Source organism: Ranitomeya variabilis, chromosome 6 (genome assembly GCF_051348905.1).
Source record: "Ranitomeya variabilis isolate aRanVar5 chromosome 6, aRanVar5.hap1, whole genome shotgun sequence".
NCBI lineage: Eukaryota > Metazoa > Chordata > Amphibia > Anura > Dendrobatidae > Ranitomeya > Ranitomeya variabilis.
The window spans coordinates 575,448,836-575,509,783 of NC_135237.1; the positions used below are offsets into that span (position 1 = coordinate 575,448,836).

General features: G+C 40.0%; 1 long non-coding RNA gene across 1 annotated transcript; it reads right to left on the bottom strand.

Moving 5' to 3' along the window:
- Positions 1–34,791: 34,791 nt before the first annotated feature.
- Positions 34,792–38,427, bottom strand: LOC143781708 (uncharacterized). The gene is made up of 3 exons (XR_013216795.1): positions 38,296–38,427; positions 36,572–37,348; positions 34,792–35,283 (listed from the first exon to the last, which is right to left on the bottom strand). It is a non-coding gene; the product is annotated as an uncharacterized LOC143781708 (long non-coding RNA).
- Positions 38,428–60,948: the final 22,521 nt, after the last annotated feature.

Consider the following 60,948-nt stretch of genomic DNA (forward strand, 5'->3'; position numbering starts at 1 on the left):
ACAAGAATATAACTACTATAATACTGCCCCTATGTACAAGAATATAACTACTATAATACTGTCCCCTATGTACAAGAGTATAACTACTGTAATACTGCCCCCTATATACAAGAATATAACTACTATAATACTGCTCCTATATACAAGAATATAACTACTATAATACTGCCCCTATGTACAAGAATATAACTACTATAATACTGTCCCCTATGTACAAGACTATAACTACTATAATACTGCCACTATATACAAGAATATAACTACTATAATACTGTCCCCTATGTACAAGACTATAACTACTATAATACTGCCCCCTATATACAAGAATATAACTACTATAATACTGCTCCTATATACAAGAATATAACTACTATAATACTGCCCCTATGTACAAGAATATAACTACTATAATACTGTCCCCTATGTACAAGACTATAACTACTATAATACTGCCACTATATACAAGAATATAACTACTATAATACTGTCCCCTATGTACAAGACTATAACTACTATAATACTGCTACTATGAACAAGAATATAACTACTATAATACTGCTACTATGTACAAGAATATAACTACTATAATACTGCTCCTATGTACAGGAATATAACTACTATAATACTGCCCCTATATACAAGAATATAACTACTATAATACTGCTACTATGTACAAGAATATAACTACTATAATACTGCTCCTATGTACAGGAATATAACTACTATAATACTGCCCCTATATACAAGAATATAACTACTATAATACTGCTCCTATGTAGAAGAATATAACTACTATAATACTGCTCCTATGTACAAGAATGTAACTACTATAATACTGCTCCTATGTACAAGAATATAACTACTATAATACTGCCCCTATGTACAAGACTATAACTACTATAATACTGCCCCTATGTACAAGAGTATAACTACTGTAATACTGCTCCTATGTACAAGACTATAACTACTATAATACTGCCCCTATGAACAAGACTATAACTACTATAATACTGCCCCTATGTACAAGAGTATAACTACTGTAATACTGCTCCTATGTACAAGACTATAACTACTATAATACTGCCCCTATGTACAAGAATATAACTACAGTAATACTGCTCCTATGTACAAGACTATAACTACTATAATACTGCTCGTATGTACAAGAATATAACTACCATAATACTGCTCATATGTACAAGAATATAACTACTATAATACTGCTCCTATGTACAAGAATATAACTACTATAATACTGCTCCTATGTACAAGACTATAACTACTATAATACTGCCCCTATGTACAATAATATAACTACTATAATACTGCCCCTATGTACAAGAGTATAACTACTATAATACTGCTCCTATGTACAAGAATATAACTACTATAATACTGCTCCTATGTACAAGACTATAACTACTATAATACTGCCCCTATGTACAAGAGTATAACTACTATAATACTACTCCTATGTACAAGAATATAACTACTATAATACTGCTCCTATGTACAAGACTATAACTACTATAATACTGCCCCTATGTACAAGAATATAACTACTATAATACTGTCGCTATGTACAAGAATATAACTACTATAATACTGCCCCTATGTACAAGAATATAACTACTATAATACTGCCCCTATGTACAAGAATATAACTACTATAATACTGCTGCTATGTACAAGAATATAACTACTATAATACTGCCCCTATGTACAAGAATATAACTACTATAATACTGCTGCTATGTACAAGAATATAACTACTATAATACTGCCCCTATGTACAAGAATATAACTACTATAATACTGCCCTTATGTACAAGAATATAACTACTATAATACTGCCCCTATGTACAAGACTATAACTACTATAATACTGCTCCTATGTACAAGACTATAACTACTATAATACTGCCCCTATGTACAAGAATATAACTACTATAATACTGCTCCTATGTACAAGAATATAACTACTATAATACTGCCTCTATGTACAAGAATATAACTACTATAATACTGCCTCTATGTACAAGAATATAACTACTATAATACTGTTCCTATGTACAGGAATATAACTACTATAATACTGCTCCTATGTACAAGAATATAACTACTATAATACTGCCTCTATATACAAGAATATAACTACTATAATACTGCTCCTATGTACAAGACTATAACTACTATAATACTGCTCCTATGTACAAGAATATAACAACTATAATACTGCCCCTATGTACAAGAATATAACTACTATAATACTGCTCCTATATACAAGAATATAACTGCTATAATACTGCCCCTATGTACAAGAATATAACTACTATAATACTGCTCCTATGTACAAGAATATAACAACTATAATACTGCCCCTATGTACAAGATTATAACTACTATAATACTGCCCCTATGTACAATAATATAACTACTATAATACTGCCCCTATGTACAAGAGTATAACTACTATAATACTGCTCCTATGTACAAGAATATAACTACTATAATACTGCTCCTATGTACAAGACTATAACTACTATAATACTGCCCCTATGTAGAAGAATATAACTACAGTAATACTGCTCCTATGTACAAGACTATAACTACTATAATACTGCTCGTATGTACAAGAATATAACTACCATAATACTGCTCCTATGTACAAGAATATAACTACTATAATACTGCCCCTATGTACAAGAATATAACTACTATAATACTGCTCCTATGTACAAGACTATAACTACTATAATACTGCCCCTATGTACAATAATATAACTACTATAATACTGCCCCTATGTACAAGAGTATAACTACTATAATACTGCTCCTATGTACAAGAATATAACTACTATAATACTGCTCCTATGTACAAGACTATAACTACTATAATACTGCCCCTATGTGCAAGAGTATAACTACTATAATACTGCTCCTATGTACAAGAATATAACTACTATAATACTGCTCCTATGTACAAGACTATAACTACTATAATACTGCCCCTATGTACAAGAATATAACTACTATAATACTGTCGCTATGTACAAGAATATAACTACTATAATACTGCCCCTATGTACAAGAATATAACTACTATAATACTGCCCCTATGTACAAGAATATAACTACTATAATACTGCCCCTATGTACAAGACTATAACTACTATAATACTGCTCCTATGTATAAGACTATAACTCCTATAATACTGCCCCTATGTACAAGAATATAACTACTATAATACTGCTCCTATGTACAAGAATATAACTACTATAATACTGCCTCTATGTACAAGAATATAACTACTATAATACTGCCTCTATGTACAAGAATATAACTACTATAATACTGTTCCTATGTACAAGAATATAACTACTATAATACTGCCCCTATGTACAAGAATATAACTACTATAAAACTGCCCCTATGTACAAGACTATAACTACTATAATACTGCTCCTATGTACAAGACTATAACTACTATAATACTGCCCCTATGTACAAGAATATAACTACTATAATACTGCTCCTATGTACAAGAATATAACTACTATAATACTGCCTCTATGTACAAGAATATAACTACTATAATACTGCCTCTATGTACAAGAATATAACTACTATAATACTGTTCCTATGTACAAGAATATAACTACTATAATACTGCTCCTATGTACAAGAATATAACTACTATAATACTGCCTCTATATACAAGAATATAACTACTATAATACTGCTCCTATGTACAAGACTATAACTACTATAATACTGCTCCTATGTACAAGACTATAACTACTATAATACTGCCCCTATGTACAAGAATATAACGACTATAATACTGCTCCTATGTACAAGAATATAACTGCTATAATACTGCCCCTATGTACAAGAATATAACTACTATAATACTGCCCCTATGTACAAGAATATAACCACTATAATACTGCTCCTATGTACAAGAATATAACTGCTATAATACTGCTGCTATGTAGAAGACTATAACTACTATAATACTGCTCCTATGTACAAGAATATAACTGCTATAATACTGCCCCTATGTACAAGAATATAACTACTATAATACTGCCCCTATGTACAAGAATATAACCACTATAACACTGCTCCTATGTACAAGAATATAACTGCTATAATACTGCCCCTATATACAAGAATATAACTACTGTAATACTGCTCCTATGTACAAGACTATAACTACTATAATACTGCTCCTATGTACAAGAATATAACTACTATAATACTGCTCCCATGTACAAGAATATAACTACTATAATACTGCTCCTATGTACAAGAATATAACTGCTATAATACTGCCCCTATGTACAAGAATATAACTACTATAACACTGCTCCTATGTACAAGAATATAACCACTATAATACTGCTCCTATGTACAGGAATATAACTACTATAATACTGCTCCTGTGTACAAGAATATAACTACTATAATACTGCTCCTATGTACAAGAATATAACTGCTATAATACTGTCCCTATGTACAAGAATATAACTACTATAATACTGCTCCTATGTACAAGAATATAACTGCTATAATACTGCCCCTATGTACAAGAATATAACTACTATAACACTGCTCCTATGTACAAGAATATAACCACTATAATACTGTCCCTATGTACAGGAATATAACTACTATAATACTGCCCCTATATACAAGAATATAACTACTATAATACTGCCCCTATGTACAAGAATATAACTACTATAATACTGCTCCTATGTACAAGAGTATAACTACTATAATACTGCCTCCTATGTACAAGAATATAACTACTATAATACTGCCTCCTATGTACAAGAATATAACTACTATAATACTGCTCCTATGAACAAGAATATAACTACTATAATACTGCTCCTATGTACAAGAATATAACTACTATAATACTGCTCCTATGTACAAGAATATAACTACTATAATACTGCCCCTATGTGGAAGAATATAACTGCTATAATACTGCCCCTATGTACAAGAATATAACTACTATAATACTGCCCCTATGTACAAGAATATAACTACTATAATACTGCTCCTATGTACAAGAGTATAACTACTATAATGCTGCCTCCTATTTACAAGAATATAACTACTATAATACTGCTCCTATGTACAAGAATATAACTACTATAATACTGCTCCTATGTACAAGAAAATAACTACTACAATACTGCCCCTATGTACAAGAATATAACTGCTATAATACTGCCCCTATGTACAAGAATATAACTACCATAATACTGCTCCTATGTACAAGAATATAACTACTATAATACTGCCCTTATGTACAAGAATATAACTACTATAATACTGCTCCTATGAACAAGACTATAACTACTATAATACTGCTCCTATGTACAAGAATATAACAACTATAATACTGCCCCTATGTACAAGATTATAACTACTATAATACTGCCCCTATGTACAAGAATATAGCTACAGTAATACTGCCCCTATGTACAAGAATATAACTACTATAATACTACCCTTATGTACAAGTATATAACTACTATAATACTGCCCCTATGTACAAGAATATAACTACTATAATACTGCCCTTATGTACAAGAATATAACTACTATAATACTGCCCCTATGTACAAGAATATAACTACTATAATACTGCTCCTATGTACAAGAGTATAACTACTATAATACTGCCTCCTATTTACAAGAATATAACTACTATAATACTGCTCCTATGTACAAGAATATAACTACTATAATACTGCTCCTATGTACAAGAAAATAACTACTACAATACTGCCCCTATGTACAAGAATATAACTGCTATAATACTGCCCCTATGTACAAGAATATAAGTACTATAATACTGCCCCTATGTACAAGAATATAACTACTATAATACTGCTCCTATGTACAAGAATATTACTACTATAATACTGCCCCTATGTACAAGAATATAACTACTATAATACTGCTCCTATGTACAAGAACATTACTACTATAATACTGCCCCATGTACAAGAATATAACTACTATAATACTGCCCCTATGTACAAGAATATCACTACTATAATACTGCTCCTATGTACAATAATATAACTACTATAATACTGCTCCTGTGTACAAGAATATAACTACTATAATACTGCTCCTATGTACAAAAATATGACTGCTATAATACTGCTCCTGTGTACAAGAATATAACTACTATAATACTGCTCCTATGTACAAGAATATGACTACTATAATACTGCCCCCTATATACAAGAATATAACTACTATAATACTGCTCCTATGTACAAAAATATAACTACTATAATACTGCCCCTATATACAACAATATAACTACTATAATACTGCTCCTATGTACAAGAATATAACTTCTATAATACTGCCCCTATGTACAAGAATATAACTACTATAATACTGCTCCTATGTACAATAATATAACTACTATAATACTGCTCCTGTGTACAAGAATATAACTACTATAATACTGCTCCTATGTACAAAAATATGACTGCTATAATACTGCTCCTGTGTACAAGAATATAACTACTATAATACTGCTCCTATGTACAAGAATATAACTACTATAATACTGCCCCCTATATACAACAATATAACTACTATAATACTGCTCCTATGTACAAGAATATTACTACTATAATATAGCCCCTATGTACAAGAATATAACTACTATAATACTGCTACTATGCACAAGAATATGACTACTATAATACTGCCCCCTATATACAACAATATAACTACTATAATACTGCTCCTATGTACAAGAATATAACAACTATAATACTGCCCCTATGTACAAGATTATAACTACTATAATACTGCCCCTATGTACAAGAATATAACTACAGTAATACTGCTCCTATGTACAAGACTATAACTACTATAATACTGCTCGTATGCACAAGAATATAACTACCATAATACTGCTCCTATGTACAAGAATATAACTACTATAATACTGCCCCTATGTACAAGAATATAACTACTATAATACTGCTCCTATGTACAAGACTATAACTACTATAATACTGCCCCTATGTACAATAATATAACTACTATAATACTGCCCCTATGTACAAGAGTATAACTACTATAATACTGCTCCTATGTACAAGAATATAACTACTATAATACTGCTCCTATGTACAAGACTATAACTACTATAATACTGCCCCTATGTACAAGAGTATAACTGCTATAATACTGCTCCTATGTACAAGAATATAACTACTATAATACTGCCCCTATATACAATAATATAACTACTATAATACTGCTCCTATGTACAAGAATATAACTTCTATAATACTGCCCCTATGTACAAGAATATAACTACTATAATACTGCTCCTATGTACAATAATATAACTACTATAATACTGCTCCTGTGTACAAGAATATAACTACTATAATACTGCTCCTATGTACAAAAATATGACTGCTATAATACTGCTCCTGTGTACAAGAATATAACTACTATAATACTGCTCCTATGTACAAGAATATAACTACTATAATACTGCCCCCAATATACAACAATATAACTACTATAATACTGCTCCTATGTACAAGAATATTACTACTATAATATAGCCCCTATGTACAAGAATATAACTACTATAATACTGCTCCTATGCACAAGAATATGACTACTATAATACTGCCCCCTATATACAACAATATAACTACTATAATACTGCTCCTATGTACAAGAATATAACAACTATAATACTGCCCCTATGTACAAGATTATAACTACTATAATACTGCCCCTATGTACAAGAATATAACTACAGTAATACTGCTCCTATGTACAAGACTATAACTACTATAATACTGCTCGTATGCACAAGAATATAACTACCATAATACTGCTCCTATGTACAAGAATATAACTACTATAATACTGCCCCTATGTACAAGAATATAACTACTATAATACTGCTCCTATGTAAAAGACTATAACTACTATAATACTGCCCCTATGTACAATAATATAATTACTATAATACTGCCCCTATGTACAAGAGTATAACTACTATAATACTGCTCCTATGTACAAGAATATAACTACTATAATACTGCTCCTATGTACAAGACTATAACTACTATAATACTGCCCCTATGTACAAGAGTATAACTGCTATAATACTGCTCCTATGTACAAGAATATAACTACTATAATACTGCTCCTATGTACAAGACTATAACTACTATAATACTGCCCCTATGTACAAGAATATAACTACTATAATACTGTCGCTATGTACAAGAATATAACTACTATAATACTGCCCCTATGTACAAGAATATAACTACTATAATACTGCCCCTATGTACAAGAATATAACTACTATAATACTGCTGCTATGTACAAGAATATAACTACTATAATACTGCCCCTATGTACAAGAATATAACTACTATAATACTGCTGCTATGTACAAGAATATAACTACTATAATACTGCCCCTATGTACAAGAATATAACTACTATAATACTGCCCTTATGTACAAGAATATAACTACTATAATACTGCCCCTATGTACAAGACTATAACTATAATAATACTGCTCCTATGTACAAGACTATAACTACTATAATACTGCCCCTTTGTACAAGAATATAACTACTATAATACTGCTCCTATGTACAAGAATATAACTACTATAATACTGCCTCTATGTACAAGAATATAACTACTATAATACTGCCTCTATGTACAAGAATATAACTACTATAATACTGTTCCTATGTACAAGAATATAACTACTATAATACTGCTCCTATGTACAAGAATATAACTACTATAATACTGCCTCTATATACAAGAATATAATTCCTATGTACAAGAATATAACTACTATAATACTGCCCCTATGTACAAGAATATAACTACTATAATACTGCTGCTATGTACAAGAATATAACTACTATAATACTGCCCCTATGTACAAGAATATAACTACTATAATACTGCCCTTATGTACAAGAATATAACTACTATAAAACTGCCCCTATGTACAAGACTATAACTACTATAATACTGCTCCTATGTACAAGACTATAACTACTATAATACTGCCCCTATGTACAAGAATATAACTACTATAATACTGCTCCTATGTACAGGAATATAACTACTATAATACTGCCTCTATGTACAAGAATATAACTACTATAATACTGCCTCTATGTACAAGAATATAACTACTATAATACTGTTCCTATGTACAAGAATATAACTACTATAATACTGCTCCTATGTACAAGAATATAACTACTATAATACTGCCTCTATATACAAGAATATAACTACTATAATACTGCTCCTATGTACAAGACTATAACTACTATAATACTGCTCCTATGTACAAGAATATAACTACTATAATACTGCTCCTATGTACAAGAATATAACTACTATAATACTGCCTCTATGTACAAGAATATAACTACTATAATACTGCCTCTATGTACAAGAATATAACTACTATAAAACTGCCTCTATGTACAAGAATATAACTACTATAATACTGTTCCTATGTACAGGAATATAACTACTATAATACTGCTCCTATGTACAAGAATATAACTACTATAATACTGCCTCTATATACAAGAATATAACTACTATAATACTGCTCCTATGTACAAGACTATAACTACTATAATACTGCTCCTATGTACAAGAATATAACAACTATAATACTGCCCCTATGTACAAGAATATAACTACTATAATACTGCTCCTATATACAAGAATATAACTGCTATAATACTGCCCCTATGTACAAGAATATAACTACTATAATACTGCTCCTATGTACAAGAATATAACAACTATAATACTGCCCCTATGTACAAGATTATAACTACTATAATACTGCCCCTATGTACAATAATATAACTACTATAATACTGCCCCTATGTACAAGAGTATAACTACTATAATACTGCTCCTATGTACAAGAATATAACTACTATAATACTGCTCCTATGTACAAGACTATAACTACTATAATACTGCCCCTATGTAGAAGAATATAACTACAGTAATACTGCTCCTATGTACAAGACTATAACTACTATAATACTGCTCGTATGTACAAGAATATAACTACCATAATACTGCTCCTATGTACAAGAATATAACTACTATAATACTGCCCCTATGTACAAGAATATAACTACTATAATACTGCTCCTATGTACAAGACTATAACTACTATAATACTGCCCCTATGTACAATAATATAACTACTATAATACTGCCCCTATGTACAAGAGTATAACTACTATAATACTGCTCCTATGTACAAGAATATAACTACTATAATACTGCTCCTATGTACAAGACTATAACTACTATAATACTGCCCCTATGTGCAAGAGTATAACTACTATAATACTGCTCCTATGTACAAGAATATAACTACTATAATACTGCTCCTATGTACAAGACTATAACTACTATAATACTGCCCCTATGTACAAGAATATAACTACTATAATACTGTCGCTATGTACAAGAATATAACTACTATAATACTGCCCCTATGTACAAGAATATAACTACTATAATACTGCCCCTATGTACAAGAATATAACTACTATAATACTGCCCCTATGTACAAGACTATAACTACTATAATACTGCTCCTATGTATAAGACTATAACTCCTATAATACTGCCCCTATGTACAAGAATATAACTACTATAATACTGCTCCTATGTACAAGAATATAACTACTATAATACTGCCTCTATGTACAAGAATATAACTACTATAATACTGCCTCTATGTACAAGAATATAACTACTATAATACTGTTCCTATGTACAAGAATATAACTACTATAATACTGCCCCTATGTACAAGAATATAACTACTATAAAACTGCCCCTATGTACAAGACTATAACTACTATAATACTGCTCCTATGTACAAGACTATAACTACTATAATACTGCCCCTATGTACAAGAATATAACTACTATAATACTGCTCCTATGTACAAGAATATAACTACTATAATACTGCCTCTATGTACAAGAATATAACTACTATAATACTGCCTCTATGTACAAGAATATAACTACTATAATACTGTTCCTATGTACAAGAATATAACTACTATAATACTGCTCCTATGTACAAGAATATAACTACTATAATACTGCCTCTATATACAAGAATATAACTACTATAATACTGCTCCTATGTACAAGACTATAACTACTATAATACTGCTCCTATGTACAAGACTATAACTACTATAATACTGCCCCTATGTACAAGAATATAACGACTATAATACTGCTCCTATGTACAAGAATATAACTGCTATAATACTGCCCCTATGTACAAGAATATAACTACTATAATACTGCCCCTATGTACAAGAATATAACCACTATAATACTGCTCCTATGTACAAGAATATAACTGCTATAATACTGCTGCTATGTAGAAGACTATAACTACTATAATACTGCTCCTATGTACAAGAATATAACTGCTATAATACTGCCCCTATGTACAAGAATATAACTACTATAATACTGCCCCTATGTACAAGAATATAACCACTATAACACTGCTCCTATGTACAAGAATATAACTGCTATAATACTGCCCCTATATACAAGAATATAACTACTGTAATACTGCTCCTATGTACAAGACTATAACTACTATAATACTGCTCCTATGTACAAGAATATAACTACTATAATACTGCTCCCATGTACAAGAATATAACTACTATAATACTGCTCCTATGTACAAGAATATAACTGCTATAATACTGCCCCTATGTACAAGAATATAACTACTATAACACTGCTCCTATGTACAAGAATATAACCACTATAATACTGCTCCTATGTACAGGAATATAACTACTATAATACTGCTCCTGTGTACAAGAATATAACTACTATAATACTGCTCCTATGTACAAGAATATAACTGCTATAATACTGTCCCTATGTACAAGAATATAACTACTATAATACTGCTCCTATGTACAAGAATATAACTGCTATAATACTGCCCCTATGTACAAGAATATAACTACTATAACACTGCTCCTATGTACAAGAATATAACCACTATAATACTGTCCCTATGTACAGGAATATAACTACTATAATACTGCCCCTATATACAAGAATATAACTACTATAATACTGCCCCTATGTACAAGAATATAACTACTATAATACTGCTCCTATGTACAAGAGTATAACTACTATAATACTGCCTCCTATGTACAAGAATATAACTACTATAATACTGCCTCCTATGTACAAGAATATAACTACTATAATACTGCTCCTATGAACAAGAATATAACTACTATAATACTGCTCCTATGTACAAGAATATAACTACTATAATACTGCCCCTATGTGGAAGAATATAACTACTATAATACTGCCCCTATGTGGAAGAATATAACTGCTATAATACTGCCCCTATGTACAAGAATATAACTACTATAATACTGCCCCTATGTACAAGAATATAACTACTATAATACTGCTCCTATGTACAAGAGTATAACTACTATAATGCTGCCTCCTATTTACAAGAATATAACTACTATAATACTGCTCCTATGTACAAGAATATAACTACTATAATACTGCTCCTATGTACAAGAAAATAACTACTACAATACTGCCCCTATGTACAAGAATATAACTGCTATAATACTGCCCCTATGTACAAGAATATAACTACCATAATACTGCTCCTATGTACAAGAATATAACTACTATAATACTGCCCTTATGTACAAGAATATAACTACTATAATACTGCTCCTATGAACAAGACTATAACTACTATAATACTGCTCCTATGTACAAGAATATAACAACTATAATACTGCCCCTATGTACAAGATTATAACTACTATAATACTGCCCCTATGTACAAGAATATAGCTACAGTAATACTGCCCCTATGTACAAGAATATAACTACTATAATACTACCCTTATGTACAAGTATATAACTACTATAATACTGCCCCTATGTACAAGAATATAACTACTATAATACTGCCCTTATGTACAAGAATATAACTACTATAATACTGCCCCTATGTACAAGAATATAACTACTATAATACTGCTCCTATGTACAAGAGTATAACTACTATAATACTGCCTCCTATTTACAAGAATATAACTACTATAATACTGCTCCTATGTACAAGAATATAACTACTATAATACTGCTCCTATGTACAAGAAAATAACTACTACAATACTGCCCCTATGTACAAGAATATAACTGCTATAATACTGCCCCTATGTACAAGAATATAAGTACTATAATACTGCCCCTATGTACAAGAATATAACTACTATAATACTGCTCCTATGTACAAGAATATTACTACTATAATACTGCCCCTATGTACAAGAATATAACTACTATAATACTGCTCCTATGTACAAGAACATTACTACTATAATACTGCCCCATGTACAAGAATATAACTACTATAATACTGCCCCTATGTACAAGAATATCACTACTATAATACTGCTCCTATGTACAATAATATAACTACTATAATACTGCTCCTGTGTACAAGAATATAACTACTATAATACTGCTCCTATGTACAAAAATATGACTGCTATAATACTGCTCCTGTGTACAAGAATATAACTACTATAATACTGCTCCTATGTACAAGAATATGACTACTATAATACTGCCCCCTATATACAAGAATATAACTACTATAATACTGCTCCTATGTACAAAAATATAACTACTATAATACTGCCCCTATATACAACAATATAACTACTATAATACTGCTCCTATGTACAAGAATATAACTTCTATAATACTGCCCCTATGTACAAGAATATAACTACTATAATACTGCTCCTATGTACAATAATATAACTACTATAATACTGCTCCTGTGTACAAGAATATAACTACTATAATACTGCTCCTATGTACAAAAATATGACTGCTATAATACTGCTCCTGTGTACAAGAATATAACTACTATAATACTGCTCCTATGTACAAGAATATAACTACTATAATACTGCCCCCTATATACAACAATATAACTACTATAATACTGCTCCTATGTACAAGAATATTACTACTATAATATAGCCCCTATGTACAAGAATATAACTACTATAATACTGCTACTATGCACAAGAATATGACTACTATAATACTGCCCCCTATATACAACAATATAACTACTATAATACTGCTCCTATGTACAAGAATATAACAACTATAATACTGCCCCTATGTACAAGATTATAACTACTATAATACTGCCCCTATGTACAAGAATATAACTACAGTAATACTGCTCCTATGTACAAGACTATAACTACTATAATACTGCTCGTATGCACAAGAATATAACTACCATAATACTGCTCCTATGTACAAGAATATAACTACTATAATACTGCCCCTATGTACAAGAATATAACTACTATAATACTGCTCCTATGTACAAGACTATAACTACTATAATACTGCCCCTATGTACAATAATATAACTACTATAATACTGCCCCTATGTACAAGAGTATAACTACTATAATACTGCTCCTATGTACAAGAATATAACTACTATAATACTGCTCCTATGTACAAGACTATAACTACTATAATACTGCCCCTATGTACAAGAGTATAACTGCTATAATACTGCTCCTATGTACAAGAATATAACTACTATAATACTGCCCCTATATACAATAATATAACTACTATAATACTGCTCCTATGTACAAGAATATAACTTCTATAATACTGCCCCTATGTACAAGAATATAACTACTATAATACTGCTCCTATGTACAATAATATAACTACTATAATACTGCTCCTGTGTACAAGAATATAACTACTATAATACTGCTCCTATGTACAAAAATATGACTGCTATAATACTGCTCCTGTGTACAAGAATATAACTACTATAATACTGCTCCTATGTACAAGAATATAACTACTATAATACTGCCCCCTATATACAACAATATAACTACTATAATACTGCTCCTATGTACAAGAATATTACTACTATAATATAGCCCCTATGTACAAGAATATAACTACTATAATACTGCTCCTATGCACAAGAATATGACTACTATAATACTGCCCCCTATATACAACAATATAACTACTATAATACTGCTCCTATGTACAAGAATATAACAACTATAATACTGCCCCTATGTACAAGATTATAACTACTATAATACTGCCCCTATGTACAAGAATATAACTACAGTAATACTGCTCCTATGTACAAGACTATAACTACTATAATACTGCTCGTATGCACAAGAATATAACTACCATAATACTGCTCCTATGTACAAGAATATAACTACTATAATACTGCCCCTATGTACAAGAATATAACTACTATAATACTGCTCCTATGTAAAAGACTATAACTACTATAATACTGCCCCTATGTACAATAATATAATTACTATAATACTGCCCCTATGTACAAGAGTATAACTACTATAATACTGCTCCTATGTACAAGAATATAACTACTATAATACTGCTCCTATGTACAAGACTATAACTACTATAATACTGCCCCTATGTACAAGAGTATAACTGCTATAATACTGCTCCTATGTACAAGAATATAACTACTATAATACTGCTCCTATGTACAAGACTATAACTACTATAATACTGCCCCTATGTACAAGAATATAACTACTATAATACTGTCGCTATGTACAAGAATATAACTACTATAATACTGCCCCTATGTACAAGAATATAACTACTATAATACTGCCCCTATGTACAAGAATATAACTACTATAATACTGCTGCTATGTACAAGAATATAACTACTATAATACTGCCCCTATGTACAAGAATATAACTACTATAATACTGCTGCTATGTACAAGAATATAACTACTATAATACTGCCCCTATGTACAAGAATATAACTACTATAATACTGCCCTTATGTACAAGAATATAACTACTATAATACTGCCCCTATGTACAAGACTATAACTATAATAATACTGCTCCTATGTACAAGACTATAACTACTATAATACTGCCCCTTTGTACAAGAATATAACTACTATAATACTGCTCCTATGTACAAGAATATAACTACTATAATACTGCCTCTATGTACAAGAATATAACTACTATAATACTGCCTCTATGTACAAGAATATAACTACTATAATACTGTTCCTATGTACAAGAATATAACTACTATAATACTGCTCCTATGTACAAGAATATAACTACTATAATACTGCCTCTATATACAAGAATATAATTCCTATGTACAAGAATATAACTACTATAATACTGCCCCTATGTACAAGAATATAACTACTATAATACTGCTGCTATGTACAAGAATATAACTACTATAATACTGCCCCTATGTACAAGAATATAACTACTATAATACTGCCCTTATGTACAAGAATATAACTACTATAAAACTGCCCCTATGTACAAGACTATAACTACTATAATACTGCTCCTATGTACAAGACTATAACTACTATAATACTGCCCCTATGTACAAGAATATAACTACTATAATACTGCTCCTATGTACAGGAATATAACTACTATAATACTGCCTCTATGTACAAGAATATAACTACTATAATACTGCCTCTATGTACAAGAATATAACTACTATAATACTGTTCCTATGTACAAGAATATAACTACTATAATACTGCTCCTATGTACAAGAATATAACTACTATAATACTGCCTCTATATACAAGAATATAACTACTATAATACTGCTCCTATGTACAAGACTATAACTACTATAATACTGCTCCTATGTACAAGAATATAACTACTATAATACTGCCCCTATGTACAAGAATATAACTACTATAAAACTGCTCCTATGTACAAGAATATAACTGCTATAATACTGCCCCTATGTACAAGAATATAACTACTATAATACTGCCCTATGTACAAGAATATAACCACTATAATACTGCTCCTATGTACAAGAATATAACTGCTATAATACTGCCCCTATATACAAGAATATAACTACTGTAATACTGCTCCTATGTACAAGACTATAACTACTATAATACTGCTCCTATGTACAAGAATATAACTACTATAATACTGCTCCCATGTACAAGAATATAACTACTATAATACTGCTCCTATGTACAAGAATATAACTGCTATAATACTGCCCCTATGTACAAGAATATAACTACTATAACACTGCTCCTATGTACAAGAATATAACCACTATAATACTGCTCCTATGTACAGGAATATAACTACTATAATACTGCTCCTGTGTACAAGAATATAACTACTATAATACTGCTCCTATGTACAGGAATATAACTGCTATAATACTGTCCCTATGTACAAGAATATAACTACTATAATACTGCTCCTATGTACAAGAATATAACTGCTATAATACTGCCCCTATGTACAAGAATATAACTACTATAACACTGCTCCTATGTACAAGAATATAACCACTATAATACTGCTCCTATGTACAGGAATATAACTACTATAATACTGCCCCTATATACAAGAATATAACTACTATAATACTGCCCCTATGTACAAGAATATAACTACTATAATACTGCTCCTATGTACAAGAGTATAACTACTATAATACTGCCTCCTATGTACAAGAATATAACTACTATAATACTGCCTCCTATGTACAAGAATATAACTACTATAATACTGCTCCTATGAACAAGAATATAACTACTATAATACTGCTCCTATGTACAAGAATATAACTACTATAATACTGCTCCTATGTACAAGAATATAACTACTATAATACTGCCCCTATGTGCAAGAATATAACTGCTATAATACTGCCCCTATGTACAAGAATATAACTACTATAATACTGCCCCTATGTACAAGAATATAACTACTATAATACTGCTCCTATGTACAAGAGTATAACTACTATAATACTGCCTCCTATTTAAAAGAATATACCTACTATAATACTGCTCCTATGTACAAGAATATAACTACTATAATACTGCTCCTATGTACAAGAAAATAACTACTACAATACTGCCCCTATGTACAAGAATATAACTGCTATAATACTGCCCCTATGTACAAGAATATAAGTACTATAATACTGCCCCTATGTACAAGAATATAACTACTATAATACTGCTCCCATGTACAAGAATATTACTACTATAATACTGCCCCTATGTACAAGAATATAACTACTATAATACTGCTCCTATGTACAAGAACATTATTACTATCATAATACTGCCCCATGTACAAGAATATAACTACTATAATACTGCCCCTATGTACAAGAATATCACTACTATAATACTGCTCCTATGTACAATAATATAACTACTATAATACTGCTCCTGTGTACAAGAATATAACTACTATAATACTGCTCCTATGTACAAAAATATGACTGCTATAATACTGCTCCTGTGTACAAGAATATGACTACTATAATACTGCCCCCTATATACAAGAATATAACTACTATAATACTGCTCCTATGTACAAGAATATAACTACTATAATACTGCCCCTATATACAACAATATAACTACTATAATACTGCTCCTATGTACAAGAATATAACTTCTATAATACTGCCCCTATGTACAAGAATATAACTACTATAATACTGCTCCTGTGTACAAGAATATAACTACTATAATACTGCTCCTATGTACAAAAATATGACTGCTATAATACTGCTCCTGTGTACAAGAATATAACTACTATAATACTGCTCCTATGTACAAGAATATAACTACTATAATACTGCCCCCTATATACAACAATATAACTACTATAATACTGCTCCTATGTACAAGAATATTACTACTATAATATAGCCCCTATGTACAAGAATATAACTACTATAATACTGCTCCTATGCACAAGAATATGACTACTATAATACTGCTCCTATGTACAAGACTATAACTACTATAATACTGCCCCTATGTACAAGAATATAACTACTATAATACTGCTCCTATGTACAGGAATATAACTACTATAATACTGCCTCTATGTACAAGAATATAACTACTATAATACTGCCTCTATGTACAAGAATATAACTACTATAATACTGTTCCTATGTACAAGAATATAACTACTATAATACTGCTCCTATGTACAAGAATATAACTACTATAATACTGCCTCTATATACAAGAATATAACTACTATAATACTGCTCCTATGTACAAGACTATAACTACTATAATACTGCTCCTATGTAAAAGAATATAACTACTATAATACTGCCCCTATGTACAAGAATATAACTACTATAAAACTGCTCCTATGTACAAGAATATAACTGCTATAATACTGCCCCTATGTACAAGAATATAACTACTATAATACTGCCCTATGTACAAGAATATAACCACTATAATACTGCTCCTATGTACAAGAATATAACTGCTATAATACTGCCCCTATATACAAGAATATAACTACTGTAATACTGCTCCTATGTACAAGACTATAACTACTATAATACTGCTCCTATGTACAAGAATATAACTACTATAATACTGCTCCCATGTACAAGAATATAACTACTATAATACTGCTCCTATGTACAAGAATATAACTGCTATAATACTGCCCCTATGTACAAGAATATAACTACTATAACACTGCTCCTATGTACAAGAATATAACCACTATAATACTGCTCCTATGTACAGGAATATAACTACTATAATACTGCTCCTGTGTACAAGAATATAACTACTATAATACTGCTCCTATGTACAGGAATATAACTGCTATAATACTGTCCCTATGTACAAGAATATAACTACTATAATACTGCTCCTATGTACAAGAATATAACTGCTATAATACTGCCCCTATGTACAAGAATATAACTACTATAACACTGCTCCTATGTACAAGAATATAACCACTATAATACTGCTCCTATGTACAGGAATATAACTACTATAATACTGCCCCTATATACAAGAATATAACTACTATGATACTGCCCCTATGTACAAGAATATAACTACTATAATACTGCTCCTATGTACAAGAGTATAACTACTATAATACTGCCTCCTATGTACAAGAATATAACTACTATAATACTGCCTCCTATGTACAAGAATATAACTACTATAATACTGCTCCTATGAACAAGAATATAACTACTATAATACTGCTCCTATGTACAAGAATATAACTACTATAATACTGCTCCTATGTACAAGAATATAACTACTATAATACTGCCCCTATGTGCAAGAATATAACTGCTATAATACTGCCCCTATGTACAAGAATATAACTACTATAATACTGCCCCTATGTACAAGAATATAACTACTATAATACTGCTCCTATGTACAAGAGTATAACTACTATAATACTGCCTCCTATTTAAAAGAATATACCTACTATAATACTGCTCCTATGTACAAGAATATAACTACTATAATACTGCTCCTATGTACAAGAAAATAACTACTACAATACTGCCCCTATGTACAAGAATATAACTGCTATAATACTGCCCCTATGTACAAGAATATAAGTACTATAATACTGCCCCTATGTACAAGAATATAACTACTATAATACTGCTCCCATGTACAAGAATATTACTACTATAATACTGCCCCTATGTACAAGAATATAACTACTATAATACTGCTCCTATGTACAAGAACATTACTACTATAATACTGCCCCATGTACAAGAATATAACTACTATAATACTGCCCCTATGTACAAGAATATCACTACTATAATACTGCTCCTATGTACAATAATATAACTACTATAATACTGCTCCTGTGTACAAGAATATAACTACTATAATACTGCTCCTATGTACAAAAATATGACTGCTATAATACTGCTCCTGTGTACAAGAATATGACTACTATAATACTGCCCCCTATATACAAGAATATAACTACTATAATACTGCTCCTATGTACAAGAATATAACTACTATAATACTGCCCCTATATACAACAATATAACTACTATAATACTGCTCCTATGTACAAGAATATAACTTCTATAATACTGCCCCTATGTACAAGAATATAACTACTATAATACTGCTCCTGTGTACAAGAATATAACTACTATAATACTGCTCCTATGTACAAAAATATGACTGCTATAATACTGCTCCTGTGTACAAGAATATAACTACTATAATACTGCTCCTATGTACAAGAATATAACTACTATAATACTGCCCCCTATATACAACAATATAACTACTATAATACTGCTCCTATGTACAAGAATATTACTACTATAATATAGCCCCTATGTACAAGAATATAACTACTATAATACTGCTCCTATGCACAAGAATATGACTACTATAATACTGCTCCTATGTACAAGACTATAACTACTATAATACTGCCCCTATGTACAAGAATATAACTACTATAATACTGCTCCTATGTACAGGAATATAACTACTATAATACTGCCTCTATGTACAAGAATATAACTACTATAATACTGCCTCTATGTACAAGAATATAACTACTATAATACTGTTCCTATGTACAAGAATATAACTACTATAATACTGCTCCTATGTACAAGAATATAACTACTATAATACTGCCTCTATATACAAGAATATAACTACTATAATACTGCTCCTATGTACAAGACTATAACTACTATAATACTGCTCCTATGTAAAAGAATATAACTACTATAATACTGCCCCTATGTACAAGAATATAACTACTATAAAACTGCTCCTATGTACAAGAATATAACTGCTATAATACTGCCCCTATGTACAAGAATATAACTACTATAATACTGCCCTATGTACAAGAATATAACCACTATAATACTGCTCCTATGTACAAGAATATAACTGCTATAATACTGCCCCTATATACAAGAATATAACTACTGTAATACTGCTCCTATGTACAAGACTATAACTACTATAATTCTGCTCCTATGTACAAGAATATAACTACTATAATACTGCTCCCATGTACAAGAATATAACTACTATAATACTGCTCCTATGTACAAGAATATAACTGCTATAATACTGCCCCTATGTACAAGAATATAACTACTATAACACTGCTCCTATGTACAAGAATATAACCACTATAATACTGCTCCTATGTACAGGAATATAACTACTATAATACTGCTCCTGTGTACAAGAATATAACTACTATAATACTGCTCCTATGTACAGGAATATAACTGCTATAATACTGTCCCTATGTACAAGAATATAACTACTATAATACTGCTCCTATGTACAAGAATATAACTGCTATAATACTGCCCCTATGTACAAGAATATAACTACTATAACACTGCTCCTATGTACAAGAATATAACCACTATAATACTGCTCCTATGTACAGGAATATAACTACTATAATACTGCCCCTATATACAAGAATATAACTACTATAATACTGCCCCTATGTACAAGAATATAACTACTATAATACTGCTCCTATGTACAAGAGTATAACTACTATAATACTGCCTCCTATGTACAAGAATATAACTACTATAATACTGCCTCCTATGTACAAGAATATAACTACTATAATACTGCTCCTATGAACAAGAATATAACTACTATAATACTGCTCCTATGTACAAGAATATAACTACTATAATACTGCTCCTATGTACAAGAATATAACTACTATAATACTGCCCCTATGTGCAAGAATATAACTGCTATAATACTGCCCCTATGTACAAGAATATAACTACTATAATACTGCCCCTATGTACAAGAATATAACTACTATAATACTGCTCCTATGTACAAGAGTATAACTACTATAATACTGCCTCCTATTTAAAAGAATATACCTACTATAATACTGCTCCTATGTACAAGAATATAACTACTATAATACTGCTCCTATGTACAAGAAAATAACTACTACAATACTGCCCCTATGTACAAGAATATAACTGCTATAATACTGCCCCTATGTACAAGAATATAAGTACTATAATACTGCCCCTATGTACAAGAATATAACTACTATAATACTGCTCCCATGTACAAGAATATTACTACTATAATACTGCCCCTATGTACAAGAATATAACTACTATAATACTGCTCCTATGTACAAGAACATTACTACTATAATACTGCCCCATGTACAAGAATATAACTACTATAATACTGCCCCTATGTACAAGAATATCACTACTATAATACTGCTCCTATGTACAATAATATAACTACTATAATACTGCTCCTGTGTACAAGAATATAACTACTATAATACTGCTCCTATGTACAAAAATATGACTGCTATAATACTGCTCCTGTGTACAAGAATATGACTACTATAATACTGCCCCCTATATACAAGAATATAACTACTATAATACTGCTCCTATGTACAAGAATATAACTACTATAATACTGCCCCTATATACAACAATATAACTACTATAATACTGCTCCTATGTACAAGAATATAACTTCTATAATACTGCCCCTATGTACAAGAATATAACTACTATAATACTGCTCCTGTGTACAAGAATATAACTACTATAATACTGCTCCTATGTACAAAAATATGACTGCTATAATACTGCTCCTGTGTACAAGAATATAACTACTATAATACTGCTCCTATGTACAAGAATATAACTACTATAATACTGCCCCCTATATACAACAATATAACTACTATAATACTGCTCCTATGTACAAGAATATTACTACTATAATATAGCCCCTATGTACAAGAATATAACTACTATAATACTGCTCCTATGCACAAGAATATGACTACTATAATACTGCCCCCTATATACAACAATATAACTACTATAATACTGCTCCTATGTACAAGAATATTACTACTATAATATAGCCCCTATGTACAAGAATATAACTACTATAATACTGCCGCTATGTACAATAATATAACTACTATAATACTGCCCCTATGTACAAGAATATAACTACTATAATACTGCTCCTATGTACAAAAATATGACAGCTATAATACTGCTCCTATGTACAAGAATATGACTACTATAATACTGCTCCTATATACAAGAATATAACTACTATAATACTGCCCCTATGTACAAGAATATAACTACTGTAATACTGCCCCTATGTACAAGAATATAACTACTATAATACTGCTGCTATGTACAATAATATAACTACTATAATACTGCCCCTATATACAAGAATATAACTACTATAATACTGCCCCTATGTTCAAGAATATAACTACTATAATACTGCCCCCTATATACAAGAATATAACTACTATAATACTGCTCCTATGTACAAGAGTATAACTACTATAATACTGCCTCCTATGTACAAGAATATAACTACTATAATACTGCCTCCTATGTACAAGAATATAACTACTATAATACTGCCCCATGTACAAGAATATAACTACTAAAATACTGCCCCTATGTACAAGAATATAACTACTATAATACTGCAACCTATGAACAAGAATATAACTATTATAATACTGCCTCCTATGTACAAGAATATAACTACTATAATACTGCTCCCATGTACAAGAATATTACTACTATAATACTGCCCCTATGTACAAGAATATAACTACTATAATACTGCTCCTATGTACAGGAACATTACTACTATAATACTGCCCCATGTACAAGAATATAACTACTATAATACTGCCCCTATGTACAAGAATATCACTACTATAATACTGCTCCTATGTACAATAATATAACTACTATAATACTGCTCCTGTGTACAAGAATATAACTACTATAATACTGCTCCTATGTACAAAAATATGACTGCTATAATACTGCTCCTGTGTACAAGAATATAACTACTATAATACTGCTCCTATGTACAAGAATATGACTACTATAATACTGCCCCCTATATACAAGAATATAACTACTATAATACTGCTCCTATGTACAAGAATATAACTACTGTAATACTGCCCCTATGTACAAGAATATAACTACTATAATACTGCTGCTATGTACAAGAATATAACTACTATAATACTGCCCCCTATATACAACAATATAACTACTATAATACTGCTCCTATGTACAAGAATATAACTACTATAATACTGCTCCTATGTACAAGAATATAACTACTATAATACTGCCCCCTATATACAACAATATAACTACTATAATACTGCTCCTATGTACAAGAATATTACTACTATAATATAGCCCCTATGTACAAGAATATAACTACTATAATACTGCTCCTATGCACAAGAATATGACTACTATAATACTGCCCCCTATATACAACAATATAACTACTATAATACTGCTCCTATGTACAAGAATATTACTAATATAATATAGCCCCTATGTACAAGAATATAACTACTATAATACTGCCGCTATGTACAATAATATAACTACTATAATACTGCCCCTATGTACAAGAATATAACTACTATAATACTGCTCCTATGTACAAAAATATGACAGCTATAATACTGCTCCTATGTACAAGAATATGACTACTATAATACTGCTCCTATATACAAGAATATAACTACTATAATACTGCCCCTATGTACAAGAATATAACTACTGTAATACTGCCCCTATGTACAAGAATATAACTACTATAATACTGCTGCTATGTACAATAATATAACTACTATAATACTGCCCCTATATACAAGAATATAACTACTATAATACTGCCCCTATGTTCAAGAATATAACTACTATAATACTGCCCCCTATATACAAGAATATAACTACTATAATACTGCTCCTATGTACAAGAGTATAACTACTATAATACTGCCTCCTATGTACAAGAATATAACTACTATAATACTGCCTCCTATGTACAAGAATATAACTACTATAATACTGCCCCATGTACAAGAATATAACTACTATAATACTGCCCCTATGTACAAGAATATAACTACTATAATACTGCAACCTATGAACAAGAATATAACTACTATAATACTGCCTCCTATGTACAAGAATATAACTACTATAATACTGCCTCCTATGTACAAGAATATAACTAATATAATACTGCCTCCTATGTACAAGAATATAACTACTATAATACTGCTCCTATGTACAAGAGTATAACTACTATAATACTGCCTCCTATTTACAAGAATATACCTACTATAATACTGCTCCTATGTACAAGAATATAACTACTATAATACTGCTCCTATGTACAAGAAAATAACTACTACAATACTGCCCCTATGTACAAGAATATAAGTACTATAATACTGCCCCTATGTACAAGAATATAACTACTATAATACTGCTCCCATGTACAAGAATATTACTACTATAATACTGCCCCTATGTACAAGAATATAACTACTATAATACTGCTCCTATGTACAAGAACATTACTACTATAATACTGCCCCATGTACAAGAATATCACTACTATAATACTGCTCCTATGTACAATAATATAACTACTATAATACTGCTCCTGTGTACAAGAATATAACTACTATAATACTGCTCCTATGTACAAGAGTATAACTACTATAATACTGCCTCCTATGTACAAGAATATAACTACTATAATACTGCCTCCTATGTACAAGAATATAACTACTATAATACTGCTCCTATGAACAAGAATATAACTACTATAATACTGCTCCTATGTACAAGAATATAACTACTATAATACTGCTCCTATGTACAAGAATATAACTACTATAATACTGCCCCTATGTGCAAGAATATAACTGCTATAATACTGCCCCTATGTACAAGAATATAACTACTATAATACTGCCCCTATGTACAAGAATATAACTACTATAATACTGCTCCTATGTACAAGAGTATAACTACTATAATACTGCCTCCTATTTAAAAGAATATACCTACTATAATACTGCTCCTATGTACAAGAATATAACTACTATAATACTGCTCCTATGTACAAGAAAATAACTACTACAATACTGCCCCTATGTACAAGAATATAACTGCTATAATACTGCCCCTATGTACAAGTATATAAGTACTATAATACTGCCCCTATGTACAAGAATATAACTACTATAATACTGCTCCCATGTACAAGAATATTACTACTATAATACTGCCCCTATGTACAAGAATATAACTACTATAATACTGCTCCTATGTACAAGAACATTACTACTATAATACTGCCCCATGTACAAGAATATAACTACTATAATACTGCCCCTATGTACAAGAATATCACTACTATAATACTGCTCCTATGTACAATAATATAACTACTATAATACTGCTCCTGTGTACAAGAATATAACTACTATAATACTGCTCCTATGTACAAAAATATGACTGCTATAATACTGCTCCTGTGTACAAGAATATAACTACTATAATACTGCTCCTATGTACAAGAATATGACTACTATAATACTGCCCCCTATATACAAGAATATAACTACTATAATACTGCTCCTATGTACAAGAATATAACTACTATAATACTGCCCCTATATACAACAATATAACTACTATAATACTGCTCCTATGTACAAGAATATAACTTCTATAATACTGCCCCTATGTACAAGAATATAACTACTATAATACTGCTCCTGTGTACAAGAATATAACTACCATAATACTGCTCCTATGTACAAAAATATGACTGCTATAATACTGCTCCTGTGTACAAGAATATAACTACTATAATACTGCTCCTATGTACAAGAATATAACTACTATAATACTGCCCCCTATATACAACAATATAACTACTATAATACTGCTCCTATGTACAAGAATATTACTACTATAATATAGCCCCTATGTACAAGAATATAACTACTATAATACTGCTCCTATGCACAAGAATATGACTACTATAATACTGCCCCCTATATACAACAATATAACTACTATAATACTGCTCCTATGTACAAGAATATTACTACTATAATATAGCCCCTATGTACAAGAATATAACTACTATAATACTGCCGCTATGTACAATAATATAACTACTATAATACTGCCCCTATGTACAAGAATATAACTACTATAATACTGCTCCTATGCACAAAAATATGACAGCTATAATACTGCTCCTATGTACAAGAATATGACTACTATAATACTGCTCCTATATACAAGAATATAACTACTATAATACTGCCCCTATGTACAAGAATATAACTACTGTAATACTGCCCCTATGTACAAGAATATAACTACTATAATACTGCTGCTATGTACAATAATATAACTACTATAATACTGCCCCTATATACAAGAATATAACTACTATAATACTGCCCCTATGTTCAAGAATATAACTACTATAATACTGCCCCCTATATACAAGAATATAACTACTATAATACTGCTCCTATGTACAAGAGTATAACTACTATAATACTGCCTCCTATGTACAAGAATATAACTACTATAATACTGCCTCCTATGTACAAGAATATAACTACTATAATACTGCCCCATGTACAAGAATATAACTACTATAATACTGCCCCTATGTACAAGAATATAACTACTATAATACTGCAACCTATGAACAAGAATATAACTATTATAATACTGCCTCCTATGTACAAGAATATAACTACTATAATACTGCTCCCATGTACAAGAATATTACTACTATAATACTGCCCCTATGTACAAGAATATAACTACTATAATACTGCTCCTATGTACAGGAACATTACTACTATAATACTGCCCCATGTACAAGAATATAACTACTATAATACTGCCCCTATGTACAAGAATATCACTACTATAATACTGCTCCTATGTACAATAATATAACTACTATAATACTGCTCCTGTGTACAAGAATATAACTACTATAATACTGCTCCTATGTACAAAAATATGACTGCTATAATACTGCTCCTGTGTACAAGAATATAACTACTATAATACTGCTCCTATGTACAAGAATATGACTACTATAATACTGCCCCCTATATACAAGAATATAACTACTATAATACTGCTCCTATGTACAAGAATATAACTACTATAATACTGCCCCTATATACAACAATATAACTACTATAATACTGCTCCTATGTACAAGAATATAACTTCTATAATACTGCCCCTATGTACAAGAATATACCTACTATAATACTGCTCCTGTGTACAAGAATATAACTACTATAATACTGCTCCTATGTACAAAAATATGACTGCTATAATACTGCTCCTGTGTACAAGAATATAACTACTATAATACTGCTCCTATGTACAAGAATATAACTACTATAATACTGCCCCCTATATACAACAATATAACTACTATAATACTGCTCCTATGTACAAGAATATTACTACTATAATATAGCCCCTATGTACAAGAATATAACTACTATAATACTGCTCCTATGCACAAGAATATGACTACTATAATACTGCCCCCTATATACAACAATATAACTACTATAATACTGCTCCTATGTACAAGAATATTACTAATATAATATAGCCCCTATGTACAAGAATATAACTACTATAATACTGCCGCTATGTACAATAATATAACTACTATAATACTGCCCCTATGTACAAGAATATAACTACTATAATACTGCTCCTATGTACAAAAATATGACAGCTATAATACTGCTCCTATGTACAAGAATATGACTACTATAATACTGCTCCTATATACAAGAATATAACTACTATAATACTGCCCCTATGTACAAGAATATAACTACTGTAATACTGCCCCTATGTACAAGAATATAACTACTATAATACTGCTGCTATGTACAATAATATAACTACTATAATACTGCCCCTATATACAAGAATATAACTACTATAATACTGCCCCTATGTTCAAGAATATAACTACTATAATACTGCCCCCTATATACAAGAATATAACTACTATAATACTGCTCCTATGTACAAGAGTATAACTACTATAATACTGCCTCCTATGTACAAGAATATAACTACTATAATACTGCCTCCTATGTACAAGAATATAACTACTATAATACTGCCCCATGTACAAGAATATAACTACTATAATACTGCCCCTATGTACAAGAATATAACTACTATAATACTGCAACCTATGAACAAGAATATAACTACTATAATACTGCCTCCTATGTACAAGAATATAACTACTATAATACTGCCTCCTATGTACAAGAATATAACTAATATAATACTGCTCCTATGTACAAGAGTATAACTACTATAATACTGCCTCCTATTTACAAGAATATACCTACTATAATACTGCTCCTATGTACAAGAATATAACTACTATAATACTGCTCCTATGTACAAGAAAATAACTACTACAATACTGCCCCTATGTACAAGAATATAACTGCTATAATACTGCCCCTATGTACAAGAATATAAGTACTATAATACTGCCCCTATGTACAAGAATATAACTACTATAATACTGCTCCCATGTACAAGAATATTACTACTATAATACTGCCCCTATGTACAAGAATATAACTACTATAATACTGCTCCTATGTACAAGAACATTACTACTATAATACTGCCCCATGTACAAGAATATAACTACTATAATACTGCCCCTATGTACAAGAATATCACTACTATAATACTGCTCCTATGTACAATAATATAACTACTATAATACTGCTCCTGTGTACAAGAATATAACTACTATAATACTGCTCCTATGTACAAAAATATGACTGCTATAATACTGCTCCTGTGTACAAGAATATAACTACTATAATACTGCTCCTATGTACAAGAATATGACTACTATAATACTGCCCCCTATATACAAGAATATAACTACTATAATACTGCTCCTATGTACAAGAATATAACTACTATAATACTGCCCCTATATACAACAATATAACTACTATAATACTGCTCCTATGTACAAGAATATAACTTCTATAATACTGCCCCTATGTACAAGAATATAACTACTATAATACTGCTCCTGTGTACAGGAATATAACTACTATAATACTGCTCCTATGTACAAAAATATGACTGCTATAATACTGCTCCTGTGTACAAGAATATAACTACTATAATACTGCTCCTATGTACAAGAATATAACTACTATAATACTGCCCCCTATATACAACAATATAACTACTATAATACTGCTCCTATGTACAAGAATATTACTACTATAATATAGCCCCTATGTACAAGAATATAACTACTATAATACTGCTCCTATGCACAAGAATATGACTACTATAATACTGCCCCCTATATACAACAATATAACTACTATAATACTGCTCCTATGTACAAGAATATTACTACTATAATATAGCCCCTATGTACAAGAATATAACTACTATAATACTGCCGCTATGTACAATAATATAACTACTATAATACTGCCCCTATGTACAAGAATATAACTACTATAATACTGCTCCTATGTACAAAAATATGACAGCTATAATACTGCTCCTATGTACAAGAATATGACTACTATAATACTGCTCCTATATACAAGAATATAACTACTATAATACTGCCCCTATGTACAAGAATATAACTACTGTAATACTGCCCCTATGTACAAGAATATAACTACTATAATACTGCTGCTATGTACAATAATATAACTACTATAATACTGCCCCTATATACAAGAATATAACTACTATAATACTGCCCCTATGTTCAAGAATATAACTACTATAATACTGCCCCCTATATACAAGAATATAACTACTATAATACTCCTCCTATGTACAAGAGTATAACTACTATAATACTGCCTCCTATGTACAAGAATATAACTACTATAATACTGCCCCATGTACAAGAATATAACTACTATAATACTGCCCCTATGTACAAGAATATAACTACTATAATACTGCAACCTATGAACAAGAATATAACTACTATAATACTGCCTCCTATGTACAAGAATATAACTACTATAATACTGCCTCCTATGTACAAGAATATAACTAATATAATACTGCCTCCTATGTACAAGAATATAACTACTATAATACTGTCTCCTATGTACAAGAATATAACTACTATAATACTGCCCCTATGTACAAGAGTATAACTACTATAATACTGCCCCTATGTACAAGAATATAACTACTATAATACTGCCCCTATGTACAAGAATATAACTACTATAATACTGCTCCTATGTACACGAATATAACTACTATAATACTGCCCCTATGTACAAGAATATAACTACTGTAATACTGCTCCTATGTACATGAATATAACTGCTATAATACTGCCCCTATGTACAAGGATATAACTACTATTATACTGCCCCAATGTACAAGAATACAACTACTATAATACTGCTCCTATGTACAAGAATATAACTACTATAATACTGCCTCCTATGTACAAGAATATAACTACTATAATACTGCCTCCTATGTACAAGAATATAACTACTATAATACTGCCCCTATGTACAAGAATATAACTACTATAATACTGCCCCTATGTACAAGAATATAACTACTATAATACTGCCCCTATGTACAAGAATATAACTACTATAATACTGCTCCTATGTACAAGAATATAACTACTATAATACTGCCTCCTATGTACAAGAATATAACTGCTATAATACTGCCCCTATGTACAAGGATATAACTACTATAATACTGCCCCTATGTACAAGAATACAACTTTTATAATACTGCTCCTATATACAAGAATATAACTACTATAATACTGCCCCTATGTACAAGAATATAACTACTATAATACTGCTCCCTATGTACAAGAATATAACTACTATAATACTGCCCCTATGTACAAGAATATAACTACTATAATACTGCCCCTATGTACAAGAATATAACTACTATAATACTGCCCCTATGTACAAGAATATAACTACTATAATACTGCCCCTATGTACAGGAATATAACTACTATAATACTGCCCCTATGTACAAGAATATAACTACTATAATACTGCTCCCTATGTACAAGAATATAACTACTATAATACTGCCCCTATGTACAAGAATATAACTACTATAATACTGCTCCTATGTATAGGAATATAACCACTATAATACTGCCCCTATGTACAAGAATATAACTACTATAATACTGCTCCCTATGTACAAGAATATAACTACTATAATACTGCCCCTATGTACAAGAATATAACTACTATAATACTGCCCCATGTACAAGAATATAACTACTATAATACTGCCCCTATGTACAAGAATATAACTACTATAATACTGCTCCTATATACAAGAATATAACTACTATAATACTGCCCCCTATGTGCAAGAATATAACTACTACAATACTGCCCCTATGTACAAGAATATAACTACTATAATACTGCTCCTATGTACAAGAATATAACTACTATAATACTGCTCCTATGTACAAGAATATAACTACTATAATACTGCCCCTATGTACAAGAATATAACTACTATAATACTGCTCCTATATTCAAGAATATAACTACTATAATACTGCCCCCTATGTGCAAGAATATAACTACTATAATACTGCCCCCTATGTGCAAGAATATAACTACTATAATACTGCTCCTATGTACAAGAATATAACTACTATAATACTGCCACTATATACAAGAATATAACTACTATAATGATCTTTTTATTTTAAAACTGACAAACATATATTACAAATATCTTATATTAAAATCACAAGACAATAAATGACAAAGGAAATAAATAGCGTTGTTACATCACCTTACACAACGGCATTGACAAACCCCGCTACATGTATGTTCCTCCAGGTCACATTACCCGGGTTCCTCTTCATATCCTTCTTATATACAGCCTTGAGACTTTCTAGAATCTTATACCTGACAGTATCACAGGACAGGACTTCCTTATTGATGAGCAGGCAGCACCGCGCACACCACAGGTGGTAGATGGTCACCACATTTAGTATATACAGGGAGCTCCTGTTATACGTCCTGAGCTCAGGCTGGAAGTCTCCGTACAGCAGCTGACCATGTGACTGTCTCACCAGGTGCGGTAACTTTAGGGACAAGGACACAGACTCCCATACCTGCATACTAAAGGGACACTCTAACAGCAGATGCTCCATCGTCTCCAGTATATGGGGGCACTCTTCTCTGGGACAGGATCTGTCTGATACGTTCTTGCACTTTATATTATCCCTAACGTACATTTTACCATGGAGCGCCAGCCACGCTACATCTCTCATATGAGGAGGAACTCTGGGATCTAGCACATTTCTAGCAGCCTGTTTTACATCTACACTTGGGGCGCCCCTCAGTTGTACCTGGACACTGAAGTGAGAAGACAGGACATTCTTATACAACTCCTTTCTACTGAGCTGCTTGACATCATCATACAGGATCCTCCATCTGATGACCTTACTTATTATGTGGACACCATACCAAGAAACATTATTCTTTATTCTTCCTGAGATTCTCTTGATGAGGTCCCCTACTGACCACACAGACACAAACTGCTGGATCTGGCTCTTAAACAAACAAGACCATGGCACCTTCTCCGAATTCTCACAAAACAAAAGACTGCTACGACCCACGAACGTTTGCTCCCCCTGAGTGAACACGCAACAAATTGTATAAACTTTAAAACTTTTATTGGGAAATCTGCTCATAACATTTCCATCTTTTCCTTTGGATAAATATTCTGGTCGCAGCTCATAACAGGCACTGTATGCCAACCACTGGGTGTAGGGAGATAACTGCCAACTGGACTCCCGGGCAGGTAACTTCACCACCAATCAAAAAACTCCACCCTTCCGCCGCTGCGACTTAAGGATCATCCTAATAAACAGGGAAGGGAGGGCGGGAAACGGTCCGGGTCCTGGGACGGATGTGGCCACAGGAGCTTCCCGGCGCCAATATCAGGGAGGAAGCCACGCCCCCCCGCCAGGGGAGTTAACCCCATACTCATCTGAGTTCACTGAAGGGGAGATCTCTGCTTTAAGGTAACGGGGAAGGCGCAGCAGTCAGGGGACAGCGGCATAAGCCGCAGTGTCCCTAAGACTGCTACGACCCACGAACGTTTGCTCCCCCTGAGTGAACACGCAACAAATTGTATAAACTTTAACCCCTTCCCGACATGTGACGGTATAGTACGTCACATGTCGGGACCCCCGCTTTGATGTGCGCTCCGGCGGTGAGCGCACATCAAAGTCGCGACATGTCAGCTGTTTTTTACAGCTGACATGTGCGCGCAATAGCGGCGGGTGAAATCGCGATCACCCGCCGCTATTAACTAGTTAAATGCCGCTGTCAAACGCAGACAGCGGCATTTAACTACCGCATCCGGCCGTGCGGCCGGATATGAGCGCATCGCCGACCCCCGTCACATGATCGGGGGTCGGCGATGAGTCAGGAAGGTAACCATAGAGGTCCTTGAGACCTCTATGGTTACTGATTGCCGGTGGCTGTGAGCGCCCCCCTGTGGTCGGCGCTCACAGCACACCTGCAAATCTGCTGTGTAGCAGCGATCTTATGATCACTGCTGCATAGCAGAGCCGATCGGGCTGTGCCTGCTTCTAGCCTCCCATGGAGGCTATAGAAGCATGGCAAAAGTAAAAAAAAAAAGTTTTTAAAAATGTGAAAAAAATAAAAAAAATATAAAAGTTTAAATCACCCCCCTTTCGCCCCAATCAAAATAAATCAATAAAAAAAAAACCCAACCTACACATATTTGGTATCGCCGCGTTCAGAATCGCCCGATCTATCAATAAAAAAAAAGCATTAACCTGATCGCTAAATGGCGTAATGAGAAAAAAATTCGAAACGCCAGATTTACGTTTTTTTGGTCGCCACGACATTGCATTACAATGCAATAACGGGCGATCAAAAGAACGTATCTACACCAAAATGCTATCATTAAAAACGCCAGCTCAGCACGCAAAAAATAAGCCCTCACCTGACCCCAGATCACGAAAAATGGAGACGCTACGAGTATCGGAAAATGGCGCAATTTTGTTTTGTTTTGTTTTTTGCAAAGTTTGGAATTTTTTTTCACCACTTAGGTGAAAAATAACCTAGTCATGTTAGGTGTCTATGAACTCGTAGTGACCTGGAGAATCATAATGGCAGGTCAGTTTTAGCATTTAGTGAACCTAGCAAAAAAGCCAAGCAAAAAACAAGTGTGGGATTGCACTTTTTTTGCAATTTCACTGCACTTGGAATTTTTTTCCCGTTTTCTAGTACACGACATGCTAAAACCAATGATGTCGTTCAAAAGTACAACTCGTCCCGCAAAAAATAAGCCCTCACACGGCCAAATTGACGGAAAAATAAAAAAGTTATGGCTCTGGGAAGGAGGGGAGCGAAAAACGAAAACGGAAAAACGGAAAAAGCTCCGGGGGTGAAGGGGTTAAAACTTTTATTGGGAAATCTGCTCATAACATTTCCATCTTTTCCTTTGGATAAATATTCTGGTCGCAGCTCATAACAGGCACTGTATGCCAACCACTGGGTGTAGGGAGATAACTGCCAACCGGACTCCCGGGCAGGTAACTTCACCACCAATCAAAAAACTCCACCCTTCCGCCAAGGAGGAGCGAATAACGAGAGCTACGACCCCCCCAAAGAATGCATCGCCTGAAGCACTCCTTCTCTAATGCCGTTGAGAAAGATGTCTAAACCCGCCTCATTCAAATGTACTCCGTCTGGAAGGAGAAAACCAGAATTATCTCCCTCCAGCCGGTGGTGACGTACAACTACCCCACTCTTGAATCTCACGAAACGTGATATCCTCTGGTTGAGCGTGCGTCTGGATCTCTCCATAGCATTACGTTCTCTGGCGCCTCGCCAGACCACCCTTGGGATTATCTCAGACCATACTAAACGCATTGACGGGAAGAACATCGGGAACTTGTCCATATCCGATCTCATCAGTGTAAGTAGCTCGACCAAAGAAAACGACGCCAGATCATTTCCTCCGACATGAATGACCACAACGGTGGGGGATGATGTCACTCGTGAAATATGAACAATCTCCGGCAGAACTTGGGACCACATCATGCCTCTCAATCCACGCCATATCACATCGACGTCGTTGAATCCCAGGGATCGCCCTCCTGGGCACATTTCGGCACGTCGTGCAGCCCAGTAAATGTAAGAATGGCCAACTATCCAGACGCTTGGACGTCCACCATCTGAGAATGAAATGTGAAGTTAGCCAACAACAAAACCATACAACCAAAAAGAAAAAACGTTCCCCAATAGAATAATAGCTGGCTCCCTAATATGTCGACGAAAAAGGCCAAGGAACTTTATAATGCTAAATCAGGCCTGATGTACCTGGTGAAACACTGGGATTTCCATCTGCCCACCCTTTGAATTTCTGATTCAAATAGCCCGGCTCTAGATGCTTCTGTTGCTGCACCTATACGGAATGAGTGAGTTCCAAACTCAGCCGAGGGGAATCCCAATAGTAACAATGTACGTCTCATGACGGCTAAGAACTGACCCGATAATAGGGGGAGCCCGTTCTCATGGATGAAAAATTGTGAACCATCCTTCCTAAATTGTGCGTAGCGCCTGATTAACTTCAATGGGCATATAGCATTGTTAATGGCAAATATTGGAAACCAGGTACCCCTACCATCCTGGTCGGTTTTGGATTTGCATATTCTTACCCTTAAACCATCCTCGCAAATTAGGATATCCTCCCGCGTAAGGCCACCAGGTTTTCTAAGGGCGGTAGGAACGATCTCACTGACCCGCATGGCCCCGAAGAATGCTATTCCAAAAGCAGCCGATATTAAGGCAGCCTCGTATTTAGAGTCGCAAACGGCTCCCGCAGATTTAACCATGCTAATTAGTAATTCAAAAGTTATAGGACGCCTACTGTCACTGTGTTTGCCATACCGTTGCCATCCTTTTAGTATCTGAATGACTAGGAAGTGTTTCGTAGAATCCGGCCAACCCCTTAGCTTGAAATGAAATGCCAGTGCTGACATGCGGTTACGTGCCACTGACCCCGACACCCCCATGGAATGCATTTTTGATAAAAAAGCCATTGTCACCTGCATACGGGCCTCATCCGAAGACCCCACCGGTTTGCCAACTGCTAAAACACACCACTCCTCCCACGCCTTACCATAGGCTTTCCAAGTCGAAGGGGCTATCGACGATTGTATCAATGGCATCAGGTCCCCAGGACATCCCAGATCGACAGCGGGCAGTCCACCTCTACCAAGAGTTCCTGAATATGACGTTCCTGTACCTCCTGCAACGAAAAACCGGTTAAAGAACCACTACCCTCCTCATTGCTGACGGATACCGCCTGCGCTTTTAACCAAACATTAAACATTAGGCATTTCAACACCATGAACCTAATCAGGTCCAGGACCAGCGATGAAGGAGATGCTAGGAAATTGATAGCATGAGCCCCGCTGGTGGTTCCAAGTTGCAAACGGATCCGCTTGTTGGCCAATTGCGGACCCCAGACCTCTATGGCAGCCGCCACAGGGAGGAGGTCAATCAATGTGGGATCCTCGTTCCACTTCCTGGCAAACCAAGAAGCAGGCCAATTGGCGGAGCATAACTTGTCACCAAAGCGAACGCTGAAACCATAGTTACTGGATGAAGTAAATAACAAACCCAAGTCGACGTTAGAGCATTCAATCTCCTGGAAGCAAGTCCTACCATTGTAACTGTTTAGGAACCGCTTCCAAGTGTACAAATCAGACCGTAGCTGTTTCGTAATCCTGATTCTATGATGTTTCTGATTCACCCCTTTCGTGGCTAGTATCAATCTGCGCGAGAAGATCCTGCCCATTGGCATGACCCTACATGCGAAATTTAATGAGCCGAGCAGAGATTGCAATTGAGTTAATGTGACCTTGCCAACTGATATACATCCATTGATGAGGTCCAGCAGCTTGTCAATTTTTTCTTTTGGCAACCTAAACTCCATGGCGATAGAATCGATTTCAATGCCGAGGAATGTAATCACCGATACTGGCCCAACCGTTTTCTCGGGAGAAAGTGGAACACCAAAATACGCCATGGTGTCTTCGAATTGGGTAAGGGCTCTGGCACATACGTCTGAACCCGCGGGACCGACTATCAAAAAATCGTCCAGGTAATGTGTGATGGAATCCAGCCGGGTGACCTTACGAGCAACCCATTCTAAAAACGTACTGAATAATTCAAAATAAAAACAAGAAATTGAACACCCCATGGGGAGGCAAGTGTCGTAATAGTATACTTCCTCAAATTTTGCCCCAAGTAAATGGTGGCAATCCGGGTGCACCGGGAGGAGACGGAAAGCTGATTCTATGTCTGATTTTGCCATAAGGGCACCCGGGCCCGCACCTCTGACTAGGTCGATCGCTTTGTCAAATGAAATATAAGAAACGGCGATATCCTCATTGGCTATACCATCGTTGACAGACCTACCCTTGGGGTATGAAAGATGATGAATTAATCGGTACTTACCCGCTTCTTTTTTGGGAACTATACCCAGGGGCGAAACCCGTAAGTTCGTGAACGGGGGAGAAGTGAAGGGGCCACGAAAACGACCCAAACTGATTTCCTTCCCCAGCTTCTCTGCTAGTATATTAGGTAACTCCCTTGCTGACTGTAGGTTGGGGGACGATTGTGGTATAGGTGACCAATTAAAAGGAATGAAGAAACCAAAGGAGAAACCGACACGCAGCTGTGCAGCGGCCGACTCATTGGGGTATTTGTCCAGCCATGGCCCCATTCTTTTTACGCTCACCGGCGTCGTTAACCTCGCCTGCAGAGGGGGTTTTTCCTGCGCTAGGTTTCTGGGGCGGACGTGTACATTTTGCCAATGGGTGGGGGCCTCCGCATGATGAACACTCGTGTTTATATTTACATAGTCCATAGAACTTGCAGTGCCCCTCGTTGAATAACCAGCAAGAACCTGGTCTGCGAGTGGCTGCTGCTGTAGCGTTGCTGTTAGACCCGGCAACGGGCCCATGAAAGGACTGAGTCGTTCTTTGAGCCATCATCAAACGGAGCCATGAATCCGTAGCTTTCGTACCCCATCCCAATTGAGGATTAACGGCCAATCGACGGCGGAAATCTTCATCATATTTCCACCAAGCCGATCCCCCGTGCGACTTATAGGAATTATAAATGCTATCTAAATATATAAATGCAGCGCCCCAGAGTTCTGGTCGTTGCAGTACTGTGGCTTCGCCGCTAAGGGGAGCCATGGTACGTTCGATGGCACCGAAGGAGTTCCTCCAATCAGGTATCACAGACACCAATATGTTTCACAGCTGGGCCTCCGGGGGGAGCTAAGGGTGCTATTCATTAGGCCACTCCCCACCATAGTGGGTAAACTGGGGGTCAGGCAGAAAGTTAGAGAGAACGCTGACGGGATTGAACGGAGCAACACCCTGTGGCAGGGGGTGTTGTGAAGGGAGAGACTGTAGGGTCTCTGCCAGGGGTGGGATCCTGGCAGAGGCTTGGCATTGAAAGAACGTAACGGGTCCGCGCAGGCTCCTGGAAGCGGCGGGACTCAAGGAAAGGACTAGAAGCGAGACAGATTGTGCTGAGTGAGAAACGAGATCAAGCAGAAGGAGAATACCAGCAGGGGTTTTGTTGAAAGAGGCAGCACCCTGCTGAGGCGCAATACCGGTGGCCGGAACGCCGAGGGAGTGGATTAGAATACAGCTTCAAGCCATACTCCAAACAGCGGCAGGACAGTCGGTCTCAGGCGGGCTGTCTACCACATATCACCTATGAAGTCTTGGGGGGCAATTGCGGGAGAGGGGCGACTCTAGGGTCCCGGAAGAACTCCAGGCCTACCTGACAAACGGGTGCCATTCCAACCTGAATACAGGGAAGGGGTGGATTACAGAGGAACATCAAATCGAGTTGTGAGGGAACTTAAGAAACAGACACAACCGTTGTGGGGTTACTTTCCGTAAGCACAGCAGGGAAGGACTACAACACATAGCGCTAGAAGGAAGGCACAGATTTCCACCTGAGAGGAGAACTCTGGAGGTGCCATTGGACCGGCCGGACTTGCGTAGCCTGGTGAACCGTGTTCTGGACTGAGGACTCAGAGATCTCCAGTAAAGAGGTAAAGAGACTGCAACCTGGTGTCCTCGTTATTTACCGCGACTTACACCCCACAACTGCACCGCTCCATCGCTACTATTACTACCACCTATTACACCGGACGTCCCCCACTGACGGACAGGGCCACGGACCGGGTCTAGCCACCATGACAACCCCGAGACTGAGAACTAGAGGCCCGGCTCCGGGTACCCCTCGGCCCTGCGGCGGTGTGGGGGCGCGCCGCAGACTTGGCGTCACGAACAGGATCTACTTAAGCCTGAAGAATCAGGTCATGTGTGCCTAGAGACTGTGATTTATCGTGCTTGGACTGTGCTTTATTACAAGGACTGTGTGCTGCCACTTGCCGCCAGAAGTGCCCGCCAAAACCGCCGCCATTACAGCGCTAAGGAGAGCGCAGGAGAAGAAGAAGGGCGTGGAAGTGGGCGTGAACAAGCTGAAGAGCGCGAAAGACAATGGCCGCCCAGTCTAAATATCTCGGCCCCTTGAGGACGTGTCCGTCAGCAGCCGAGATCCGCCTCCTGATCCTTAATGGTGGGCAGAGACAACGAAAACGAAACCGCCCACGAAGAAGAGAGCGGGAAAAGGACCAGGAAGAAGGAGCGAGCGACATGGAGGACGCCATGGCGAGCCGCCCGGAGCCGGAGCGTGGGGTCGGAGCAGAGGACTCCCCCAGCCACCCGGAGGGGCACCGCAACCAGGCCTCCACCGCTGATGCTGAATTCCTGCAGGCCGGAGTGGACGAGCTCAGCGACCGACCCCGGCGGACGCAGCTGAGCACCGAGGCCGGGTGGAAGAAGGCCATCATCCGGAGCCTCACCGGACATCTGTCGGCAGCCTCATCTGGTCCGGAGCAGGGAAGAAGTCCCAGCGCTCCGGAGCTGGAAAGCAAGGCCCTGCCGGAAGGCGAGGTGCTGCAAGCAGAGATGACAGCGTCGCAGAACAAGGCCCTGCAACCAGCGTTCCAGACCCCAGCGGAGACGGAGCAGACTGGCACCGGAGGAACCGCATCTGAAGCAGGTAGGAAGAGCCACCCTGCCCTGACGACCGACACCACCCCAGCGACTGCTAGTGCCACAGCTGCTGACTCCGTTCCAGTGACTGATCTTGCAGCGGCCGCTACCTCTGCTGCAGCAGATGCCCATACTCAAGCTGCGCAGACCTCCATCGCTGCGCATGATTTAACCATACAAGAAAGACGGATTAACGGCGTGTGTCCAGCACTGGGTGTAGCCCTGGACCTCACTTTTCCCAGGCCAGGAAGGGTTAAGTGCCAGGTGCAGCCCTGGAAGCCATCCAACTAAACCTCGGAAACCTGAAACTGTAAATAGTTAACTGTTTATTTCCTTGCTATTTTGCTGCTAAAACCCGTCCTGGGTTAACTCTTAAAGGGATCCCTTTGTTTACCCGGGATCCCTATTGCTTTTTATTTTTGCTTTCACTTTCGTTTTTGCTTTTTGTTCCACAATGTTATAAGAACTGCAGAAATCATGGACTGTGCATGATTCGAACTTCCTTTGTAAATAGTTTGCACCTTCTTAAAGGTGCTCCCTACTGGTTTTAGCCAAAGACACTTTGCGAAGATATTTGCCCTATTTGTTTGAGCCAAAGACACTTTGTGAAGATATCTTTCCTACCGGTTCTAGTTAAAGACACTTTGCGAAGATACCATACCGGAACCTTTGCATGGGCCGGTAGGCTGAGAAGACGAGCTACCTTAGAAAGACTTGGTCTCCTCTTAAAGGGGATGTGAGAAACTGAACTTGAGAGAGATACTGTTGCAGAACAGTAATGCCATAATGATGCCTTGAAAAGAAATGTAACTGTTTTACATGCTAAGTTATATGTGTTGAATTTGTTGAAATGTGAAATCTAAATAATGTTTTGCAGAAAGAAAAGATGCAGAGAGCCCGTAGGGGTAGAGATAGAGATCTGCATAGCTGAAAGTAAGCGAAGTAATAATGAAGGTGAGGATAGAAGGTAAACCCCGCGTCCCCATTGAAAGTTACTTTGTTACTAAGGACAGAGAGTGAACCCGTAGGGGTTAGAGAGTGAGTCCTTAAAGGAGCCGAGTAGAGCTGGCTCAGAGTTCTTTAAACGAAAGGAATGTTATGTCTATACCATGTATAGTAGAGAAAGGCAGTAGGCCCTGGATGAACAGGGCGGTCCTGTAAAAGAAAGGAGAGGCAGTAGGTCTGGTGCCATAGGGACAGGCGGTCCTGCAGGTTCAAAGTAGGAGAATGTGAAGTTACCTTACCCTGTAATGTGATTATAGGAAGGCCTTTGGTAAACTAAGAGTGTATGTTTCTTAAAGGCAATGTTAATTTATTGTTCCAGAATTTGCACTAAGTAGAATACCCGGTTGGGTAACAGGAGTTATGCATAGCCTGTAATTTATAATGTTGACCATGTTTGTAACGTTAAAAGTGTCCTCACCTCCCATAAAGGGAAGCCTGTTCAAGTATACTTATTGTTTTGCACTCAACAAAATTGTATGTCTGTTTACTAATCTGTATTGTTGTTTTTCTTCCCAGTCCCGGAGTACTGTGTTTAACCAGGGGGGAGTGCAGCGCCCCAGAGTTCTGGTCGTTGCAGTACTGTGGCTTCGCCGCTAAGGGGAGCCATGGTACGTTCGATGGCACTGAAGGAGTTCCTCCAATCAGGTATCACAGACACCAATATGTTTCACAGCTGGGCCTCCGGGGGGAGCTAAGGGTGCTATTCATTAGGCCACTCCCCACCATAGTGGGTAAACTGGGGGTCAGGCAGAAAGTTAGAGAGAACGCTGACGGGATTGAACGGAGCAACACCCTGTGGCAGGGGGTGTTGTGAAGGGAGAGACTGTAGGGTCTCTGCCAGGGGTGGGATCCTGGCAGAGGCTTGGCATTGAAAGAACGTAACGGGTCCGCGCAGGCTCCTGGAAGCGGCGGGACTCAAGGAAAGGACTAGAAGCGAGACAGATTGTGCTGAGTGAGAAACGAGATCAAGCAGAAGGAGAATACCAGCAGGGGTTTTGTTGAAAGAGGCAGCACCCTGCTGAGGCGCAATACCGGTGGCCGGAACGCCGAGGGAGTGGATTAGAATACAGCTTCAAGCCATACTCCAAACAGCGGCAGGACAGTCGGTCTCAGGCGGGCTGTCTACCACATATCACCTATGAAGTCTTGGGGGGCAATTGCGGGAGAGGGGCGACTCTAGGGTCCCGGAAGAACTCCAGGCCTACCTGACAAACGGGTGCCATTCCAACCTGAATACAGGGAAGGGGTGGATTACAGAGGAACATCAAATCGAGTTGTGAGGGAACTTAAGAAACAGACACAACCGTTGTGGGGTTACTTTCCGTAAGCACAGCAGAGAAGGACTACAACACATAGCGCTAGAAGGAAGGCACAGATTTCCACCTGAGAGGAGAACTCTGGAGGTGCCATTGGACAGGCCGGACTTGCGTAGCCTGGTGAACCGTGTTCTGGACTGAGGACTCAGAGATCTCCAGTAAAGAGGTAAAGAGACTGCAACCTGGTGTCCTCGTTATTTACCGCGACTTACACCCCACAACTGCACCGCTCCATCGCTACTATTACTACCACCTATTACACCGGACGTCCCCCACTGACGGACAGGGCCACGGACCGGGTCTAGCCACCGTGACAACCCCGAGACTGAGAACTAGAGGCCCGGCTCCGGGTACCCCTCGGCCCTGCGGCGGTGTGGGGGCGCGCCGCATAAATAGCTCGGAGCACCTTTCGGGATGCCTTTCCCCCATGACGCAGCCCAAGACCGCGAAAGCTTGTAACCAGTTGTTAATGGTTTTTGCAACTTTTGGCTTGCGTTCGTAAGTTTTATCGCCCAACCGCCTCTCTCTGTCAACCGAATGCTGATCCGTGGAAACCAGAGACCATATGTCAATGAAATCGTTGGACCAGATTTGTTCCTTGATGGCGCTATCCAAGTGGGCTCCTAAAGGAGGGACTCCACAGAATAAGCCATCCTTGTACACATCCGGCCGAGGAGGAGGGGGCGGCCTGGATAACCCGGCTGGTTGCAGCAATTTTGGATTAACATAAATCCTGCTACCTGCGACATTGTTGGCTACGGTATCTGGTGTGATGGCATTGGCTCTCTCCCCACCCCATGCCCCAATAAAGGGGTACTCACCAGTTGGTACACCGACATTCGGACAACTTGCCTCCCGTGCCGTGGGAGGTACCAGGTCTTGACGCTCCACGTGATGTAACGACCTACGGCGAGAAGACTCCTGCATGTGTGACCTGCCTGACGAACTCCCGGACGAAGAAGGCGAGCGCCAGCGCGAAGATCTAGAACGTCGACTACGCCGACTGGACCTAGATCTATAGGAACGCCGTTTGCTAACCCGACGCTCCCGCTTTCTGCGTGCGCTTCTGCGATGTTCTCTAGGGGACGATGATGAAGAAGATGAGGGTGATCTGCGCGCGGAGCGGGAAACCGCACTCTGTCTATTCTCCAGAGCCGGCGTGCCAGCACCCTGAATTGGGGCAGGAGCACCGGCTGCCATCAGCGAATGCGACGCTGAGGCGTCCTGGTGTTCAATTACCGATGCTTGAGAGGGAGCGATTTGCCCGCCCGGCCCGTGTGAACCCGGCGTACTAAAAATTAACGGAAAAGGTGGGTATTGGGATTCCCCCCCCAAACTAGCCTGAGAGTACGTGCTATGAGGGCCTTGCGCTAACAATATATGGCGTGTTCCCACGTGCTGCTGGGTTACAGCTGCCGTGTCCTTGCTATTGTCTATGTTAGGCATAGCCTCCCCTGTGCTCCTTGAAAGTGAAGAAAAGCCTCCCTGCGGAGCATCCGGCTCTCTTACTGCTGTGCATGAGTCCTGGGATGAGGCAGATGTTCCTTGGACCCCCCCCATATTGCTTCTAAATAATAGCGCTGCTTCAGCCGGCCCTGCTGACGCTTGCTGGCCTGAGCTCCCTCTTAGGATTCCCGGGGCAGAAGGGGGTACAATACTGATCTCGCTCCACACCGTCCCCTGTGTCTCCCCCACCTGCCCTGCGGTACTTTCCCCAGACTTCCTGGCGCCCGCCGCAACAGATTCGCGCGCACGAGCGCTGCGCGCGCTCTTTTTTGAAACTAACGGCGGGCTCAGCCTTGCCGGAGGTTGGGTAGCTCTGCGAGAGCGCCGACCCTCCGGCGGCGCTGCCTGCATCGCGGTAGGGAAGGAGCTGTCCCCGGTCAGCAGAGCTGCTAACCAGGCGCTGCCTTCCCTACCGATCCTATCCCTCACCGCACATGATAGCGGGTCCATGGTCCGGCAGCCCAAACGGTCCGGGTCCTGGGACGGATGTGGCCACAGGAGCTTCCCGGCGCCAATATCAGGGAGGAAGCCACGCCCCCCCGCCAGGGGAGTTAACCCCATACTCATCTGAGTTCACTGAAGGGGAGATCTCTGCTTTAAGGTAACGGGGAAGGCGCAGCAGTCAGGGGACAGCGGCATAAGCCGCAGTGTCCCTAAAATTCTTCATAAGAAACAAAAGATTAAAGAAGAGCTCTTGACAAGGCATGGAGAGACCACCATCCTTATGAGGGAGATAGACAATGTTTCTCCTGACCACATTCACTCTGTTACCCCACAAAAAGTGAAAGAAGACATTGGTAAGTCTGGGGAGCAGCGTATCTGGCACCGGGAACACCACACTAATATAGAGGAAGAGCGGGAGCAGGAAGGTCTTCAGCAGGCGGATCTTCTCCAGATATGTCAGCTTCCAGTGTTTCCAGCTCTGCACCTTCCGCTCACACACCACCAGCTTCTCCTCCCAATTCACCTTCCCATCATCTACAGCACCAAACACAACTCCCAGAATCTTTATTTGACCCTGAACTGTTCTGAAGGGCACAGAGAAGACATCATGGTCACCTCCCAACCACAGCGCCTCGCTCTTCTCCATGTTCACAGCGGAGTTAGATACATTGGAGAAGGCTGTGATCTCCTGCTGTAGAGCCACACAGTCATCTTTAGAAGATATCACAACCGACACATCATCAGCATAGGCACAGAACTTTACATCCACCACCATAATCTGTAGGTGGCATCTCAGCCCTGTGAAATCCCTGTGATCCTGGACCCTTCTGAGAAAAGGATCCAGACTGAAGACATACAACAATGGGCTAAGAGGACATCCCTGCCTCACCCCTGACATGATCGCGAAGGGCTCGGCCAAGTGACCATTAATCAGCGGCAGGCTTATAGCTCCTTTATACAGAAACCGCAGCCATTGCACAAACCGCACTGGGAGGCCATACTGCAACAACACTTGATACAGGTAGTCATGGTGGACTCTATCAAAGGCTTTACTCTGGTCTAAGCCCACAATATAAGCCCCCACATGGTGCTGCTTAATATACGTCACAGCTTCTCTCACCAACAGCAATGAGTCCTCTATCGTCCAACCCTTCACACCACACGTCTGGTTGGCGATAATGAGCCCACCCGCCACCTCACTCAGCCGATAATACCAGATTTTGGCCAGAATTTTATAATCCGTGTTCAGCAAAGACAATGGATGCCAGTTCTTTATATCTTTTAGATTTCCTTTCTTTGCCAAAAGAACCAGAACAGACTTATACTGAGACTGTAAGAGCTTCCCTGCAGAGAGGCAATCATTATAGACCTTGTAGTATAGCGACCCCTGTGGCACCTAGGGGGCACTGTGTGTGCTCCTTGAGATATGCATTGAGGCATATATATGGTGTGCAAGGACCTGTGGTGATGTCACGCTCACCTGACTAGCCATGTGACAGGTACCTGGGTGTGGTTACACCTATGTAAAGGAGGTGTGTGGAGCACATGGTGGAATGTGAGTGTTAGTGGGTAAGTGTCCGTCAGGGTGGACACACATCCGTGTGTCCTTGCAGGACACTGCAAAGTGGCCTGTGTGCTGGACGGTCCCAGGTGGGGACAGACGTCCTGGAAGCACACAGTGACCATTTCAGGCTGGAGAGCCTGCGTGCTGGACATAGCATGGACGGTTGGTGTTGGAGGCTCTGGCGAGTGGAGTCGTCCTGGAAGCACCTGGAGACCGTAGACCTGGGAGGTCTGTGTTGAGGACCTGGGACTGACCTGAAGTCAGTGTGAGTGAGAAACGTCTGATGGATACCTCTGTTTAGAAGAGGGATCCGGGAAACCTGTGCGGCAGGTAACGGGAAGGAACAGTGTGACACTGACCGGGGTCAGAGTGAGAGACATTGTGTATGGGCACCTCGGAGGCCAAGGGGTGTCCAGGAACCCGTAAAGGTTGCCAACAGGTAACAGTCTGAAAACCGTGTATAATGCTGACCGGGGTTAGAGACGAACTGTGGTAAAGATGAATATATGCAGACTGTGTTCAAACTGTTACCAAGTTCCTGTGGATGTGGTTTACATTATGTGAAATAAACCGAAAAGACTGTGTTTTGATAGAAAACCATGACCGAGTGCTTTGATTCTGCTGCCAAGCGAGTCTTCCCCAAGACACGTAGTAGGCGCTATGCTACAACCTGCACCAGGTCCGGAGCTAATAAGTCCCTGAACTCTCTATAAAACTCGCTGGTCAGGCCGTCCAGCTCCGGGCTCTTGTTGGCCTTTAAGGAGTCGATGCTCTTCTTCACCTCCTCCTCAGTTATGGGAGTTGCCATACCAGCTGCCAGCGCGGGATCTAGTGTTGGCAGGGACACCCCCTTCAGATAGGCTTTAATGTCCTCCTTATTGATATGAGACCCTTTATATAGATCTCTATAATAATCACCAATGATCTTGTGGACTTTCTCCTGCTGTGACTGCTCCACCCCATTCTCATCCAACAAGCCAGTGATTAGCTTCTTACTGACCCTGTTTTTACAGGCAATAAAGGGATCTGGGTTATGAACGCCCCAATTATCAAACTGTCCCTCTGCCTTGAGAGACTTGAGGCAATCGTACTGCAGTTCCCTCATTAGCTGCTTTATATGGCTGACGCTCCGTCCGTCCACCTCCTCACCGCCATTCATCCTGCTATATAGCCTGCTCAGTTGCAGTCTCAGGGCAGAATATCTCATATACTCTATATTACTATGTTTCCTGGCTGCTCGTATAATAAACTGCTTAATATCACTTTTCATGGTCTCCCACCACTCGGCTATGTCGTCACACATACATTGGGTGGTCCTACGATCATTATAGAAGGTGGTGAAGGCCTCTCTGAACCCTGAATCTTGGATCCCAGAGCTATTCACCTTCCAGTACCCCTTTCCACAGACCATAGCTTGGGCCAGATCAAGCGTCACACTCACCATACAATGGTCAGAGAACTCCAGAGGGCTGATCCTGTACTGAGAACATCTCGCCTCCCTCTTTATATACACCCGGTCTATTCTGCTGGCATTACCCCCCTTATGATATGTGTATGTCTTCCTGGTATAATAGGAACCATAAGGGTCTACTAAATGGGCCTGCTGGATTAGATTATTAAGAAACGTCTCATCATATCGCAGTTTCTTGTGACTGCTGGATCTGTCCACATTACAAGATACATTATTAAAATCCCCACACAATATAAATAGTGTTGAGCATTCCAATACCGCAAGTATCGGGTATCGGCTGATACTTGCGGGTATCGGAATTCCGATACTTGCGGGTATCGGAATTCCGATACCGAGATCCGATACTTTTGTGGTATCGGGTATCGGTATCGAAACAACATTAATGTGTAAAATAAAGAATTAAAATAAAAAATATTGCTATACTCACCTCTCCGACGCAGCCTTGACCTCACCGAGGGAACCGGCAGCGTTGTTTGCTTAAAATGCGCGCGTTTACTTCCTTCCGTGACGTCACGGCTTGTGATTGGTCGCGTGCCGCCCATGTGGCCGCGACGCGACCAATCACAGCAAGCCGTGACGTAATTTTCAGGTCCTGAATGCCTAATTCTAGGCATTCAGGATTTTAAAATTACGTTCCGGCTTGTGATTGGTCGCGTTGCGGTCACATGGGCAACGCGACCAATCACAAGCCGTGATGTCACGGGAGGCAGGAAACGCGCGCATTTTAAAATTACGTCACGGCTTGTGATTGGTTGCGTGCCGCCCATGTGACCGCGACGCGACCAATCACAGCAAGCCGTGACGTAATTTCAGGTCCTGAATGTCTAATTCTGCATTCAGGACCTGAAAATTACGTCATGGCTTGCTGTGATTGGTCGCGTCGCGGCCACATGGGCGGCACGCGACCAATCACAAGCCGTGACGTCACGGAAGGAAGTAAACGCGCGCATTTTAAGCAAAGAATGCTGCCGGTTCCCTCGGTGAGGTCCAGGCTGCGTCGGAGAGGTGAGTATAGCAATATTTTTTATTTTAATTCTTTCTTTTACACATTAATATGGTTCCCAGGGCCTGAAGGAGAGTTTCCTCTCCTTCAGACCCTGGGAACCATCAGGGATACCGTCCGATACTTGAGTCCCATTGACTTGTATTGGTATCGGGTATCGGTATCGGATTAGATCCGATACTTTGCCGGTATCGGCCGATACTTTCCGATACCGATACTTTCAAGTATCGGATGGTATCGCTCAACACTAGTGTTGAGCATTCCGATACCGCAAGTATCGGGTATCGGCCGATACTTAGCGGTATCGGAATTCTGATACCGAGATCCGATACTTGCCGCGTATCGGATACCGGAATCGGAAGTTCCCAGATTCAAAATGCACAAATTCAGCCAATGAGAATGATTTCAAGTGTGGGCACATCCTGTTCAGCATGGAGGGCATGAAACTACTGGCATGGCTGTGATTGGCTGCTGAAATGATGTCATGATGCAGTTTAAAAGTCGCTGGCGCCATTTTGCGATCACTCTGCTGTGAATTCAGTTAGTGACAGGACGCTGTTTGCTGACTGAGGGCCAGTTTAGAGATAGCGATTTGCTTCTTTGTGCTTTCCAAAGGCTAATTTAGCAACCGCTGTGTTCACCTACTATTCACCTTGCTTTTGCCTGGTAGCGCTGTTTTCACAGCGATCTGCAAGGTCTGTGTGTGTGTGTGTGTGTGAGTGCAGCCCACTCTCTAGTCTGAGTGCAGCCACATAGGCCATCCATAGCTGGTTGTATTCAGTTCAGGGAGGGTGGTTCATTGCCTCATACTGTTCTTTTTTTTTTTTTTTTCCAAGTAGTGTAGTCTGCTGCTAATTTTTAACAAAAAATCCTATTAGTGTCTTTCCACCCGTCTCCAGCTAATTTGTGGAAAAACACTACATAGGATAACGTAGAGGAGGGTTTTTGGGCCTTGCAGCGCCGTTTACGGCTGTCTGCACGGTCTCCGTGTGACTGCAGCTCGCCCTGTAGTCTGTGAGCAGCCATAGCCTGGTTGTCTCCAGCTCAGGGTTCTTCACTGCGTCATACCGCAAAATCAATTTTCATTTTGTTTTAAGTAGTGCAGGCTGCTGCACATTTTTTCAAAAAATTCCTATTAGTGTCTTTCCACCCGTCTCCAGCTAACTTGTGGAAAAACACTACATAGGATAACGTAGAAGAGGGTTTTTGGGCCTTGCAGCGCCGTTAACGGCTGTCTGCACGGTCTCCGTGTGACTGCAGCTCTATCTGTTGTCAGTTCAGCCCCCAAAAAATAAATAAATAATAAAGTTCACCAAACACACCAGTGACACCACTTTACATTTGTGTAGGCCACATTAGCTCATATTAAAGTCTAGTCCACACTTTAGAAAATTAGTGTTTCTTATACCTGTTAGGAGGAGTTGTTCAGGAATAAGGACACAAAGCCGTTAGTACTTTTCTGCTTATCTTTATCAGTCAACCAAGATGAAGAAGGCAGTGAGTAAGGCGCGTGGGCGTGGGCGCGGAGCAGGGAGGGGACGTGGGGATTCTGTGTCTGCTGCGGGCACCGGTGACTCATCAGCACCCACTTTCACCAGGGAACAGTCATTCATGCGCAGCTTTGTCGCAGAGCGCCGTACACCGCTGCTGCGTGAAGAACAAATTGAAGCCGTTGTCGGATGGATGGCAGCTAATGCATCAACTTCAATTAGTGCCACATCCTCTCAGACACAGAGCACTGGAGAGCAGCCATCTGTCTCTTCACCACCTGCCAAATTGCCCAGGCAGACAGAGAGCCCAGGACAGGAGCCGTCTCTACTTCTGTTCTCTGAATCTCTTGGCTTGGAAAAAGGGGGCCAGCCAAGCAGCATTGGAGAAATGGAAGAAGAGGCAGGGTGCAGTGATGCCCAACAGCTTTTTCTCTCTTCCTCTGAAGAGGCGGGTGGGCCAGTGCCTCCGGTCACCACATCGCAGGCCGCATCAGCTGATGATGACACTCAGGTGCCACTTACTGGTGCGTGCTCTGCTGCTGATACTACCCAGGAGGAGCAGTTGGGGGCAGAGGGTAGTGTAGATGATGAGGTCCTTGACCCATCTTGGCGTGAGGGACAGGAAGGTGGTGAGAGCAGCTCTGAGGAAGAGATTCCCCGTACGGCCCAAAGAGGGAGAGGGAGGGGGAAGACTGCGGATCCTGCAGCCTCCGCTTTGGCACCCGTTAGGAGCATGTCTCTTCCAAAAGCCAAAAAGGGCGCTCCCAAGACTTGCAGTGCCTGGTCCTTTTTTGACACAGTTGCAGATGACATTTGCTATGTCAAATGCAAGGTGTGTCATCAAAAAGTCAAAAGAGGGAAAAATGTCAGCAACCTCAATACCTCCAACATGTGGAAACATGTGCGCACCAGGCACGTGGCGGAGTTAGAAAAACACACTGAAGAGCTAGGCCAACCAACAGCGGCAGCTACCACCTCTTCAGCTCGTGTTGCCTCTTCCTCCAGCTCACACGCAGCTGGTTCGGCTTCCTCCCAGGATCGCCGTGGAAGAACCTCTGGCCCTGTTGTCCAGAGACCCGCTGTAATTCCACCCGCAGCACCACTTTCCCAGTCATCCACACACTCCCAGCCCAGTCTACAGCCATCGGTAGTACAGGCATGGGAGAAAAGGCGGCCTTTCTCGTCAAACCACCCACGAGCACAGGCTCTGACTGCAGGCATTGCCAAACTTCTGTCACTGGAAATGCTGTCATTCAGGCTGGTGGAGACTGACAGCTTCCGTGACTTGATGTCATTGGCAGTCCCACAGTACAATGTGCCCAGCCGCTTTTACTTCAGCAGGCAAGCCGTCCCTGCCCTGCACAAGCATGTGGAGGGACACATAAAACACGCGCTACTGAACGCCGTCAGTAGCAAGGTCCACCTCACCACCGATGCGTGGACCAGTCAACATGGACAGGGGCGATACCTTTCCCTCACTGCCCATTGGGTTAATGTCATTGAGCCGGGTACAGATCGTGCGAGTGGCGCAGGACGTGTCCTGCCCACTCCAAGGATTGCAGGAATCCATTCTGTACGCATTGACTCCTCCTCTTACACCAGTTCCTCAGAATCATCGCTGCAGGAGCCGTCACAGTCCACCTCCACATGGACCCGTGATGAACGTTTACCTGTTACGACCGATATGAGCACAGCCGTGGCCAAACGTCAACAGGCCGTCTTGAAATTAATTTCTTTGGGGAATCGAAGCCACACAGCGCAGGAGCTCTGGAATGCCATCAAGCAGGAGAGCGATGTGTGGTTTGTGCCAGTGAATCTCCAGCCAGGCATGGTAGTGTGTGATAATGGCCGAAATCTGGTGGCAGCTCTGGGCCTCGGCAACCTCACTCACATCTCATGTCTGGCACATGTGTTCAATTTGGTCGTGCAGAGCTTTTTGAGGGACTATCCGGATCTTGATGCACTGCTGCACAAGGTCCGCCTAGAGTGTGCTCACTTGCGGCGTTCCAGCACGGCAAAAGCGCGCATTGCGGCTCTGCAGCGCCGACACCGCCTGCCGGAACATCGCATCATATGTGACCTACCTACCAGGTGGAATTCCACGTTACATATGTTGGAGCGGTTGTGTGAGCAGCAGCAAGCTGTAATGGAGTACCAGCTGCTTCAGGCGCAAAGAAGTCGCACTCAGCACCGTACAGACTTCACAACCACAGAGTGGGCCACTATGAATGACGTCTGCCAGGTTTTGCGTCCCTTTGATTATTCCACGCGGATGGCGAGTGCAGATGATGCACTAGTCAGCATGACTGTCCCCCTTATCTGCCTGCTTGAAAAATCACTGCAAGCGCTAAGGGATGATGTTGTGGAAGAGGTGGAGGATGAGGATTCACCACTTCCATCATCTTCTGGACAGTCAGCGCCACGTGGTCCCTCACAAACGCGTAGGCAGGGGACACTTTGTGAGGAGGATGAGGAGGAGTCAATGGAGGAGGAAGACATCCGTCCAGAGGAGGGAGTTACACAATTGTCCAGTACTCAGTGTGTACAGCGAGGGTGGGGTGATGACGAGCGGGCAGAGATCACGCCTCCAGCAGGGGACAGCGTTTCTTGGCCAGTTGGCAGTCTGCAGCACATGGTGGATTACATGCTGCAGTGCCTGAGAAACGACCGCCGCATCGCCCACATTCTCAACATGTCTGATTATTGGGTGTTCACCCTCCTCGATCCTCGCTACCGGGACAACGTAGAAAGCCTCATCACACCGTTGAACCGGGAGCGAAAAATGCGGGAGTACCAAGACACACTGGTCAATTCCATCATCTTCTCCATTCCAACTGAGAGAAGTGCTGCTAGTGCATTCCAAAGCAGCTCAGTGCGTCCAGGCAGTGGTGGAGGCTCTGCACAAAGAGGGAGCAGAAGCAGTGCCTCTGCCCAAGGCAAGACCAGTATGGCCCAACTGTGGCACAGTTTTCTGTGCCCGCCACAAAAGTCTACACCATCACAGACGGCTCCAGTCAGCAGGAGGCAACGGTTCCGTCAGATGGTGACAGACTACATGTCTTGCCCTCTTGCTGTACTCCCAGACGGCTCTTCCCCTTTCAAGTTTTGGGTCTCAAAGCTGGATACATGGCCAGAGCTAAGCCAGTATGCATTGGAGGTGCTGTCTTGCCCTGCGGCTAGTGTATTATCGGAACGTGTCTTTAGTGCTGCAGGTGGTGTACTAACTGACCGTCGCATGCGACTATCCTCCGATAACGTTGACCGGCTTACTTTCCTGAAAATGAACAAGGCCTGGATCTCGCAGGAATTTGCCACTCCTCTTCCTGATTAAATAATTAGGTCACTGTCTACGTTATCCAGGTCTCCTGTTGTGTTCATCTTTCTACCACCTGAACTTAAATTCCTGGGCTCCAACACCGCTAGTTGAGGCTCAGAAGTGTCATCTGCACAGTCAAAACATACGACCCAGTGTTATTGGGTTTCAGTAACGTCAGCTGATCCCCAGCTGTGTAGCCGGCAATGTGTCCTGCGACCTCCACGCTGACACAACTGAAAGGTAAGGGAATCTGTCCCCCCCCCCCCAAGGCGTTTGTTACTGAAAGAGCCACCTTGTACAGCAGTAATGCTGCACAAGGAAAAGGTAGCTATTTTTGTTTAGCTCCTTGCACACGCAGAACTTAACACTTATAAAATGTGTCCACTGATACCGTAAAACCGTCCCGGAGGTGGGACTTTCCTTCGTAATATGACGCAGCACAGCCGTCATTCCTACCCCCTTGGCGCCGTGCCCCGGCTCCTCAGCGTTGTTTGATTCCGTCCCGGAGCCTGCGCTGTTATGTTATCCCGTGGCCAGGCACACTTAGCGCTGCCCGTCTTCTGGCATCATTTGGTGTCAGGATGGCTGCGCCTGTGCGGCCGCGCTGGCCGAGAGCCCGCCTCGCAGTGTCTTCTGATTTAATCCCACTGGGGGCCTGAGATCCATGGACATGGACATGCGCAGTGCATATCTGAACCTCCACCTCTCACTCATCTCCCTACGGCTTCTTCAGACTGTTCGGTGTCAGCTGGTCCCTAATAGCATGCCACGGCCGTGACACCGCACACCGTCTTAAGAAGCCGTAGGGAGGGGAGTGAGAGGCGAGGATATGCACTGCGCATGGCCATGGATCCCAGGCCCGCGGTGGGATTACATTAGACGACACTGCGAGGCGGGCTCTCGGCCAGCGCGTCCGCACAGGCGCAGCCAGCCTGACACCAAATGATGTCAGAAGATGGGCAGCGCTAAGTGTGCCTGGCCAAGGGATAACATAACAGCGCAGGCTCCGGGACGGAATCAAACAACGCTGAGGAGCCGGGGCACGGCGCCGGGGGGGTAAGAATGATGGCTGTGCTGCGTCATATTACGAAGGAAAGTCCCACCTCCGGGAAGGTCTCACGGTTTCAGGGGACACATTTTATAAGTGTTTAGTTCTGTGTTTGCAAGGAGCATAATGAAAAGAGCCACCTTTTCCTTTTGCATCTTTTGTGCTGCACAAGCTGGCTCTTTCAGCTACAAACGCCTTGGGGGGGGGTTAAAGGTTCCCTTTCGACTTTCTCCAGTCAGGCTTCGGCCTACATTGTGTTCCTCTGCTTTTCCACCTGTCCCTGGGCTCCAACACCGCTAGTTGCCGTCCAGAAGTGCTGTCCGCACAGTCCCAACAGTCGCTCCTCTGTTATTGGGGTTCAGTAACGTCAGCTGTTCCCCTGCTGTGTGTGTGGCAATCCCTCCTACCTCCTCCTACCTCCTCCACATCCTCCTCCTCCACCTGTCCCTGGGCTCCAACACCGCTAGTTGCCGTCCAGAAGTGCTGTCCGCACAGTCCCAACAGTCCCTCCTCTGTTATTGGGGTTCAGTAACGTCAGCTGTTCCCCAGCTGTGTGTGTGGCAATCCCTCCTACCTCCTCCACCTCCTCCACCTCCTGCTCCTCCACCTGTCCCTGGGCTCCAACACCGCTAGTTGCCATCCAGAAGTGCTGTCCGCACAGTCCCAACAGTCCCTCCTCTGTTATTGGGGTTCAGTAACGTCAGCTGTTCCCCTGCTGTGTGTGTGGCAATCCCTCCTACCTCCTCCTACCTCCTCCACCTCCTCCTCCTCCACCTGTCCCTGGGCTCCAACACCGCTAGTTGCCGTCCAGAAGTGCTGTCCGCACAGTCCCAACAGTCCCTCCTCTGTTATTGGGGTTCAGTAACGTCAGCTGTTCCCCTGCTGTGTGTGTGGCAATCCCTCCTACCTCCTCCACCTCCTCCTCCTCCATCTGTCCCTGGGCTCCAACACCGCTAGTTGTTGTCCAGAAGTGCTGTCCGCACAGAGCCAAACACCTCGCCAATGTGTTAGTGGGGTTCAGCACCGCCAGCTGTTCCCCTGCTGTGTAGCCGGCAACGTGTACTGCGACCGCCACGCAGGCACAACAAGTTAAATTTATGGGGAACCTGTCCCCCCCCCCCCAGGCGTTTGTTACTGAAGGAGCCACCTTGTGCAGCAGTAATGATGCAAAGGGAAAAAGTGCCTCTTTTCGTGGTGCTCCTTGCACATGCTGAACCTAACACTTATGAAATGTGTCCCCTCCTACCGTGATACCGTCCGGTTGGTGTAACTGTCCTTTGTGATGTGACGCAGCACAGCCGTCATTCTTACCCCCTTGGCGCCGTGCGCCACCTCCTCAGCGTTGTTTGAATCAGTCCCGGAGCCTGCGCTGTTAGGTTAGCCCTTGGCCATGCACACATTTTGCGCTGCCCGTCTTCTGACATCATTTGGTGTCAGGCTGGCTGCGCCTGTGCGGCTGCGCTGGCCGAGAGCCCGCCTAGCAGTGTCTTCTGATTTAATCCCACTGGGGGCCTGAGATCCATGGACATGCGCAGTGCATATCTGAACCTCCACCTCTCACTCATCTCCCTACGGCTTTTTCAGACTGTGCGGTGTCAGCTGGTCCCTAATAGCATGCCACGGCCGTGACACCGCACAGTCTGAAGAAGCCGTAGGGAGGGGAGTGAGAGGCGAGGATATGCACTGCGCATGGCCACGGATACCAGGCCCGCGGTGGGATTACATTAGACGACACTGCGAGGCGGGCTCTCGGCCAGCGCGGCCGCACAGGCGCAGCCAGCCTGACACCAAATGATGTCAGAAGACGGGCAGCGCAAAATGTGTGCATGGCCAAGGGCTAACCTAACAGCGCAGGCTCCGGGACTGATTCAAACAACGCTGAGGAGGCGGCGCACGGCGCCAAGGGGGTAAGAATGACGGCTGTGCTGCGTCACATCACAAAGGACAGTTACACCAACCGGACGGTATCACGGTAAGAGGGGACACTTTTCATAAGTGTTAGGTTCAGCATGTGCAAGGACCATAATTAAAAGAGCTAAGTTTACCTTTTCCAGCATTAGTGCTGTACACGATGGCTCTTTCAGCTACAAACGCTTGGGGGGGGGGGTAAAGTTTCCCTTTCAACTTGCTCCAGTGCAGGATTCGGCCTACACTGTAATCCCTCTCCTCCTCCTGCTGACCCTGGGCTCTAACACCGCCAGTTGGGGCCCAGATGTGCTGGCTGCACAGAGCCAAACACCAGCCAATGTGTCAGTGGGGTTCAGCACCGCCAGCTGTTCCCCTGCTGTGTAGCCGGCATCGTGTCCTGCAAAAGCCACGCAGACACAAGAACTGAAATTGAAGGAAACCTGTCCCCCCTCCCCCAGGCGTTTCTACGTTTTACAGCCACCTTGTACGACAGTAATGCTGCATGTGTGCAAGGTGGCTCAGAAACTTATTCTCCTTGCCCAGGTTGAACTGAACACGTCTAAAATGAGTCCGCTGCCTGCGCCTCTGCGGCCGCCTTGCCCCACACAACGCCCCTCGGTGTCTTATTTATTTTGAATGCGAGGGTGTGATTGATGGGCATGAGCAGTGCATATGTTCGCCTGTCACTCGTCTCCTTCCGCCTTCTTCAGAGTGTGCGGCTTCATGGCCGTGGCATGTGATAAGGGATCAGCTGACGCCGCATAGTCTGAAGCGGGTGTAAGAACCCAAGCGAGAGGCGAACATATGTACTGTGCCAGGCCATGAATCCCATCCCCGCAGTGTTTTAACAATGTTAAGACACTGCGGGGCTTAGATTCTTGGTCATCGCAAACCGCACCGGCCGACATTACATCATGATGTCAGAGGATGGGCAGCGCTAACAGCGCAAGTCCAAGGGATAACACAAAAGCGCAGACTCCTGTGCAACAAACAACGATGCTCAGGAGGCCGCGCAAAGCACCAAGGTGGCATTTTTACCAGCTGTACTGCGTCTCTTTACGAAGGGAACTCGCACCTCCAACACAGTTTGACTGTATAAAGGGCTAAATGTTATACGTGTTTCATTCAGCGTGTGCAAGGAGAAACATTAAAAGAGCAACCTTTGACTTGTGCAGCACTACTGCTGCATAAGCTGTGGCTCTTCTACTTTGTAACCCCTGTGGGGGGGTTAAAGGTTACCTTTGAAATTGGTTCAATTAGGCTTCGGCCTACACTCTGCTCCCCCTGCAGAGCCCGGGCTCCAACACCGCCAGTTGGGGCCCGGTACTGCTAGCTGCACAGAGAAAAACACCAGCCAATGTGTCAGTGGGGTTCAGCACCGCCAGCTGTTCCCCTGCTGTGTAGCCGGCAACGTGTCCTGCAAAAGCCACGCAGACACAAGAACTGAAATTGAAGGGAACCTGTCCCCCCTCCCCCAGGCGTTTGTATGTTTTACAGCCACCTTGTACAGCGGTAATGCTGCATGTGTGCAAGGTGGCTCATAAACATATTCTCCTCGCACATGTGGAACTGAAAACACGTCTAAAATGTGTCCTCTGTGTGACCATTTAACCGTCCCGGAGGTGTGACTTTCCTTTGTAATGACACGCTGCAACCCCCTTGGTAGCGCTGCCCGTCTTCTGGCATCATTGTTTGGCTGCCTGCGCCTCTGCGGCCGCCCTGACCCACACAACGCCCCTCGGTGTCTTATTTATTGGGACTGCGAGGGTGTGATTGATGGGCATGAGCAGTGCATCAGTTCGCCTGTCCCTCATCTCCTTCCGCCTTCTTCAGACTGTGCGGCTTCATGGCCGTGGCATGCGATAAGGGATCAGATGACGCCGCACAGTCTGAAGCGGGTGTAAGGACCCGAGTGTGAGAGGCGAACATATGTGCTGCGCCAGGCCATGAATCACAGCCCCGCAGTGTTTTAACAATGTTAAGACACCGCGGGGCTGGGATTCATGGTCATCGCGAACCGCACCGGCCGACATTAAATGATGCCAGAAGATGGGCAGCGCTAACAGCGCTAGGCCAGGGGTTAACACGACAGCACAGACTCCTGTACAGCAAATAACAACGCTCAGGAGGCTGCACCCAGCACCAAGGTGGGATTCTTGACATCTGTGCTGCGTCTCATTACGAAGGGAACTCGCGCCTCCAACACAGTTTGACTGTATAAAGGGCTAAATGTTATACGTGTTTCATTCAGCATGTGCAAGGAGAAACATTAAAAGAGCAACCTTTGACTTGTGCAGCACTACTGCTGCATAAGCTGTGGCTCTTCTACTTTGTAACCCCTGAGGGGGGGTTAAAGGTTACCTTTGAAATTGGTTCAATTAGGCTTCGGCCTACACTCTGCTCCCCCTGCAGAGCCCGGGCTCCAACACCGCCAGTTGGGGCCCGGTACTGCTAGCTGCACAGAGCCAAACACCAGCCAATGTGTCAGTGGGGTTCAGCACCGCCAGCTGTTCCCCTGCTGTGCAGCCGGCAACGTGTCCTGCAACAGCCACGCAGGCACAACAGACCCAAAGCTGACGCCAGTGCAGGCTTCGGCCTACACTCTGCTC